This window comes from Anguilla anguilla, chromosome 3 (genome assembly GCF_013347855.1).
Source record: "Anguilla anguilla isolate fAngAng1 chromosome 3, fAngAng1.pri, whole genome shotgun sequence".
NCBI classification, from domain to species: domain Eukaryota; kingdom Metazoa; phylum Chordata; class Actinopteri; order Anguilliformes; family Anguillidae; genus Anguilla; species Anguilla anguilla.
Window position 1 is genome coordinate 54,880,637 of NC_049203.1, and position 72,089 is coordinate 54,952,725.

At 42.2% G+C, this 72,089-nt stretch overlaps 2 protein-coding genes across 3 annotated transcripts; one reads left to right on the plus strand and one right to left on the minus strand.

The window, feature by feature from the left end:
- Positions 1-5,674: 5,674 nt before the first annotated feature.
- Positions 5,675-13,101, minus strand: LOC118224001 (charged multivesicular body protein 1b). The gene is made up of 8 exons (XM_035411148.1): positions 12,897-13,101; positions 11,218-11,315; positions 10,968-11,114; positions 9,633-9,701; positions 9,023-9,130; positions 8,567-8,610; positions 7,981-8,053; positions 5,675-7,814 (listed from the first exon to the last, which is right to left on the minus strand). The coding sequence occupies exons 1-8, from the start codon at positions 12,910-12,912 to the stop codon at positions 7,770-7,772; spliced, it is 600 nt and encodes a 199-aa protein (XP_035267039.1). The 5' UTR covers positions 12,913-13,101; the 3' UTR covers positions 5,675-7,769.
- A 3,026-nt stretch (positions 13,102-16,127) lies between these two features.
- Positions 16,128-31,375, plus strand: LOC118222493. Of its 2 annotated transcripts, none has more exons than XM_035408128.1 (2): positions 16,128-16,180; positions 25,286-31,375. In XM_035408128.1, the coding sequence occupies exon 2, from the start codon at positions 25,301-25,303 to the stop codon at positions 28,421-28,423; it is 3,123 nt and encodes a 1,040-aa protein (XP_035264019.1). In that variant the 5' UTR covers positions 16,128-16,180; positions 25,286-25,300; the 3' UTR covers positions 28,424-31,375. The 2 variants fall into 2 exon arrangements, with proteins under 2 accessions (XP_035264019.1, XP_035264018.1); XM_035408127.1 differs by lacking the exon at positions 16,128-16,180 and adding an exon at positions 16,643-16,802.
- The last annotated feature ends 40,714 nt before the right edge of the window (positions 31,376-72,089 follow it).

Consider the following 72,089-nt stretch of genomic DNA (forward strand, 5'->3'; position numbering starts at 1 on the left):
GGTTAGGGTTAGGGTTAGGGTTAGGGTTAGGGTTAGGGTTAGGGTTAGGGTTAGGGTTAGGGTTAGGGTTAGGGTTAGGGTTAGGGTTAGGGTTAGGGTTAGGGTTAGGGTTAGGGTTAGGGTTAGGGTTAGGGTTAGGGTTAGGGTTAGGGTTAGGGTTAGGGTTAGGGTTAGGGTTAGGGTTAGGGTTAGGGTTAGGGTTAGGGTTAGGGTTAGGGTTAGGGTTAGGGTTAGGGTTAGGGTTAGGGTTAGGGTTAGGGTTAGGGTTAGGGTTAGGGTTAGGGTTAGGGTTAGGGTTAGGGTTAGGGTTAGGGTTAGGGTTAGGGTTAGGGTTAGGGTTAGGGTTAGGGTTAGGGTTAGGGTTAGGGTTAGGGTTAGGGTTAGGGTTAGGGTTAGGGTTAGGGTTAGGGTTAGGGTTAGGGTTAGGGTTAGGGTTAGGGTTAGGGTTAGGGTTAGGGTTAGGGTTAGGGTTAGGGTTAGGGTTAGGGTTAGGGTTAGGGTTAGGGTTAGGGTTAGGGTTAGGGTTAGGGTTAGGGTTAGGGTTAGGGTTAGGGTTAGGGTTAGGGTTAGGGTTAGGGTTAGGGTTAGGGTTAGGGTTAGGGTTAGGTTAGGGTTAGGGTTAGGGTTAGGGTTAGGGTTAGGGTTAGGGTTAGGGTTAGGGTTAGGGTTAGGGTTAGGGTTAGGGTTAGGGTTAGGGTTAGGGTTAGGGTTAGGGTTAGGGTTAGGGTTAGGGTTAGGGTTAGGGTTAGGGTTAGGGTTAGGGTTAGGGTTAGGGTTAGGGTTAGGGTTAGGGTTAGGGTTAGGGTTAGGGTTAGGGTTAGGGTTAGGGTTAGGGTTAGGGTTAGGGTTAGGGTTAGGGTTAGGGTTAGGGTTAGGGTTAGGGTTAGGGTTAGGGTTAGGGTTAGGGTTAGGGTTAGGGTTAGGGTTAGGGTTAGGGTTAGGGTTAGGGTTAGGGTTAGGGTTAGGGTTAGGGTTAGGGTTAGGGTTAGGGTTAGGGTTAGGGTTAGGGTTAGGGTTAGGGTTAGGGTTAGGGTTAGGGTTAGGGTTAGGGTTAGGGTTAGGGTTAGGGTTAGGGTTAGGGTTAGGGTTAGGGTTAGGGTTAGGGTTAGGGTTAGGGTTAGGGTTAGGGTTAGGGTTAGGGTTAGGGTTAGGGTTAGGGTTAGGGTTAGGGTTAGGGTTAGGGTTAGGGTTAGGGTTAGGGTTAGGGTTAGGGTTAGGGTTAGGGTTAGGGTTAGGGTTAGGGTTAGGGTTAGGGTTAGGGTTAGGGTTAGGGTTAGGGTTAGGGTTAGGGTTAGGGTTAGGGTTAGGGTTAGGGTTAGGGTTAGGGTTAGGGTTAGGGTTAGGGTTAGGGTTAGGGTTAGGGTTAGGGTTAGGGTTAGGGTTAGGGTTAGGGTTAGGGTTAGGGTTAGGGTTAGGGTTAGGGTTAGGGTTAGGGTTAGGGTTACTGTACTAGTTAGGGTTAGGGTTAGGTTTAGGGTTAGGGTTAGGGTTACTGTACTAGTTAGGGTTAGGGTTAGGGTTAGGGTTAGGGTTAGGGTTAGGGTTACTGTACTAGTTAGGGTTAGGGTTAGGGTTAGGGTTACTGTACTAGTTAGGGTTAGGGTTAGGGTTAGGGTTAGGGTTACTGTACTAGTTAGGGTTAGGGTTAGGGTTAGGGTTACTGTACTAGTTAGGGTTAGGGTTAGGGTTACTGTACTAGTTAGGGTTAGGGTTAGGGTTAGGGATACTGTACTAGTTAGGGTTAGGGTTAGGGTTAGGGTTACTGTACTAGTTAGGGTTAGGATTAGGGTTACTGTACTAGTTAGGGTTAGGGTTAGGGTTACTGTACTGGTTAGGGGTTAGGGGTTAGGGGTTAGGGGTTAGGGGTTAGGGGTTAGGGGTTAGGGGTTAGGGGTTAGGGGTTAGGGGTTAGGGGTTAGGGGTTAGGGGTTAGGGGTTAGGGGTTAGGGGTTAGGGGTTAGGGGTTAGGGGTTAGGGGTTAGGGGTTAGGGGTTAGGGGTTAGGGGTTAGGGGTTAGGGGTTAGGGGTTAGGGGTTAGGGGTTAGGGGTTAGGGGTTAGGGGTTAGGGGTTAGGGGTTAGGGGTTAGGGGTTAGGGGTTAGGGGTTAGGGGTTAGGGGTTAGGGGTTAGGGGTTAGGGGTTAGGGGTTAGGGGTTAGGGGTTAGGGGTGTGCATCGGCCTCCCGCTGCACTCTCCAAAATCACTCGTTCCCCAATCTCCTGAACAAGCCTTGAAAGAGGGGAAGAAGGCAAAAAGAAGAGGGGAAGAGGTGGGGTGTGCTTTGGGGGCAGGGGGTGTTTGAACGGGATACACACTCACTGCACACACACTGTATCCCCATTCCCTCTAATGCACGCTCCTCCTGACCCCCTCACCCCTCACTGTCTGTGCACACAGCCCTCCTGAGCACTCTATCTGCCCGTGGGCTTTCCCACACAGGTGTGAACAGCTCTCTGCTCGGAGCGACCCACCAGACGTAACCCTCCTGCCCCGGAGCCTGGACATATCCCTCCATCAGAGATTGGAGCTGCCGCAGCGAGGCAATGGCATCGCTCCACAGGAGAACACCGCACCTGTCCATAGGGGGAGGCGGGCGTGCTGAACGCAGCGGCGACGCTGTTCAGCTGTCAGTGAAGAGGCACTGGGCAAGTGGCCATTTACGTGCCTTTCTTGCACCTGTTCAAGAGAACAAGACCCACTTCCTCCCTGTGATACTGCTACCAAGGGGGAGGTATGGAGTGTGGAGCGGTGGTAGAAATGAAGCCATTTTTCACACTTTGCAAAAACTGTGTAAATGGGAGCAGGTAGAAGCATTCACATTCGCTTTTACAGCACTAATCAGCATAATCTAAACTTTAAAGCTACTGCAAAAACAACAAATACATTTTCACCACTGCTTTGTGAGTAAATCTTTGGTTACAAAGTCTAGTCTGCAGAAATACCTATTGCTGGGATTATAGCGAGACACCCGTGACCCTGGTTATGAAGTACCTCAGTATATGCTGGTTTTTATTCCAACGATGATTACAATAATTGAATTATAAATGCCTGGTAGTTGTTTTTAATGTGAGACTAATGTCTAATGAGGGCTGATTTATCTCTTAATGGTGAATTATGTCCAAAGACTATTCATAGTCATTTAAAAAGTTTTAAACAGCTCAGTTCTCAAAGGACTTCTCCGTTCTTCTTCTGTAATGTGCTGCCGCAAATGATTCCTCTTAATTAGGCTTCATTGTATTAATTGATGGACCTGTAGTTCAAATCAGCTCGGTAAATGCTGAAAGGTGAACATGGGGTCACAAGAACAAAAACATTTATAGGAAAAGAAGAGCTCAAAGACAAAGCAAACAGTAATGAGCCAACCTCGCACTTTGTTCAAATCTTTTAAAGAGGGTGACCTTAGAACCCTGATCAATGGAACGTCTGGAACAAAAAGCCGCACACACAGGGGTACTCTAAGACCAGGGCTGAGAGCTCCTGGACTAGAAGTACTGAGGGTTCATAATCAGGACAGGAAAAGGAGAGGTAAAATGGTCTACTAAGTATCCATGCATCAAACAAAGTAACAGAATCGTACCTGTGCAGTGGAAACTCGAGTTCCCTTTAGTATGTGTGTCTTATATCATTTTTAAAATACAGTCTGAAGCATTTGCATAATTGCTTACCGTACTTTGTCGGTAATTACATGCCGAGCCTCTTAATGCCTGCTTGATTTGACAGTCGTTGGCAGATTTTAGTTATTTTTCTGACCCAGATGAGTAGTGCTTGAAGATTAGGGCCTCCCCCCCCCCCCTCACTGGCACCCCCACCCGCTCCCCTGTTCGCTGCCTCCTAGTTCCTCATGCCCCATCAGTAGAGATGGGAGAGAATTAGAGGACGCACACGGCTCGCTTTGGAGAGAATTACACGCAGCTAATGGCATAACAACAGGCAATGAAATTGTCTGTGCCAATGATTGTAATGGGGGCTTCTGCCCAGCTGTACGGCGGTCGGGGGCTCTTGATTATAATTGGGCAGGACGCAGTTCCTCCCGCGAGGCAGAGGTCACGCGGTCCCGGGTTTGCTCGGATCCGCTCGGAGCGGGCCCAGCTCGCAGGCCTGAAAGCCGGCACCTGAAATCGTTTGCAGCTGGAAACAGATACAGCGCTCCCTTCATCGCCGCGGTAATGACGGCTTGGCATGCGAGTGACTGCTTCCGACGCAGGTGAGACATTTGACCCCTCATCTGTTTCCTGTTGGACCGCGGAGCGGATGGAAGCAGAAAGGGCAGGCGGGCTGGTATCAAAGCTGACCATTTAGAACTGGAGGGGTGGGAGGGCATGTGGGGGGGGCGGGGGGCAGTGTTGACTTTCCATTTTGGTTTGTGACGCAAGGACGTGTCTGCTTCTGAGATGGCGAGGGGGTTAAATGGAGAGGGAGGGTTTGGAGTGCAGGGAGCTCATCCAGCCCCAGGCTACCTCGTTAAACCCCAAGATGAGTGTTTTCTAGTTCAAGCGTAACTTGGCTTTCAAGTGGTAGCCCACTAAACCCACAGAGACCGAGACAGTGAACCTCTCCTCACCAGCCTCCCCGCCGTCTTTCAGACAAGCCAGAGACCGTCGGGCTGTTTACGGCTGGCCGTAAACAACGCTAGCAGCCCCTTAAAACCAGGTGCGCAAACAAACCGCGATTCTCTGGCAAACTTGAACTTGTCCGCAAGTTGGACTTTTTTTTTTGGACGAGCTCCGACCGCGCTGTTGGTTTGTGCATTAGAGCCTCGGTATCAAAAGTGTGCTCGAAAAAGAACGTGCGTTTTTCTTTTAATAGAACCCTGGAGCCATGAGTCAGAAGTGTGGTCACACTGCCACAAGTACAGGGAAGACTAAGAAAAATACAAGTGCCATTCAAGTCAGGGAAACCAATCATTTCTGCCTTCTTACTTTCAGTCTACACTGAAGGTGTTCTGATCCGTTACCCAAAGATAAGACTCGGGCTTATTTACCGGACCGGAGGAATAAAATTACAAACAAGACAAACAAATCTATTTTTTTCAAGACAATCTATTTTGGATTAACTTTTCCCTTCCGTGCCACACCACCCTGTGGCATGCGGGGGGAAAAACAAATGAGTAAACAGAAAAAGACATAGCCTGGTACCATATGATGGGTGGGAACCAGTCATCTAATATCAGTGACAGCTTTACTCAAAGCCTACAGCGTGGTAAGCTTCTAACACACAATACGGGCATCCATCATGAGAATGGCAAGCTCTGAGCAACGCGTGTACTTTAACAAGAACAAAATGAGGCGAAACCCCTTGATAATCAGCCAGGTCATCCGTCTGAACCAGTCGGCCTCGAGGAAAGCATCTGATGGGACTACGACCTTGACTCCCATGACAGAATGTACACCGTTAGCAGCGAGAGTGGCCACCAGCTCATAGAGAACAACAGCTACATGGCTACAAATACCAACTAGCATGCGGAAGGCAGGTGGATAGGCTTTTAGTTGAACTTTCAAAAATAAAAAACCTTGAAGCCTCAGAGGTGCTAAACTGGTCGTAAGTATATGTGTAAACAGCACCTGGATGCTCAGACAGTTTGCTCAACCCAACCGTTTTACCCAATGTAAATCTTCAGAAATACAGTTTCATAAATCACACAGCAAATGCCAATGACAGACTTCTGATAACTGGGCCTCAATGTTAAAAATAAGTTTATTGACTCACACCCTAATGACACCAAACAAAGTTCAAGAATGGATCCATTAGGAGCGCAAAGAATTCATATCAGAATGAGAGGCAGTCGTAAAGATCAAGGATCATATAATCAAATAAGTCATCTCTATATTATTTCACAATGCAATCTCCACAGTCATGCACAGAGAAAAAGAAAGCAAGAACGCACCTGGACTAAATATGCCAGACAGGATCTTAAGAATCTCGGTGAACATTGTGAGGTTGCTTCATTTTTTGTCAGAAAATTCTTACTTACCCTCAGCCCTAACTACTTTCACTGACATGGACGCTTCAGGCTAATCAGGCAAACAATTGAAAAAAAAAATCTACAGTGCCATGAAAAAGTATTTGTCCCTTTCCTGGTTTCCTTTATTACTGCATATTTGTCACACTGCATGGTTTTTCTCTTTAGACAGAGAAACCGAGAAAATGCACCCTTGTGAAAAAGTAATTGCCTAACCCCTTAGTTACTCCATCAAGTAACCAAATTTAATTGATAATTACATTCAGCTGATTGAACACAGCCCTCTTGAATGTAAACCCCACTAATATTGAACCCTACCATCAGAGTCAAGTAGTCACCAAAAGATTTCTTTGAGCACACTATCCCACAATTAAAGAAAATTCCAAAGGGGAGGAGAAAGTTGTTGAAATATATCAGTCTGGAAAGGGTTACAAAGCCATTTGTAAGGCTCTGGGACTCCACCGAACCACAGTGAGAATCATTATCTCCAAATGGAAAACACTCGGTACAGTGTTGAATCTTCCCTGCAGTGGTCGGCTTGCAAAAATTTCTCCAAAGGCACACTGACAACTCATCCAGGAAGTCACAAAAGATCTCAGAAGAACATCCAAAGAACTGTAGGCCTCTCTAGTATCAGCTAAGTTAAAAAATGTATTTTGAGTTTACTCAGGTTCTCTTTGTCTAATATTACATTTTATATTACAAGATCAGGAACCACTCGGTGTGACAAATATGCAATAATAAAGGAAATCAAAAAGGGGGCAAATACTTTTTCACAGCAATGTATGAACCTAAAAGTAAAGGTGACTTTGGTTTTTGCAATCCAAAGCCGTCTTTCCTTAGCATTCCTTTGAATACTACTGTAGTCTATCACACAGTCAAACGAAGGTATAAACAGTGACTCAGATTTCAGACATAGTGTTTGGCTGAAAAATAAATTCTGGAGGGGGAGGTACTCACAGCTAAGTTATATTCTGCCGGTTTGTTCCAGAATTTATATGAATAAATCTCTAACAAAAAGCTGTATCTCCTGATATTTCTGCATACATATTTGCTTTGCCTTCACATACAATTGCAGTCTCCCTTTAGTGGACAGCTAGAGCAGCTGCTGCAGGCTTGATCGACAGTGATGTTGAAACCTTTCAGATGAGAATAGCAGACCACACTCCATTACCAGGTCTGATCTTAGTCCCCAGGATTAAGATATGGAAAAAAGATACAAAATATACATTTTGATTGTTATATTTTGACCTGTAAATATATATCCATAGTTTACACTGCAATCATCTACGTACAAAGCATTTTTATTCCTTTAATGTTGTCTGAAGTGGAGTAATAACAGATTAAATGGCTGCATAATTAAATGTGGCTTCACACTCCTCTAGTTAACAGCAGGCTGAAATCTCCATCAAGCAAACTGGCAGGAAAAAAAACAAACATAAGAAAACAGAAATCAGCTGTTTTACACGAACACACATGCATATATACATTCTATATATATGCATCAAGACATTTTTGCACCCTAGGCTCTGCGCAGTTTTCACGATTCTGAACCTCGCCGCACAGATGTAGAGTGTGACTCTATCCAAAATCAAAATGGCTGAAACTCTCAACCAAAAAAAAAAAAAAACAACAAAAATAAAAACGTCACTTTGGAGTCAACTGAGAGGACAGAGCGCCCTCTGAAAGGGAGGACCTATGAGGCAGAGAGGGGTGGGGCAGGCTCTGGAGGATGCTACAGCCGCAGGTCCAGCGTAGTCACCACACGGCCCGAACCCACACTTTCAGTCATACAGTGCTTTTGCGCTCCTCTACACCTGGTCTCGCAGTTTCGCCAACCGCTGGGACAGCTCGTCCTGGAGACAAGCACAAGAGGGGGGGCAGGGTCAGGGAGGGCGTCGGCGTGCCAACGTCCCAGATGAAAGCAATTACCAATCAGCGAAAAGGGCCCGAAAAGTGAGCGCGTGTGAGTAGGCTGCATGCGAATGTGTGTGAGCGCGCTAGCGCGCGGCGCTAGCGTACCTGCTCAGCCGATGCCACGCTGGTCCCCACGGAGCCCGTCTGGCCCTGGGGCAGCTCCATGTTCAGGTCCAGTCTGCAGTAACACACAGGAGATACAGGGCGTGCCATTACACCGTGCTTCAGCGCGCTCGTGATCGGGACGCATCAGCACCTGCAGCTTATGCAACGGCCGCTCCTGTCCACAACGCTAGCGGAGAATTCAGGAGAGCCGGAGCCCGAGCGCAGATGTTCATCCAGATAAGGACTGTGGCCGCCGTCTGTGACCCTGGACTGCTGAGTGTACGCGTGTGTGCACACACACACACGCGCGCACACACACACAGGCCTGTCACATATTTCCCTCTCATACACCACACACACTCTCTCTCCCCCTTCTCCTGTCTGCTTACGCTCAGGCACTGTATCTGCACGTCCTTCTGAAAGCACCAGAGCTCGGGCAGGAGTATCTACGGGCAGCGCTGCCTCCCCCTGCTCTTCGGAGTCATCAGGACCGGCATGCAGGGTTCCCCTTCCCAGGCCCATCGCTGGGTTAACAGGTGCAGGTCTGCAGTGACTCATTCACACAATAAAGCACGCTGCAGCTTACCCAGCCTCATCTGCCATTTCATGCATCAGGGAATCCACTTCATTCTGAAACACACACACGAGCACAAATAAATAAATGCATATTCTTCAGCCGCCCCTGATCAATCAATCAATCAATCAACAAATAGTGTTGTAATTCTGTTGTTTGTTATTGTTAGAATAGACAGGATGGAGGGGAAAAAAAGAGACAAAATAGAATACAACTGACTGTTGTTCATATCAGTCACCACAAGAGGGCACTACTGCATAGCCCGAGGTCTTTGTATCTACTTACGGATTACTGCTCCGTGACCAGGCCTAAAGCTGAACTGAGCTCAGATACTGAGCGGCAGCACATGCCAAATCCATTGAGACGCTGTGTCAAAGACGCCAGTGATGGAAAGGAGAAAGGGGGCGTGCCCCGAAGAATGAGGGGCGGAGCACGTCACCTGTGGGAAACTGCACAGCCAGTTTGTACCTGCGGTGTTGTGAGTGTGGTTGTACTGCTCATCGTGTCCTCCATCTGCGCCGTCTGAACGTCCAGCGTCTCAAACTGCCGCTCAAACTTATCCATTAGGGCTGAGATCTGGAGTAGAGATGGGGAGGAGCTACATCATTGCACTCGGGCCCTAACAACGGTTCTTCCCAAATATATGCACTAACAAATGTCCATTAATCTGTTAAAATTAATTCCGTAATTTTCACAAGTAAGTTGATAGCATGGGATAGAATATTTTTTAGGGATTGTGAACTAAGCTTTTTAAGTGTTTTTTATACTTCAGCAAGCCTGCACTAAAATACTGAATCACAACAATGCGTAGCTTTAATTGGCAACAAATACAACAGACCTGCACACTGCAGGATACATTGCATATAATTTATTCAGTTTGATAAGAGGAAGTGCACAGATTTTAGATATGTTAATATATTCCTTCATTAAATATGAATGTAGATTCCAACCAGATCTAAAAACACAACACTGGTAAAGACAGAGAGCAACTCTAGCAACATACAGTGACACGCATGGACGCACACACAGCACATGCTACAGACCAACGTATGCACACATACATGCACACACTCCATACCTTCTCCAAGTTCATGCTTTTCAGCGTGGCATCCATGGACTTCACAACTCCGGCCATCGATTTGGTGACCTGTGAAGAAGACAAGGACACACTCTCACTGTCTGCACTGTCACCATCAAACTGCCAGGGGTGAATGGGGTGAGCACACAGGTACTGCAGGTCTCTGCCATAGCTCTCTGTACAAACACAATGTCACAATATCATTTGTGGCCAGAGGGGGAGCCTTAATGCACAACCTAAATATGCAACAACATAAATAAAAAAAATCATCTACATCTATGAATTATGAGGCTGTACTGAGAATACTATTATATAAACAATACATTAATTATATAATCGCAGGAAGGCTACGCAGTCAATGTGAGAGAGGACCTGCCCTATTTACGCAGCTGAGTTTGACAACAGGGTAGTAGGAACAGCTTGCACAAGGGAGCAACAGCTGTGCCACAAACAAGTTTCAGAACAAAAGCACCGTCAATGCCGTAATGTATAAACACAAGAAAAACACTGCTTCATGTATCGGTGAGAGTTACAGCATTAAATAAACTGAGAGCACAGACGTATGAGTGAGGAAAGACTGATTCATTTAGTGGTAAGAGCCGAAGCATTCAAAAGCACTGTCTGCATACAAAAGAAGGAATATTTAAAAAATGATTAGTAGAATGAGCAGCAGGACGTAGACTGGAGCCGATTTGCATGTCCTGGCCCCCGCTATAAATAAAACACTTAATGCCGAGGGTAGACTACAGGGTTTTAGTCACAATTTTTCAGTTTTCAAGATCTTAAGAAAATCCTAAGAAAATCTCTAGTCTTTGTGCGATCACTGTGTGCACCCGTCTCTGACGGCCGCTTAAAGTGAGACTGTCTGAGACTCAATTTCAGCTCCCCAATCCAGCCTTAAATTAGTCGGCGACTCTCGTATCTAACAGATTTAACTTTATTGCAAGTCTTTAGGCATGGCTCCTGACTTGCATACAGTGTGACCCCCCGACTACGTGTGCATTTCAGTTACAGAAACGCAGCATTTGAATGTATTTTCCCACATGAAACACATCCTGCCTCTGCCGATTGGCCCCTGGGCAGCAATATTGAAATGATGCATTTCAGGCTAAATCAGTGGGTACCTTAGAAGTCTGTGCTTTTTTTTGTTTTATTTTTGACAAATTAGCAATACTTCTGTGCAAATATGTATATGAATATACGTCCAGGGTAACTAGTTAGCTCACCCAGACAAAGCACTAGTCCTCGGTATACTGACGGTGAGCACAGTGTTACATAGAAATAAAATAAATAAACAGGGTTGCTAGGCTGTAAGCAACATTGTTTTTATTTCACCTTATTCATGGTGACGGCGGTTTGGACCCTGGCAGCAACCGCGTCCACGCGCGCACTCATCCTCAGGAAGTTGATGGACTGGTTCTTCTGTCGGATGGCATTTTCCGCATGTATCCTGGCAACTTCCATGTTTCCCTTCTGAATGGCCTGAGTGAGCAGATGAATTTCATTATAAGCGCCCAAATCTTCAAAGGCACGCACACTAGTGTTTGGTTCTGTGACATCACAAACAACTCATTTTCGGAGCTACCTTCTTCACTTTGACCTTCTCTGCCTTTTCCTCTTTGTCACATTTCTTGGAGTTTCGCTGGAGCTCTTTGGCAGCGAACTTCAAGTTGAAAAGGTGTTCTGTGATTGGATGTTAAGGCCTTCACTCTGTGCTCTGACTTCAAATAAGTAAGAATGTAAGCAACAGCAAGCAAAGAAGGAAGGAATAAATAAATAAATAAATAAATAAATAAATAAATAACCATGCACCGCAATCTCCATTTTTCAAATTGATGGAGGTGGAAAAGGACTCTGCAAAGATGAGGTTCATCAGTAAAGCAGGCTACATGCATACAATTCATCATTCACCTCCTGCACAACTTACAGAATAAAGCAACTTTGAAAATAACACTTTCTGACGAGCATTTGAAGCCTGGAAATGGTAATTTTGTCAAACAAGTGACGGCCTCATTCCCAACATAATGTACCAATGCAAATGAATGTGGCTAAATGTAGTCCACACGTAATGCGCAACGTCGTTTCCTGATTGAACTAGGCCGACGTGGTGGAAATATGAAACAACATGCATGGATCCCAGCCCTTCCGAATGAAACTTGCGGGCTAGATATTAGGAAATAACGTTGCAGTATCAAAGAAAAAGCGATAAAACATAACAACTAACAGCGAGCCATTCATAAATTTTTTAAACCTTCGATGGGTGGTGGCATCACATGATCAATGTAAACAACCAATCCATCGAATACGGGATTCATGGAGCTCTTTCCACTACCACAAGCGGAAATGAACAAGCTAATTAAGGCCTATCTAATTTGGAAAGAACAGGGGCACCTTATGTTTTGATGGAATCGTGTCAAACGCTGGCAATATAAACTGTACGGACAGCTAGTTAGCAAAACGCTCGAGAAAGAAACATAAGCAGGTCTGTATCAAGCAAACACAATAACACGAACGAGTACTATACTATGTACAACAGACTATTAGTGAGTTACCAGTGAACTTTAGTAAAACCAAATAGATTATTAAATTTTAATCTAATAATAGCTAAGACGGATCATAAGAACGCTCGGTTACTATATTACAATTTTCTTGATTACAATGTGAACTGTACCGACAATTTCATTATCTTGAACACAGAGACAAACAAGTAAACGAAATAATGTTATTAGGCTTGTAGTGTTATTGCTAACTAGTGGATAGCTAATTATCTATAGAAGAGTAATTCTAACTAACTAACACAGCATCGTGGCTAGGTAGTTCCCTAACAAGCCCAGGAGCTAGCAAAGTAGGCTATTGCAAAACGTCCCACTTCTAGCTAACTTCGAGCATGTAACATCGGTATCGAGTCGCTCGTCTACTGTAACCTTAGCTCCTTAGCTCCAAAGCTAACTTGTTTGCAGAAGTGCTAACACATGGACAACAAGCCAAAATAACTCAACTGTTTAAATAGTTTGCGCTAACCTTAACTATCCTGGTAATGTTAACTTACTAGTGAACAATAAATCACAAATAGTATTTCTTCACCATACAGTTAACGTGTACATGAATATGATTTATCCGAGCAGCTAGTAAGAATCAGCTAGCTACCGTTAGCTTGTAAAAAAAAAAAAACATATTTGGCTAACATTAACTTGCTCGCCAGCTAGCTATCACAGATATAAACAACTCCGACAGGCCCTCTTGCTCTTTCTTCAATAAGGATACTTTCCATACTCGACATGATTGTAAATTAATCTCTGACGTTACAGTTTGCCAGCGGTCTTGGACTCCAGCTAGTGTAGGTGAAGTAGCTTGTTAGCCACCTTGCTGAAGTTACAGTTATTTCGTATGATTAAGCGTCGGTTATATTTTGACTAGCTATTTCGATTCACTCTGTTACTTCCGGCTATAAGCCACAACTGGATTGATGACATCACCATCACGCCTTCGAAATCGTGCCCTGTGTACGTCACAAGTGTTCGGGAACACAGTGGCGAACTGGGCGCGCGCGCAGTTCATGCGATTTTTTCTAAGGCTGTGTAGAATAACTTTAATGACGTCAATTTTTTATTTTTGGAAACGAGTTGATTGACCTTTTTATGAAGCACATTTGCTTAAAGGGTTTGTGGTTTTCATCTCTTGACACCGACTCAGTTTATCCGGCAGGAAGCAATTTCCAGTGCGTGTGTTATTTCAAAATTAGAATAGATAAGGTATCTTAATCGGGCTGTTTGCTGTACCAGTGTAGCCTACAGCCATGCGTAAATACATGGGAAGACGTGTGCACACACGAGACTGGGGTTGAATGCACCTAAAAACGTATTTCTGTCAAAAGGCATATAAAATAGGCTATTTTGATTCTGCGCTAAATCAGCCTAACTGACTAAATAGAATGTTCTAGGTACACAACTAACTGGCTAACGTCAGAAACCGATGGAAAATACAGGAATGCTTGTTTTTAAGCGAACTGAACGGGACACATACTAAGCTGGACATATCGGTTTGATCGGATGACTGCATCTCCCCAATTTATGTTCTTGTCCGAGCGCGCGCTATATGGTCTATATGCGGAGTCTGGTCTGGAAGGTGCCTGGACGCAGAGCCTATGCGAGCATGGGCAGGCTGGCGAGTGTGCGATGTGACAGTGGCGCATGAAAGCCCAAGTTGACTGTGAGGGGGCGGGGGAACTGGCTTGATTGATGATTAGGTTTGCGTCTCTACATCACGGGAGCAGAGACGGATGAGTCACCATCCGCTTCATATAATATTCAGTGTGATCGCGCTGCTGCAGCGCGTGTGCAGCATCTTCTTGGCTTCCCCCTCCCCCCGGCCTGCCGTGCACGCTCGCCCCCTCAGCAGGACAGGCTCTACAAACCAGCTTAAGGCTGCTGCATTTTCACATTCATGTTTACATAAAGAGCTCGAACCCCCCCCCCCCCCCCCCCCCCCCCTCGCAGCTTCTCCTATGTGCAGATACTATAATGCAACACTATGATATAGAGTGCTCATTTTTCATATGATGACAAGGAGCATGTTGTCATGCATGATGTCTTGGCTGAAGGATTTGAATAGTTCTGTCAAGTTTCTAGATTTGAATACAATGCTGTATTATAAATCTAATCTCCTTTGTTATTGGTTATGGTCATGTTTTCTTAAAAGTAGAAAAGGTCTGCTATGCACCTTTTCTGTCTGTGACATATGGCTCACAGGCTCACTGAGTCCATTTTGAAAATGTCATATTTACCCTCTTTTTGGCAGGAGTCCATGAAAGCTGTCATTTATATGCAAGCACTTAACACAATCTCTTGCTTTCAGTCAGCAGATCACATCTGTTGAGTTTTTGTGAATAGCTTAGTATTTCAACTGATCCCATGAGCTCTAGTCCTTTTTATTTCAAATGGTTTTTTTTCATTTTCAACAATCATGTGTTAAACCCGTCTTAAATAAGATAATGTGAGTCCAATAGAATGAGTGGACTAGGCAGTATGAAAGTCATTATGAAGACAAAGTGCAACAATACCTCGATTTCAGTAAGGTTTTTTGTGGTCTTTGGTCTTCTAGATCATGGAAATGTATTGGTGGGCTGTTTTCTGACTGCCCAGGTCATTTTGCTGTAGACTGGCTGTGAACACATGTAGGTGTAAAGACACAGTTCATAGGCCGGGTTTATGTTCCAACACATTAATTACACAAAGGATTTGTTCTTTGAATTAGCTGGATAGATTGCATTGTTTTTTCTTTTTTTTTTTGAAGATTTTATCTGGCTTTAAATTCAGCAGATTAGAGATGAAACCTTTACCCAATCATTTTATTGAATTTTCAAACCCTGCTCAACCATGGTTAGCTATGACTGATCTTAAACTGATACTGGTATATGCCGGTACCATATTGCATGTGAAGGCTTTCACTGTACTGTATTCAAAGGATTTTCTTCAAACGAGGATTAAGCAATACATTCTTGATGAAAACATTCACAAAGACAGACACCCTTCTGTTTGTCAGAAAAGTTAGATACTTCAAAGAGTACAGTTAAGAGAAGTTTTGCTGTAATGTAAGGTCATTTCAATTGCCCATTGATCTGTTATCCACATCTGCCAATATCAAGGGGTCCTTCAAGGTCCAAGCATTTGTTAATAATCGCTGACTTGTTTGCTGTCAGGATGGAAAGGAAACCCATAAGGTTATGATGTTAAAGTCAATGCAGAGGCAGGTTTTTTAAATGGGATGGATGGTTTTGTAAAAAAAAAAAAAAAAAAAGTCATGCCTCAGAGAAAAAAAAAGATCTATAGAGCATGAGCCCCATCTCAGCACTCTGGCCCACGTTAATATGTAAACCCTTTTCCTGCAGGCTAACTATTTGCCCTTTACTCTCCTGTGACACTGATGTGTACTCAGCAGTGTTCTGTCACAGCTTTTCCACTGATAAGGACGCATATCACTACCACAGTAGGGGGGATCTGTGCATGTCCCATCTAAGAACCTGTATGACAATACTTTCAATTGAAGTCAATAATAGCAATCATTTTCATGTATTATTATTATTATTATTATTATTATTATACTGCTGTACTTTTTACACTGTTGTTACTGCTGTTTCCTTTAGCCGAGGGAAAAGAGTGTCTGAAAAAGCATACTTAAGAGCAGGAAATATAAAAAACAAACTGCCATCAAAAAGGTTTGATTACAAAGTCCAAGTGGTTGCGGTGATGTTGCTGGCCTTTGTGCACATGGACAGACTGGGTCCCAGGAGACTTGCTGTTTCAGTGAACCCAATAAACTGGTGATGTGGCTTAGCCAAGCTCAGCAGTATGACACAACACTATGAATCCTCACCTGTGGGGTAGCACTGGACACTCCTGAACCCTGCAGCAACAATGTCCCCTGAGACCCAATGGGGGTGGATATAGAAAGCCAAGAGTCTAACTCCAGGGTTCCAGGACATTCTGTGACATTCGTATTGTTTGCAGGAATTTGAATGTGTTCTGTACGATATATCTTCACAAAGCGGTGTAAGTATGGCCCTAATTATTGTCATTTTGTTACGATAATGAGTATGCTATTATAATGAGGGCGTCCAGAATGAAACCATCGAACGGACATGTACAGTAGTAGGTTGAAAGATTGCAAAATGTTTCGCCTCAATGGAATCCGTCTATTTGTCTGTATCTTGCAATATATTATAATGTAACGATTCGTGCAGGTAAAATGAGCCAATACATTTGTTTTACAGTGTTATGATTGTTTTTGCAGTCACGAAAATAATTATACCGGTGTTGGTATACAATGCTGAATGATGCATGGGTAGACAGACTCCCACCACCTGTTAAAGATCGCCCAAACCCCATTGTTGTGGTTTGTCTACCGTGTGGACTACCTTAAAATTGTGACGCCAGGTTTCCATGGAAACTGGTTTACGCTACAGGGTCTAAGAGAGAAAACAGTGCGAGATATTCCGGAGTTTCATTTCAGAACCACGCTCAGCCTGGACAGCGACCACACACGCAACTCCGGCTTCGTAATTCTCATTTTCTTGTAAATGCTTCCAGAAAAAAAAAGATATACTGACCATAGAAGGATCGTACCCACTGACAACCAACGGCGCGGTGTTATTTCAGTTTATCTGCAATTTAGGTGAGTTACTTTCTCCCTGACACTTTTCTCCTATTACTAGCACTGTCGTGGTCTATGGTTGTTGCTAGGTGTGTGACGGCATTCAGGTGAATACATGACTGACCCAGCGGCGAACAACAAGTTTGCGTCATGGTTTTCAGAACATTTTTAAATTTAGTACGACGAACTGGAACCACGGAAAGTTATTTATTAGCGATGTCAATATAGTTACAGATGCATATTCAGGCTTTGAAAGGAACGAGTGTTCCACTGTGCAGAGTGGAGCAGTTTATCGAAAGAACTTCAGACTGATCATTGTAGATATTTCACTTGGCCCTGTTCGTTATTTTGGAAATATCCATTGCCAATACGAATTAACACAGTGTCTTCGGATGCCAGACTTTGACAATAAACAAGGGATTATCGAAACAAGTGCACTCAGACAAAACAGTAGGCTAGCAGGGCTTAGGTTACATTAGCAGTTACATTAGCGTTATTATCTTCAGTTGTTCGTTTTTATGCCAGTACACCACACGCGGTTGCTGTTTTGTTCTCAGATTATGCAAGTAGCCTACTGTTGCTCATTATGTTTATTAGCCAACCTAGAACTGTTGACGTTAGTAATGCTGGGACAAATTGTTCTAAATGATATCAAAAAAATTATATGAACTGAATCTGACAGATAGACGCCAGACAGATGTTGTGGGGGCAGCGATATGTTCTTTAATTTAAGGTTACGGAAAACAAGAGCTTGACACTTTTATGACGACCGAGCTTGACTGCAGTTTCCACGTTTTGCGTTACATTTTGTGTCTATTTTCTTTATTTCATTTTTTTTTTTGCACCTGAATCGTAGGCGTGACACGTAACACACAATTGCCTACATCAACAAAGTTATTTTGCATGTGTGATTTCGTGGGTTATTATTTATTTATTTATTTATTTATAAGACAGTTTAATGATACGACATTTGTTAAAGAACAATGGCCTTCAAGTTGACTAAGTCGAAGCAGCCTTTGCTATCTTGGTGAAGTTTGCAGTCTGTCAAAGACGGTGGCCAATCTAGCTTTAGCTAACTGCAGTTTATCGGCAGGTCTTTCGCACTCTTTTTGTTTGAAAGCGATCCGTTGCGTTCATCAACAAAGCCTGTTAAGACTTATGCTCTGAATTTTATGTAAACATGGTATAAATCTGGTGGAGAAGCGCATCTGGATGCAGTTTTTTTTTAAATCCAGCTATGACTCACACAGGCTTATTTGAGAGAGAGTGAGTGAGCGAGAAGGTGGTGGGGGAGGAGGAGGGTATTGGAGACGAAATCCCGCTGCATTGCTACGTTTCCAACATTTCCGACCCGAAGTGCTCTTTAAGTTCATTTTCTCCACAGACAGAGATCCCAGACATTCACCTAATAACAGCGATGACGAAGCGTGACGCACAAACAGTGGCGTATAAACCGAAAGCTCATGTTTGTGTTTGGCATATATCCCTAGTGACACGTGCAAACATGCAAACAGGGTTGGCTGTCCGTCTTAGCACATCTTCCCCTTGGCACGGGCATGATTCTTGGCTGGATCTTACGTGTCCATGCATGTGTGAAGTCATCCTTTTTCTTTAAGTTTTTAAGACCTCATAACATTCTTACCTCATCGCTTTGGACCAGTAAACTGCTCTCGGTTTCCTGAACGTGTTTCGCTTTTCTCAGTACTACGCGTCTTACTTGCCGTGCTGTCTGATACACTTTAATTAGTATTGACTTTATCTCCGCTTGTGTATGATTTTTAAAATTTATAATTAAGGTTATGACAAGTTGTAAGGCTATTATGGTAAGTACAGGATATGACACGTTTCTGCCCGCCCCCCTCCCCCCTCCATATATATATATATATATATATATATATATATATATATATATATAATAGTGCACCTAGCACTACAACTGTAAAACTCAAAACAGCCTTACTCTGTGGAAATAAAGCAAAATTCTGGAGAACTGACTATAAACCTCGATCACTAAACAAATGATAGCAATAAAGACAGTGAAAGAAAACTTGCAAAACAACCCTGGCTTGTAAATGGGCAACATAATAAAGGTGAACATTGCTTTTAGAGAGGGCCCTTGGCGGTGTGCTGGCAACGCTGCCAGCTCTGGAAGCTATTACTTGCATTCATCATTACATTGAATTATTTACTTACTTAGTGGACACCCTTATGCAGACCCACTCACAGTACTTACACTACATAACTCCAAAGAATACAGCTGGATATTCACCTGGAACCTTGTGTTAACCAGTTCTTTAGTCACTCTTCACCACCACTGCCCTCAGTTCTTCCTCTCACCATTTTCCTGGCTGACCCGGTGAATTATTATACGCTGTACTGGTGAAATGGAAATCCGCATCTCATGTTGAGAGCCCGTGATCACAGTGATTTCTTCATGTCAGAATGCTGTGGGTAGGATTATGTTCAATCGCGCCAATGCATTTATGTACTTGGAAACTTTTTATTATTAGATATATTTTGTCATTCAACTAGGTAGGTCAATCATGGACCAGGGAATCAGTTTGGATAGGCATTGGAAAGAGTTGCACTCAATCAAATTGATAAGGTGTTTTTTGTTTGTCAGATGCAGGGAGATTTGTGGAAATTCGCCAGGACATTGGGGTTAGCATCCCCTCCTAGAATAGTGGCATGAGATCTTCAATGACCACAGTGAGTCAGAACCTATATCTGATGTCTCATACAAAGGATGGAACCAACTACATCACAGGGCCCCATCACTGTGCTCGGGCATTTGATTTATTTTTGTCCAGGACGAATAGTGTCCCCTACTGACCCACCAGCACCTCTTTCAGTAGCAAGTTTGGCAAGACCTAGGAGGTCTCCCTCCCAAGCACTTACCAAACCAACACCTGCCTTCCAGTTTCACGAGAAGAGCTCAGGGTGATATGGCTGCTGGGGAAGAATGAGGAAAGTAGGAAAGTGGGGGGGGGGGGTGACTTTTTTCATAACTTGAGCATGCATGTTGTGTCCATTCTGCTGGACAACCATGCACAGAACGAAACATATCAAAATTGGAATTGCAGTTTTTATGTGTGGCAATAGTCCCTATGAAAATCAGGTCGGGCGGGGGGGGGGGGGGGGGGGGTTGGGGGGGTGGGGGGGGGGGGGGTTGGGGGGGTGGGGGGGGGGGGGGGTTGGGGGGGTGGGGGGTGGTAGCCCGGACAAAAACGTTGATTGGTTTCTTTTTCAAATTAATGAACGGCGAACTGATCCTGGGAAACACAGAAGCAGATGTATTGATGAGCTGATTTTATACCGATGGCGTTCTCAGTTAAACATGGTTGTTAACTTTAATTAAGTCAGTCACACTTCAGTGCAAATACCTTATGTAGTCTTGTACTCAGACAATGTCCTTTTTGGTGCTACATTTATTTATGAGTAGGGTGATTCATTGTTAATTCATTTATTTATGTTTTAAAAAATAAATTCCCACTAAAATGATCAATTGTTGTTTGAAGACTTTCTCTGAATTAAGTTTTTATTTTATTCATTTGTATTGATTACAAAATGTATATATTTGATACAGTTATAATTAGTAGTCAGACACCATGGAAGACCCTATCATTTCCACAATTACTCTTTTCCAGTAACTGTGGGGTATGTAAGGACATGATAGTTGTAGATATAAATTAACTCCATGGATTAGTCCATCATAGCAATATCTTTTTGAATTGAATCATTAGGCATGTAGTTACATAAGGGAAACTGAGTACTTGGCACTAATGATTAAATATAGTGTTTATGCCCTGAGGACACTTCCTTGAATGGGATTTGTGGCCAGGAAGTAAGACATGACACTTTGCTTATGAGCAATGAGAGAGGTGTGGCCAGAACAGTAGCAAAATTTGGGTTCTAAGCACGAAGACCCCCGCCCCCACCCCCCAATTGTAATATTTACTTTTTGTACACTTGGACTATTGTGGCATGGACCCCTAATAAACAAACAAATAAACAGATAAATAAACAGAAATAAATAAATAAATAAAATTTACATCTGTTGCTCATTTCAAATTGAAAGACATTAAAACTGTTAAAACAAAATTAAATCAAATGAAAAGACTCTTGTCAATATGGCTTGGGATTGGAGTTGTGCAGCATGGATTCATGTTATCATCATGGTGGTGTGCAGTATTACCCACTCCCAATTGGCCACAGTGTCTAGATCAATAATAAAAATCCAGAAAGTAGCTGAAAATGAGCATAGTATTCACTGGAGTGCCATATTATATTTACAATGAAATAAAGCAGTCAATGGTCAGATAATTGGTCTGTGGGAGGTCTGGCAATTGTATAAACACATGGGAAAATAAAGGCAGTAAAGGAATTCAGGGTAAACCCAAAGAACAAGGATTTAAGACTAAAAACTGCAGGCAAATAATAGAAAATAAAGCAAATATAAGAGTGGTGCTCTGCCTGGAACATGCCAAAAATAAACAAATAAATAATTAGGGAGATGATTAAAAAGTATTATGGAGATATACATAGAGCTTCAGAGCATCAGTTTTCTCAGACTTCAATCAAGTTAAAGAATGTATCATATCCCCAAATTGATATGAAAATAGGAGGAGTGGTGTAACATTACTTATTGCAGTGGCTGACAATACTGTGAATTGTGAAAGAGTAGCCATTTCCTTAACACAATTGGTCCATCGTCTGTGACCCTTGGTTCTAATAAATTAATTCTATTTGGAATATGTGAGGAACCAAATATCACTAGATCAAATATCAGATAAAATGCATAAAAGTAAATTAAAAATGCATTTAACCTTTAGATATATGGCTTGCCCAACATATAGAAACAAGCAGAAAACCTGCATGTTTCCTTTATTGATGGTAACATATGTACGTAAATATTAACCGCAATTAATAATTAATATTGTGCACAGCAGATAAATTCCTGACAATAACAAGGTTGGAATCAAAGGTTCCAAAAGAATTGTCATAGAAAATTATTGGGTAAATTAAATGTAGTGACACAAAAACACTATTATGTCAAAGGTTAAGAAAGACAAACACAAAATTCAAATTGGTGTTCAGAAAAATATTGTTGTGGAATATATTAATTAACAAACCAATCATTGGTTTGAATATAATTCCTGGTGTTAACTTATCAACCAATCATTGGTTTGAATAGAATTCCTAGTGTGAAAAAAGACCCCATGAACATAAACCAGGGGTAAACCAGAGATAGTAACACTAAAACACAATTATCATGATAAGTAAGAAACATCATAACAAATATCGTAACTCATCATCATCATCACAAACATTCACAATTGGTGCGTTCAGGACAAATTACTCTAAGAACACATGGAATTTCAGATGATCAAATACATTTGTTGAGATGATATTGACAAAGAAAAAAAAAACATGCTTAGAGTCAAAAACTCACCCATCCATACATTTAAATGTTAAGAAACAACAATTATACCATTATGGGTAGTTGCAAGCTGTGTGCGTGATTGTGAGAGCTCCTTGTGTGTAGAATTACATTATTATTTTCAGGAATAGATGTGTCGTAGAGGGATATAGGTTCTTTTCTTTCCTTTACAAAAAAGCTTCTCGGAAGTGCTGTCGCAGCTTTTCTGGGCCTTTCATTCTGCAGATGTTTGTGACAGTTTAGGTCAGAAGCATTACAGAAGCTAGTTTTTGGCGACTTCATCAGTGCTGCACAATGAGATAATGGGGGGCCATTTTTTTTCTATTTTCTCCTTCCTTTACTTGGAGAGAATGAATGCAAGCCATAATGGATCTGCAGCCAAGGGAACTAAGTCCCTAGTCAGAAAACAGACCTTAGTTCTGACTCACTTCTTAGGCAGACATGCCCAACCATTCAGCACCATCCCAAGTGGAAAAAAAAAATAGGCAGATGAGCAATATTGTCATGGATACTGCTTTTGTCTGTCCAGAGCATCATCTTGTCAACCAGAATGAATGATTGTGTGAATTGCACAAATTACATGACTGTAGTTTTTCTTAATGTAGGGAGGTTTTTACTGTATTTATCATTTATGTAATTGTAATAAATATAACCGTCCCACCCACATTTCTTCCTGTCTCTCTTCTCTCCCAATTCCCATCAATGTGTGTGCGTGTGTGCGTGCGTGCTTGCGTGTGTGTGTGCGCGTGCGTGCGCGTGTGTGTGCGTCCGTGCGTGTGTGTGTGTGTGTGTGTGTGTGTGTGTACATGATGTTTTTCCATCAATGACTAGGATGATTAATGCATCAAGCCAGCAATGAGTCATTCATTTTAACCATGTTTGTTCCAGAGCAAGAAGACAATCAATACAAGCTGTTTTGGGATAGTCTGTTTCATTCTTTTTTGAATGGACTTCTAATTCTGTGCTGAGCTCAGTTTAAGAAATAAATGCATCATACTTTCAGTCTCCTCCTTTGAATCAATAGTGCCTCATTCAGCTCAGTATCAAGCAAAGAAAATGTCAGCAAGACTCTTATATTTGAAATTCAAAGCAGCATGGGGAATTGACTGTGGGTTCTTAAGTTTCCCATAGCTTAATGGTGTGAACCTCAGACCTTGCTGAACTTGATTGAATTAGTTCCATGTCGAGGCCATTATCTGGAAAAGATGCCACAAGTTTAATGACAAATTGCTGTTTGTGAAACAATGCATACTAAGTAAAAAGGGGGGACACAAATCTACATCATAGCTTTCTTTTCCTTTACATTGTGGATAACAGAATGGTTAGGAACCTTATCATCATAATTAAATACTTATTTGATTATTATGAACGAAACAGGTAATGTCAAGATAGAAAGACTTTTTCTTAAATATCACTCTTCACGTCAGTCCATTTGAATGTTTTATGGCTCTCAGAAAAAAAAAAGTTTAATATACAGCAAATTGATATTTTCGCCTAAAGTTAAAAAGGCATTACTGTCTGATGTTATTTGTGATGAATCTAGGAATAAGGCCTTGTTTCTGCCTTTGTCTTTCTGGAAAATACAATCAATGACAGCAGCATATTAGCAATATTGTCATCGAAACTGTGAACCTCATGACAATTTATAGTTATACCAATCAATTCTGTAGGATAACCAGTGCTAAAGGGAAGCTGCTGACATCTCTGTAAAGCACATGTATTTTTTTGTGTGCTTCGAAAGTTTGATTAACAGCAATATTAAATTTAAACTCACCAGTGGGCCTTAAAACACAGTTTTCCTTATATTTGTAACCATCCACAGCTGAATGGCAGCCTGGTAACATCACTCTCCAAAAAAAAAGGAAGTCAAAAAAGTCAAAGAATTAAAATATATACATATTACTTAAGTAATTTAATCAATAAGGATAATTATATTGTGGAATGGGAAACACTATTAATGAATCTGCATCTGAAAAGTGTTTATGACAAAGGTTACCTAGCTCTCACATCACACTTCTTGGAACTCTTATTGTTTTTGCTCTTTGTGACTCTCTGTGCTCTTAATAAGTGCCACTGTGCATTTGGATGGTGGCATAACTTAAGGCATCATTCACATATCACACAAAAACAAAACAAAACAAAACAAAACAAAAAAACCAACAGCTGAAGTTATTGTTGACAGAACATGACTTGTAAAGATAGTTGAGTGGGTGGAGCATATATCAAATCAGTATAGATCATCCATATAATATGTGTGTGTTTTTTTTTTCTCTTTCAGACAGATGTAGAAGATAGTTATATATATGTATATACACACACACACACACTTCCTTCTTCAGTATATCTACCTGATATATAAGAAAAATACATTTACTATCTGTACCAGGGAAAGCACCGAGTCCAGACTGAAAGATTAGGTAGATGTTCTTTTGGTGGTGTTATGACACAGAGCTGTTGCTGGGGAAAAGAGGGTCCTGTCTCACACCACTTAGAAACCAAATTATACTCTGTGTTTATTTGCACAATGGAAAGCTTTTCCACCTACATTTAAGAGCTACTTAGCAACAGTGGGTTTAGCACCCTCCTCCCACTTACTCAGGTAAAACTAATGAGGGCTAAATGACCGCCTCTTATAAGAGCCATATGATATTTCTGGAATCGTAATCTGGTGCACTTTGGCTTCTAGTTTATTCAAACTGTATATTTAAGTTTCTACCCAAACCCATCCTCCCATACACATAGCTTTTGCTTCATCGTTCAAACATTTAATAATACAAAGAAAAATGTAACCCAGACACTAAAATGTTTAAATCATCAACATCCTGGCAACATGTTTTGTTTTTTAATTGTTTTGGACAATGATGTGGCAGACATGCTTCAGCCTTCTTCAGTTTCTCAAAATGCACTGAAAAGTGCAAAGTTCAATGATGACAACCCAAATGACATCATCATCGTCAATTAGATGAGAAAACAGATCATGTCAGCTGAATAATTATATGATAAACAAAAAAGTGTTTCAAAATGTTTGTACAAAAATGCAATGTGTTCCTTTCTCTCTTTGCAGAAAAGTCTGGTGAGGATGACAGAACTCAGCACAGACCGCAGGTTTCACAGTCTGACCCAGGAGCAAGTCCAGACCTTGGACCAGGTCCTGACTGCAGTCATTCCTATTCACGGGCGGGGTAACTTTCCTACCTTGGAAGTGAAACCCAAAGACATCATCCACATGGTGAGAGACAAGCTGATCGAAAAGGGTATCAAGGTGCGTGATGTGCGCCTCAATGGTTCCACTGCCAGCCATGTGCTAGTCAAGGAGAATGGCACCAGCTACAAAGATCTGGACATCATCTTTGGGGTTGAGTTGCCTAAGCAGGAAGACTTTCAGATAATCAAGGATGTTGTTCTGCGTTGCCTCCTGGACTTCTTGCCCAGGGGGGTCAATAAAGACAAGATCACTGCCCTTACTATGAAGGAGGCATACGTTCAGAAGATGGTCAAGGTCTTCACTGAACATGACCGCTGGAGCCTCATCTCCCTGTCCAACAACAGTGGCAAGAACGTGGAGCTTAAATTTGTCAACTCTCTGCGGCGGCAGTTTGAGTTCAGCGTGGACTCTTTCCAGATCATCCTGGATCGCATGCTGGAGTCCTACTTGGAGGCTGAGAGGAGGCTGGGGTCTCAGCATGAGAGGCTGGAGGACAGAGCTTCAGTGCACCAGAGGACCAGTCAACCTCGGGTTGTTCCAGCGAAGTTGCCATCCACCTCTCTGGATTTGGACAAACCCCAGAGTCTAGATAAGGATCTGGTAGGCAGGACAGACGGTGCATCAAGCTCAGGTGACAGTTCGTGCTGCTTTGCGGAGGTAGAGATGAGAGAGGAGGAGCCGCCACATATGACTGAAGAGCCAGTCACAGAGACAGCACATATGGAGAAAGTCACAGACACAAAAGATATGGAGGAAGTCACAGAGACAAAAGATATGGACGAGGTCACAGAGATGGAGCAAGTTGCAGAAATGAGTGCTCTGGTTCCAGGCCCAGTCTCTGAGTCACAAGAGGAGGCAGAGTTGATGGCAAAAAAGACAGAAGCAGAGGGGAAAGAGGTGTGTGTTATAGAGAATAATATAGAGACTTCAGCCCTTAAAGAACAGGTACCAAATGAGGTGTCAATAGAGGCAACAATCTCATTGAACACAATAGCTCAGGTTCACATGGAAAACTCTACAGACATAGAGCCAACAGACAGTCACTCAGTGCCCCTGATTAAAGAAACAACAGCTGAAGGACAAGTTACACTTAAGGTACTATGTGTACCACCATGCCAGTCCTGTGCATGCCTTTCTGAGGAAACACAGGACACAGAATATTCCTTGCCTCCTCCTGCAAAGAAAACCTACAAAAACTCTCAGATGGTTGTCCTTAAGCATTCTTCTCCGAAACCTCCAAGGAAAATGTCAAAGAAAGTAGCAACTGTGATATCATCTCCTGGAAAAACAAATTCCCCAGATGAACTATCTGTTGCCGGTCCAATATTAAACCTTTCTGAAGCAACCTCTGTTGAATCAGTACCGATGGTAGTTGATGTAACTGGCCCTGATACAAATCACTGCAAATCTCCAACTAGCACACCTCAGCATGACAATTGTCAAGTCAAACTGTTAAACATAGTCAACACAATCAACACTGCTGAACTCCAAGATAATGACACAGAATCACTAGTAGAGATCACATGCTCACAAAGTCAAAATTGTGAATTTCTCACTCAAAGTTTTACGATAACGTCTAAATGCAATGAACTTGGGGTCACACAACTCAGTGACAAAGGTCAATACAAACAGATTCCTGCTGTGGAAGTACTGCCTCCTTCTCCCCAGGCACTGGAGCTTGCTGATGAGATACCTGAGTCTGCTCAGCTGGTACCAGAACTTACTACAGTGGCACCAGAGTCTGTTGTCCAAGTACCACAAAGGGACACAGAGGTTCCTGAGTTTACTGAACATATTCTAGAATCTGCTCCTCAGGTTCCAGACTTTACTGAAGACTTGCTACAATCTGCTCTGCAGGTTCCAGAGTTTACGGAACATATACTAGAATCAGCTCCTCAGGTTCCAGGGTTTAATGTCCAGGTAGCAGTAGCTTCTTCACCAGAAACAGAGCTACCTGCTCATGTACACAAACCTAATACCCAGACTTCTAATTCATCAGAACTTGATACCCAGTCATTGGAGTCAAATGTTGATGTACCAGAACTTGCTGTCCAGACACAGGAGTCTGTTGTCCTGGAACCAGAACCTGATGTCCAGGTCCTTGAGTCTGATGTCCAGGAACCACAACCTGATGTTCAGGTACTGGAGTCTGTTGCCCAGGAACCAGAACCTGATATTCAGGTCCTTGAGTCTAATGTGCAGGAACCAGAAACTAAAGTCCAGGTATTCAAGTCTGTTGTCCAGGAACCAGAGTCCAATGTACAGGTACTTGACTGTGATGTTCAGGAGGCAGTACATGATGTCCCGGGGCTAGATTCAGATTTCCAAGTAGTAGAGCCTGTGGCCCAGTGTGAGAAACTAAAGATGGAAGCAGCACCAAATATTCAAGAGACAGAGACTACAGTACCAACTAGGGACCTGACAGCCATCACAGTGGTGGCAGAGAGCATGTACGGAGATTTTGAGCAGGCTATGGACCACCTGCGATACCGGCTGATCGCCACACGCAATCCTGAGGAGATTCGAGGAGGGGGCCTGCTCAAGTACAGTAACCTGCTTGTGCGGGAGTTCAAGCCGGCCAGCGAGACAGAAATAAAGACCCTGGAACGTTACATGTGCTCACGATTCTTCATTGACTTCCCCGACGTCAATGAGCAGCAGCGCAAGATTGAGTCTTACCTGCGCAACCACTTCATTGGCGAGGAGAAAAGCAAGTATGACTACCTGATGACTCTCAGGAGGGTCGTTAATGAGAGCACAGTCTGCCTGATGGGCCATGAGCGCCGGCAGACCCTCAACATGATCACCGTCCTGGCCCTCAAGGTGTTGGGTGAACAGAACATAATCCCCAACACCACCAATGTTACCTGCTACTACCAGCCAGCTCCCTATATGGCCGACCACAGTTTCAACAACTATTACATTGCCCACGGCCAGCCTCCACTCTTTTACCAGCCTTACCCTCTCCATATTCACATGCAGACTGGCCTGGTGTAGTACAAGGAAGAGGGTGAGAGCAGGAGACCACTGCCAGGGTTAACAATGCCGTTCAGTGACAAAGCACCCACCATGACCGTAATACTTAAACAAATGAGCAAACAAAATAACATCTAATAAATCAGCGTGAGAAAAGAAAAAAAAACATCAGTCCAAATACCTAACAAAATAATTGTTCACAAAATGTGCACAAACGCTGAAGTCATTTGGGGCTGATCATGGGAGCTTTTATTGCCAAAAGGATTAAATGTCACCGTCTCAGAATAATGGACCCAGCAGCTGAAAGAGCTTGTGTATGCCTCGCACAAAAGCATGGCTGTTGATCATTTGGAATTAAAAACTTAAAACAAAAAGAACTTCTGGCACATTGTGTCAGTACTTGTAGGCAGTATGTGTCCTTGACCGAGAGAGGGTGTGGCCCAGTAACCTGCAGGCTGAGCCCATTAGCTGAACTTTCCTGATAGGGTAACTCCAGTAACACTGGAGCAAGACCGTTGGTGTCACAGAAGATCCACTCAATTTACAAATTCTTCTTTTCATGTAATCACTACAGATCCTTACCAGAGAAACTGTAAGGGAATGGGGGGAGGGGAGCTGTGGCAATTTTAATTCATTTTTGTTTCAGTCAGTTGTTCCATCAAGTGTCCAGGCCGAGTCCAAATGATAGCATTTTTGAAAAAAATCTGGTTGTTCCACATGTCAAGAGACTGCTATTTATGTCTGGGTTTTTGTTTATTTATTATTCTGCAGAATAATCTAATGAAAAGAAAGTTGTAATAGAAAATATGATGACATACCAATTACTATTCCATGAGATATGTCCTATATATCCTTACACAAAAGTCCGTTTTGTGCAAGAATATAGAAAGCATCATCAAATATATGTCTTTTCAAACAAAGTTTTGATCTGGATCTGTGAATTGTTCTGCATTGTCATGTCTGATCTACAGAACGTGTATAAGTCCAGGAACATGAAAGCCCATGAGATCATGACAACAGTGTATTTCTGTGGTAAGGACAGGTTAGCACATATTCAAAACCTGTTTAATATGGATTGTTCATTTCTTAGGAATTACATTTGATTACTCAGAAAATATGTGGAGGAACAACACCTGTTTTAACAAAAAAAATAATAATAATAATGTTTTAGACTTGGGGAAAATGGCCCATAAGTGGATTACACTTGATCTTTTCCATTATCCCATCTGAGGATGCATTGTGCTTGACATCAGAGACTGGCTATTAGCCTGAAACTTAAAGTAGGTAGACATCTCAGATTGAAGCACCTAGGCCAGATTCATTTTTAAATCTTCCTAATACATGTCAGTTTATTGTTATATTTAACACGTCTTAAAGAAGTGACAGTTTTAATTAAATGTAATATTTGTCCAGTATGCCCACTATAAATTGGGATACATCTGCTTCACAGTCATGACCCTTTACGAGTTTTGAAGGAAATTCTTTGCTGCCAATTTATTTCTGCTTTCTTTCTGAAGGACTGTAGGCAGGCGTGTGATTAACTTGCAAAAAAAGAAAATTAATTGTGAAAATGAATTTAATGAATTGTGTAGGTGTCTTTTGTGTATCTGCGATGCACAGTGTCGGGTTTATATAATAACAAGTAATAACCAGCCAGGAATTAATATAACCTATGACGCATTGTTCAGCCTCAAAGGACACCAACTGATGTCAGTAAGAAAGGTCTAAAGAAGCATGTACTACCCATCAGGGATTAGAAATGAGGAATCTCTACCTTCCACACTGCCCACCCCTGTATAAAAGGCAAATACTTTATTTTCAAACTATCAAGCTGTGCCAAACACATGCACACACGTAAGCGCACTCATGCATACCCATACACGCAAAGACACATGCATGCGCACACACATGTTTACACACACAATGCTGGAAAGAGCAGGAGACGGACAGAGACTTTGTTTTGTGCAATACTGAAAACAATATGAAATATGTAGATCTTGTATGTTCGATCCTACAGTTGTGTTGAATTTTTTCAGGGGATTGTCCTGAGTTACTGCTGTAGAGACTGGTTATTAAAAAAAAAATCAGATTTCCCTTGGTTGTTGTAACACTGTCAGTACTTTGTTATGTGAAGTATTTGCTTTTGACATTATTTTCTAGGCTTATCTTCAAGTCTCTCTGTTCATGTACTTGTTTGTTTAATTCATTGAAGCTATTAGATTGGCGTCATTGCCAGAAGACTGATTGGCGCTGTGTTGAGGGTCCAGGATTTCTTGGACCTATGGCTGACTATGACTGACATTATCTGTCAGTATGAATGCTTTGGAAAGGGAGCTACCACCAGTGTCATCCTGTCAATGCCACTCTCGTCACATATATTATAGCAGGGCTGTCAAATTCCACTTCCTGGCTGGCCTTGAGTGCAATGGTTTTACCTCTCAGTTCTGCTGACGTAACTGGGCATTAGTTAATTAGTCGTATACCTATTCATCTGTGAATTTCCCAAAATGCATTGCTGTAGAATGTATCTTAAGCCACAGAGACATAGATATGAAGTATTTTTTACATATTAAAAAGAGATCATTGAATTAATGTTAGCCGAACGAGCGTACTTAAGGCCTTCCAGGAACTGTTTGACACTCTTGAACTGGACTGAAGAAAAAAAAAAAAAATGAATCAGACTGTCCAGGACAGGCAACAGAATTACTGCAAACTGCAATCACCCCAAACACAGCCAAAGATGGGGTTTTGCAGGAACACTCACACAAGTGCCTATAAATGATACTACAGCAGCATGTCTGGGAAACACCATTTATCCATGTATTGAATATATGGATATTTACTTGTGGGGTTACTTGTTTTTCACCTGTGTGTTATATGGTTGCCCTTCATTAGTGCTGCTTGTTTTGATGTTTATTGTAATATTTTTTCAGTCTGTGCTTGGTTATGGAAATATTAAAATAAAAAAGAACACTCCACGTTTGGAAAATGGTTTTTATTTACTCAGGAACGCTGTTAAAATAAATAAATAAATAAATAATAATAATAAAAGATTTAAAAGCCCTGGAAAAAGCCCTGCCAAAGATACAAAGATCAACTAATTTCTATCCGCATTAAACTAGTGTCCATAAATAAATCAATTCTGTAAAATAAAAATGAAAATAGTTTGCTTTAGATAACACCTATAGTTTCATTCTAACTGGTCATTGTCTTTTTCTGTCTGACTGAGGCAGAGGCCTCACTATTTCAGGGAAGCACACCAAGAGACCACAAAAATGTCTAAACAAAATCAAATCTTTGCCCACCTCAGCCTTTTGTGATCATTTGACGTATGATTCTTGGGCATGAATTTCACTGTACTTGAGAGTAGCTGAGAAGGGTCAGGGCACTGTAGAAACACACATTTTTTGCCTACTGGCTTCAGGAGAATTGGATGATTAAACTTCGGATTCAACTCTGTTGAACTCATGTTGCTGAACACGTGGCAGGTAATGTTGGCTGTGAAAGGCCTTCCAGTGTCACTGCTCTTGATGCAAAATGATTGCGAGGACACGCGTCACATTTCCCGCTTGATGTTTGTCTGAAGTGCATTGTTTTCCCCAGCAGAGGGAGCTCTTAAGAGACACTTTAACAGAATGGGGAACTAACCAGAGGTAAACATCAACCTCTTCAACTGCTTACTCTCAGGCTAGTCTTAGAATGATGAATTTCACACTGATATGCATTTCAGAAGTTGCTTCATTTATCACTGTTGCCTGTTTGCAGTTCCTGGTTCCCAAATGTGGTTCTCATGTAATGACTATTAGAAATGAAGTTATGGACCCTTAACTGTTCCACTAGTACTTTATCTCATGCTCAAAGCTACATAGTTGGGAAGAAAATTTGGCCACTTGTCCCTTCACCTCATCTCCTGCTCTCAGGGGAACAGCTGGGGAGTCACAACACTTACAACCAGAACATATTTTCCCACAATCTTTTGGACTTTTTCCAGAGCTTCTGTAACCTTTTTTGTAGTTTTGGCCCAGAATTAGCTGAAATACTCCTAGCAGAGTTTGACAAAGGCATTGTATGACATCAATATAACTTCCTTCAAATGTAAATTTAAACCCAATGGTGACTTTTGTGGGACTCCACTTCCCAGCTTACCTTGCACCTACCATTACTCTACCATTACTCTACCATGTGTGCAATTCCAACCTCACCCTCTAATAACTCTAATTATACTATCATAAGAATCAAGGCAATTTTGAAAAGGTTTGCACAGCAAGATCTTCCCCAGTGATCACAATATTGGCTATTAGTTAAGATTCCACCTTGTTCCTCATGAGATATTCTAGTATTTTAAACAGATGTAAACTGACAGGCCTGTAGTTTCTTCCTGTATATGGGCACTATATCATCCTGCTTCCAGTCATCAGGCATTTCTTCAGTCAGTGGTTTAAAAGTGATCCCTCATACAAGCATGGTTACCATGTAACACTCCTTGCTTATTTTAAATGCACTTAGCCTCTCCCTTAACCTTCCTTTTCCTGCTCCAGTATTGACACTAAGGATTACTTTTAACATCTTGGGCAATTTTCCTGTCAAAGGGCCTTTAAGCTACCCATATTTCTTTTTTACCCTTAGGATGCATATTACAATATTCTACCTTATTTCTCTCAGTACTGTCCTTTTTATATATCTCACAACCTTTCTTCTTATGCCCCAAACTCCTCCACAAAAATGTATTCATCCACTGCAGACTGCTTTTTCTAAAGTTACCTTGTCTGAATTGAAAATTGTATCGTTGGAGGAGGCGGACTTAATTTAACAAAATATAAAAACTGCTACCGTGACCTTGGCATTAAGGGAAATAGTACACCCTATTTGCGGGTGTTTGTTACTGTCCTGTCTCTTACCTAATGTAATTTAGGCAAACAGCCCGGACATGGATCTTCGTGTCCAAATGACAGTGATGGAATATTACCTGAAAAAGAAGAGTGCTGTTACAATATGGAGTCGTAGTGATTCAATAAAATAAAGGTCTGAGCTGCAGATTTGATTGGGATATATTTCTTTTTGCTGCAAGTGTTATGTTCTTACTAAATATACAATGGTGACGTCAATTGGATAGTGTAACATAAAAACCATTCAATCAATGTGTTACCATATATATATATATATATATATATATATATATATATATATATTCACGACCCAGAGTTCTTGTATTACTCAGCATCTCACAGGATATGAAATTCCTTTTTGTGTGATAGTATATCACTGTGATTCAATAACTATTCCTGCTATTCACACAGGATCAATAGCTCCATTTTTCTCCCACTATTATTTATCAGAGTATCTTGCCACTTTGGTCCCCGGCTGGAGCCTCAGCTGCGGGGATTTAAGTTGAATGTTATACGAGTTGATGGTCCTCCACGGGGAGCGCCAGAGAAAATCACACTGCTATTGTTAATATTCAGGAAAGAGTGTCCACAGAGTTTACATGGCTACTTGAAAAGGTCAGGCGTAGAACCCTTAAGGTAACACAGAGAGACTAAAAAAGAGATGCGCAGGTTGTGATACTTAAGATAAATATCAAGTTTCAATGGGAGACTTCTTAAAGGAACTTACAGTAAGGACAGTTATTCCTAGTGACATATGCATGACACTGTGGGTTTCAAGACTTGCACAGGTTTTTTTTCCATATAGAGGTAGGAACAGGTTTGATTTATCACAGAGTGTTCTGGTCCCTCAGTGTTCCTTCCTGTCCTCCCACAGGTAAGGTTGTGTTTAAGTTAGAATGAGATAACAAAAGATGTCTTATGACACATACACTTTTTAAAGAACTAAAAACTTAATAAAGAAACCATAGGGTTTCCTGTGGGTGTCAGAGGATGAGTTTAATTACAATGGGAGATCCAGCCAATCATTTGTTCTTTATTTATTTTCATATGAGATGAGCTGCCAATTAAAATGTAAGAGGAAGAGGAAGAAGAAGAGGAATTCACATGTGTATGTTTTGTCCCTAAAACTGAACTGCAGCAACATATATTTGCGCAATGAAATGACAAACACATATTAATGTGAGTCATTTGGTTAACCTTGAAGTTGTGTACACGACAGCTGGCAACGCAATGTTCCCCAAGGCACAGAATATATTCTGCAATCCAAGAGAAAAAAGGGCTACAGTGTCTTTTTACTCAAAGCAAGCTAGGTTTGTCTGCTGACCACGTTTAATTATCTCCACAGGGGTGCATAATTTCAGCTTAAAGCAACCGTTCACTCTCTGTGTTTTCTGAGTATTATTTCAGGTTGCATGTTTTCATTGGCCCAGTTTTTGTCTGCAATGAATGAAGGATATTTTAGATATGAGATTTGGATGACCTGTAGACTGTACAATGGCTGGTTGGGGCAATTGAGAGTTATGGACTAATGCAGAAATCACACTTCAAGTAAGTTCAAGGTATCTTATATACACTGTCACTGTATTTCATTTTCACGGTATGTCTTTTTCTGTGTGTGTGTGTGTGCCTGTGTTGGTGTTTGTGTGTGTGTGTGTGTGTGTGTGTATGTTTATGCAATACATATACACACACGTATGCATGTGTATATGTACAGTATGTACATGTAAATGGCTATGTGTGTCTCTGCACTTGTTGCTCATGGGTGCAGGTGTATGTTTTTGCAGGCATACAGGTGCAATGTGTTTTTGTATGATTGTGTATATATGCATGAACAGCACATGTCCTTGTTTGTGCGTTCATGTGTATGAATGTCTCTGTGCATGTTATATTATGTCAGTTCTCCAGTGTTGGAATAAAATGTATCATGCATTATCGCTGTAAACACACCAGAAAACACACCAGAATTCAACTTTTACAACACTCCATGGAGCGCTATTATTTGAGCTGAAATTGTAAGTGTCTTAGAAAACAATTTATGTTAAATGTAAATAATTGCAGAACAATTTCTCTGCAAAAATACTATTTCCCCTGCAGCCACACTACTTGGAAAAAAAAAAAAACCTTCAATCAGATTAAATGGCATAAGTTGACAGGTATGGTGTTTCTTGAAACTGAGGAAGGTGGAATGCAATATTGCACTGTTTCAGCACTGAGTCATAGCAGATGTGCCAAGTGAACTAATCCAATTACACTTTTCTTTACCCAGCCAGTTGCATTGATTATGGCCTTTCTTGTAATTTCCTTTTTAAATATTTTTTTTTTCTCATTAATTTGAAATGGAATGACAGGATCCACAGAAAAATCCAAAACCATTTTGAATCTGCCAAACAGCATGTCACTGAAAACATTTTTATCACTTTTCAACGTTCACGTATGACAAGTCTCATATTTTCACAAAAGTGATAAAGGTGAAATGAGTGAGTGTGTGGTGGCATTGTTCCAATTTCATGTGATTCATCCTCACAGCTCAGGCTGACAATGATTAAAGGACAACAGAATTTTTTTTTTTTTTTTTTTTTTTTTTTTTAAACTGATGATTTTTCCTACTTTAAACGTAGCCACACAATTGTAAGTGTCTCTGTTGGGTTCAGTTACATTTAAAGACCACTTAGAGAAGAAAGAAAAAAAGATATTCATTTGTTTTTTTCTTCTTGGTTGAAAGGCTCAGTGAGTCACTGCAGGACTGACAGAGTGGAAGCCAGCAAGGACTTTCAACAGCATCACCCCCTCGACTCTCCCACCCAGCATGGCTTGAGCCACTGCTGTAATAAACCTCAGATTATTATTGATTTCAATAACAGCAAATAAGATTACAGCCTGGCGAGTTACTTTGTAACCATTCAATCCATTTAGGAGCTGACAGACAGCCAGTCGAATCATAAGTCCCAAGAGGGATTAGACACCCTCCCCCCCCACCAACAACAGCACCACACATACACCTCGTCCACCCCTCCCCCTTCTCCTCTAAGGCCGCAGTGTCGTTTCTGTGTTGCTTGGTGTGAAGTGGAGACGGGAGGGCTGTAATCAGGAAGGGGAGGGGGTGAAGCGGCCTTTGTCTCTCAGCTCTCGAGCGCATGACACTCCAGTGACTGCACACAGCAACACACATGCATTGCACACGCTCAGAGTCACCCGGCAGTACCCTCGCTTCATATCAGTCCACTCCACACTCCAGAGCTCCTCACTGAGGCGGCATCATGGGTCTGTTACTGGTGCCACAGCGGAGATTTAAATGTTCAGCTAGAATTGCTAATAGCCCGCTGCACGATCACAGACATGCTAGCAATATCACGACGCAACAGGATCGTATCGGTCTTTTTGAAATGTTCATTTTTCCTCACTCTATCTCTCCTGCCCATCTTGCCTTTCTCTCTCTCTCTCTTTCTCTCTCTCTCTCTCTCTCTATCTCTCTCTCTCTCTCTCTCTCTCTCCTTTCATGGGTGATATGAGATGGAAGATGGCACCAAAACATGGTGACGTTGTGGAAGCTCTCTTGTTTGTTTATCAATTATATGTGTTGATGAGCTCTGCACTTTTTGATTCCGATGTCGTGATCACACTCTGACTCTGACTGACTCTCTCATTGCGTATACATCTCTGTGAGTCTGTCCTCACAGTTTACGCTTGTTTTCGGGAACATGACGTGTTTCAAAATGGCCCACTCACTCACACTCGCCACCGCCTTTCCCCCTGGAGCGAGAGAGGCTATTCGAGCATAGCTTCCCGCCCTTCGAAGGCTCCCCATTTCATTTTTTACTCCCCCGCCCATTCGCAGGCCAGCTGATTTCGCAGGGGTCACAGGGTTGAGGATTAATCAGTCGATGTTCTGGGTGAAAAAGGTGAAGGGCTGACCCATCACGCACATTAATAGGTCGCTGCTGTATGGGAATGGAGTCGAGTAATTATCCAGAATGGTACTCGGGGGGGAATGGTATGTGGAGGACCCGGGTACTCCTCCATCCTCCTGGAGTTCACTGATGACTGGAGGTGAAAGACAAGCAGGAGCCGTCCTTTCCCTTACTCAACGCTTCACTTTGGAGTAGATCCACAACAGAGAGTCAGCTGTGTCTGTATTTACTCTGACAGAGGGGGAGTCAATCATGTGTGAAGCTTATATGATTGGTGGGATAGAGATATGGGGGTGGGGGTTGAAGACTGTCTCTCCTGTGCTTCCTTGTAGACTCAACTCTGACAGAGGCCCCCAGGCCAGTAATTGGCTCTCAGAGATAAATAATTGGCTGACATGCTACCACAGGAGTACAGTGTTCAGCCAGACCTAATTACCCTGACAATTTCGGGGCTTCCCACAGAAAGACTATAGATGTGTCAAAGGCGTGTGTCTCCTTCCAGAATTGGTTCTAAAGAGAAGCCTTTCACAGGACCTGTTTACTGACATAATATTTAACAAGGAACAAATGGAAAATGATGAAAAAAGAAACATATGGCATCTCTACCTCCTAACATAATTTTACACCAATCACAAATACAAAGCAGTAGATTGTGGATTTATGCATTTGTACTTTTAATATGAAAATTAATCAGCACTCAGTCAAAGCTTTGAAAAACATTTACCTATGGAATAACTACAAATGCACCATGCATCTTTACAACTGTTAAATTTGTAAAGATGCTTGGTGCGTTTTAAAACACCTATGATTTTACTTTTATTTTAATGCCACAAATGCACTGTATTATGCAGTCTTAGTATTGAATTAAAATAACACATTTTTAAAATATATATATATATATATATATATATAAATATAAAACAACACATAATTTTGTAATTTTTTTCACATTTGTTCTCTGGAGTAACAAATAAATAAATAACATTTATTTCAGTTCCTTCATGGTCAAGGACCAACAAATAAATTGTTGCTGACACAAAAAAAAAAAAAAAGAAAAGAAGCAAGTTGTGGCTTAAAGTTCATTTTTGTGGTTCCCTAGCAACAGAGGAGGATCAGGACAGTATTTTGCTCAGTGAGGTAGCAAGAGTGGAAGCAAATCAGGGGAGGGTTTGAGCACGCATGCTGGATGACTTCCATACACAGTACACACAGGTAAGTTTTCACCAGGTGTATTTTTGAGCAATCACATCCTGAATACCTCCAAACTCCATTTGGAACTCTAACTCATCACATAAGCTATGAGCAGCTTATCCATTCTAGAGTGGAAGCACACATGGTAAATGGTAAATGGACTGCATTTATATAGCGCTTTTATCCAAAGCGCTTTACAATTGATGCCTCTCATTCGCCAGAGCAGTTAGGGGTTAGGTGTCTTGCTCAAGGACACTTCGACACGCCCAGGGCGGGGTTTGAACCGGCAACCCTCCGACTGCCAGACAATCGGTCTTACCTCCTGAGCTATGTCGCCCCACATGAATAGCAGTGAGTAGTAATTGTGGGAATGTGCACACAGTTCTTATAAGCAATTCTTGTCTGAGCTGAGGCATTAGATCTGAGTGAACTGATACACCCCACAGGTCAGACTGGCTGACTGTTTCCAACTGTGGCTGAGGGTCATAACAGCAGTCATAGGATTGCCTGGGGGAGGAGGGTTTCGGGGGCGAAATGCTCAGTATTGACTCCTCTGGTCAGCCTGGCACCAGCTGCAGCAGTTGCTGATTTGTTGAGTGTAATGGAGGAACATTAAAATGCATTAAGTTGTGGACAAGAATGGACACTGCACATTCAGACCTAGGGGAGAAGAGACCGATAAGAAAGAAAATGTTAGAAATTCTGCACTCACAGCATCGTTGTTACCCAAAAATAAATACATTTTAAAAAATAAAAAATGGGGGAATCAGTAAGTCGACTATCCCTGTATCAGCTTTTTCGTTCTAATCGATGCAAACAGGAAATGGCCGACAGTGCGCGATCAAACTGCAGACACTAGCACCGCGCATTCCGCACTTTCATCTCGCGGGCAGGGAAAAACCTGTGATCTCACCCACAGCCACCTGTCTTCTCTGATGGCCAGGATCAATACCGGCTCACTGGGCGTAATGTCAGCTCCCATCGATGTACTGCAGGTGCGAATATTAACCACTGAACGCACAGCGTTCATGAATCAGGGCAAAGGTCTCGTCACAAAGAAAGAAACCACATTAGAACATTCAAAGTAAAGAGCAACAGGGTTTGTGGGGACATGTACATCAAAATGTCCCCAAAACAGAGATTACTGCCAACCCATCCGACCAAAGAAGTTTCTGTAAAAGGAGAGCTCTAGGCCCAAAAATACTCAGTCAGACAAAAAAACAAAAAACAAAAAAACAGTAGAGGCAGTTAATTGCACAATTAGCTGCTATAATGTTACTAATGTATCAGTTAGCTGCACAGTAAAATTAAAACCAGAAGACCATGTAGTCCTCATGGATGTCTCTTTTGTCAGTAATCTAAAAAGAACACTGGTGGAAGGAGCAGATGGAGTTACTATTTTTGGAAAAAAATTACTTAACCACCAAGTCTGCCATAGAGTAAAATAATATTGTACCTACTTTAAGAGCAAAAGAAGAAAAAACAGTTCAGGTCCAGGGTTTATTGAATATTTGTCCTTAACTTTGCCTAACAAATATTGCATACACATGTGCTGTTTTATTTCTTCAGGAATGTTTTGGGGTGTTCATTTTGAATTCATTGCTGAAATAATAGCTGAACTCACAGACACATTATAAAAATTTGTTTATGAATATATTTATGAGTATATGCATGAATGTGTGAATGTGTGTATGAGCATGTGTGGCCCTGTAAGTGTGTGTTTGTCCGTGTTTGTACTTGGCAGGGGCAAATTCCCCCGTCTCTTTTGTATCCATCAAATCATTAACAGAAGACAGACATGGGTAGGGAAGAAAGAAAAATGGGAAAAAGGGAATCTTTATTAAGTGAAATTCATTAAAACTATTTGACTATGTACATACAGCAGAACAATGGAGCTCATCTCCACTCCCCCTCTTTCCAGCTCTTCTCACTTTGCTGGCTCACTTCACTCCACCTCCACTCCAACTCCGAGTCCTTAATTTGGCTGCACCTCCAAACAATACTTGGGTGGAGGGAAGTGCAATGCTGTCAGGCCATCAGATACTCATACCCATGGAATCCCAGGCCAGCTCCCATCCCTGGAAGAGTAGTGTGGTGGAAATGCTATCTGCATCCACCGGTGGTGAGAAGAGACTAACGCACAATATTCGGTTCAAGCTTTAATGTTTACAAACAAAAGCATACATGAGAACACTCTTACCCAGTGTCCTGAGTTGCAGCTTAGGGACTTTCTCTTTTATGGGGGTTTGGCTCTTGTAAAACTGATAATTCATGCTAGGTGATTTGAAGCTGATAAAGGCTATCTAAGACGTTGCAGCTGTGTGCATCAAGGATAAATTCTTGTGGTTGGGGGGTACAAACCTGGGCGGCTGAGGAAGGACAAACAAACATGTCCTCAGGCACACCAGGTTCTGCACCTGTTCTTTCCCAACCAGCAATTTTCCATTAATATATACACAAGCATAATTTTTCTATCACAGTAGTCAGGATTCCAGTCCAGGATTTCCCCATTGCCATGCTTCACCACTCCACGATGCTGGCTGTATTTCTTCTCCTTTCCCCCCCAGATTCACTGTCCACAGGTTGGAGACCAGAGTCGGGTATTTCAAAAAGCAGGATAACTGCACTGAGTAAAACCCAGAACAGCTCTTTTTACTTTAGTCCATGATCCAGATTTGGGAGGGTTCCGGGTTTTACTCAGTGCAGTAATCCAGCTAACTAATCCTGCATCATGAAACAAGGTCCTGGTAAGCTCACGCCATTCACCAAAAGTTAAAAAGAATGTCATCCAACAATTACTCTCAAAATACTCCAGGTAATAGCCAATCAGGCCAGACATATACAGCCACTGATGACCTCATCCAAGGAGTGCTCTGCTTCTAATGAGGCCACACCCTTTAAAAAAAAAAAACCTACAGTGCCTGGCTACAGGGGTGCCCAGTTTCCTCAACCCCATAACTTCCAACTACTTACCAGGCTGGCAGGCCCATGTTGTAGCCTTTCACTACTGATGTACATATCTGTGTGAATGCTACAGTATCTGTGCGCATGACTGTGTATGTGTGTATATGTAAACTTTGTGTAGTATAGTATAATGGGTAAGGAACTGGTCAGGTATTCTGAGTTTGTGTGTGTTTATGTGCGTGTTTGTGTATGCGTGCGTGCTCTCCCTTTGACAGGATGAGTCACAGAGTGTGGGGTGTCCTACAGTGTGACTTGGCAGTGATGGTGACATTAGCATGTTTATTATAAGCTGGCTCCGGCAAAGGCCGGGTCAGTCAGACATTCAGCTCACTGGATTTGCTTCTCACAAGGAGACAAATAGGCTCTCCACACATTCTCCATGCTGTCCAAGTGCATTCATATCTCACTCCTCAAAGAGATGAATGCCCAAGGAGGGGACGTACTGTCCACAGGGCACTGAAGGCTTCACAAACCTCACATCTCTTTCAAAAGTTAAGATCCGTTTACAAGGCGATGGAAGAAGAATTAGGGCTAATAATGGGGGATATTATAGGACTGGGCAGGATCAACTATTCCAAAAGTCCCTTTGGGACAGAAGTTACCTATTGCCTAAAGACCTGAAGGTGACCATGTGTCAAACTTTCCTTGATTAATTTCACAGCAGATCTGAAAACTAATATTTTACTAAGTCTAATACTGGTTTACCCTCTACTGGATTTAGATGCAACAAATTGTGGAAGAATGTTTTTTTTGTTTTTTTTTGAAGGGCATACAAATGCAATGTGACAAAGGAAACAGTGCTCACATTTTCTCCAGTTCTCCTCTTTCAAATTACCTTCTCCATGTCCTCAGATTTCATAACTCCCACAGGTAATACTAGCCCATTTAATTCAATCATTTTTCCCATACTGTCATATTACACATTAATTTAAGATCTCAGAACAATAATCACGCAAAGCTGTTGGTATACAGAGGTTGGAGCTACTGAAACTAGCATTCTGGAATGTGAGCACTTCATTTGTACCATATTGTTCATTAGCTACAATAGCTGACTGCTCTCCTTAGCTTTATAGTTATGGGTATGATTTGCTTTATTGCTACTTTACAAGGTGTTTTTTTCAGACCGCTTTTAGCTGTCTATAAATCAGAATAATTCTGATGTGTGCATTGAAAGAATCACTTAATGTCTGCTCCAGATTACCTGGCATAAATGTGCAAATTGTCCTCGGTAAAAGGATGGATTCAACATAACTCGACCCCAGGGCGCCCTAGCAGCAGCAACCACTGGGTGCCGCACCCCTGTGAGTCTACAGTCATCGCCCCCCAGCGGTCCCCACGAGTAGGGAGTGGCCATGCCACCCACCTGTCTGGCTGGAGGACTGAATGGTTGAGGATGACGTAGGTTGATTTCTGCCCAAAGCACCCCACTCTCCCCCCTTGCTCTACTTGTGAGATGGAGTCCGTATGGTCCTGACACATCGTCCCACTTAGATCCAGAGCTGGGGAGGGTGGAACAATACGGGGTTCTGTCCAATCTTCACTGTGCTGCAGCCATTGTTGCCAGGTCAACAGCGGGCTATTTTAAGAAAGACTACAGGAGAATTTCATTGTAGATTTTCTGTCCCCTTGTGGTTCAGTTCACATGAATAATATTGTACCTCCTTGCTGGAAACATCCTGCAGGTATTTTTGCATGTATTGCGCTTAAAATGCTTCCTAAGCATGATGACAGCATCTTAAACCAATTATCATACATTTCTTTTGTTTTTTTAATTCCTTATATCTGCACGTTTCCAGAATCCCACATAGTTTTTTTTTATAAGAAAGGGACAAAAGTAAGAATAATTTAAGAAAAGTTTTGTTAATGAAGCCAATTGCTTCTAAAAGCAATGTGATCCTTTTCTGGACAAGCTCAGAATGACTGTTGTCTTCATGACTTGAACTGATCTGGTGGGAGCACACACTCAAGAAAAATAAGAAGAACAGAGATTGTAGCTTGGTTGGCCTGAATTGGGGGTTGCTGAACATGAAGCTAGTTTTGAACAGTAAAAATGACAGGAATTGGTTGTTCTTCACCTTGGTTGTTTTGACTTGAAACACCATCCGAACCACACATTTGTAAGCTGGTACTTGTACAACAATTTATTGGGCTGTGCTGCACGGGTAAAATGCCTTATGCGATACCTTTTCAGTCTGGCATATTTGTAGCAATATTGATTCAATGTGTTTGAATTCTGAAATTTCTCCTCTATAGTATATGATATTTTTTACTGGTGGTGGAGTATTTGAATATGATGACGTATGTACAGAAATATTGTGGTAGAGCAAGTGTCTACAATCCAAAAACATCTTTAACACTAGGTTTGGTACGTTGCTCAATATTACTATGCCAGACAACATTGTAGGTTGCCTTTGAGCAGTCTTCTTTCTCCAAAATATGCTGCTGCTGGATTGTTTTTTTTAAGAAAAATAAGCACTTGATGTGGTCCTATAAGCTTTGTTTCAAATGGAATGGTATTTGGAGTCTGAAAATAAACTTTTGTGACCAGCAGTCAGCAGAGATTGTGCCAGATCCACCAGAATTGGAACATTCAGGATAGCCACTTTAAACTTTAGGCCATCTTCAGCAGGTTTCTGAGTATACCCTGCATAGTCCTTTCAATATAAAGTTTCCTATATTTCTTTATAGGCTAAAACAATGGTTTGAATAGGGGGTCAGTGAACATCACTGTTGAATTGTACATCTGGAACTGGATCTGCCTGAGGTGAAACTCCATTGTAACTGCTGGATAGACAAGTCGACCGGTGCAGAGTTACAAGGGACTGCAATGAAAACTGTAATTTATAAACTATGTCACCATGCGAAACAGGGCCTCATCAATGTTGTGTGACAACTGAAGGGTAGATACGTCTTCTTACAATTGATGTTCCTTAACCTTCCTTAAAAAATAAAATGTAAGTAAACACAGATATAGTGCAAAAGTCTCAAGATAAGCTTGGGGTTACAAATCCTGCAACGTCTCTTTTTTTTTTTTTGCTTCCGACACACGACCCTTTCAGTTGCTGTTGGCTTACAGGGACAGAGTGTAATCACAAAGCAGCGTGTGGAAATTGCAACCAAGAACCCATGTATAGTGCTAGCAATTTTCCTAGTGTCATTGGGGTGATCTGAGATATGTCAGCAGGGTATTGGTTAAACAAATGGGCCAGAAACAAACAAGCTGGTGAGGCATTGCTGATATTCTTGAATTGTGTGGAAAGAGTGTGACAATTCAAAGCAGAAACAGGTCGATTGGAGTGTTTCTGCCAAGGAGAGATAAACCTTTAAAAAAAAACCCCTGAGTCTCAGCTGATGTTAACAGTGGAGGTAATTGAGCATCTTTACCTGAATTCTTTGCATGCACTGAAGCCTTGCCCTCTGTATGTAATGACAAATAGCCTGTATCACAATGGTATAGTGACACCCCAGGCATTAGTTCTACATCAGGGTGCCTTGCTTCTACACACAGCAAATGAGTAGAAGCTCCTGTCTAAGGGGCAGGAATCCACACCTGTCTTACTACTACATATGCCTTCTGGCCACACGGACTGTGTTTTCTGCCTGCAGTGCAATGCTTTCAGCATATCAATGTCAATTTTTATTGGGGAACAGTCCCTTTTACAGAACCAAGTTACCTTCATGCCCAGAAGATTAAATATTCATCTAGAGTAGTCTAGAGCTAAAATATTTTGAAGACGAAGAAGATATACTTTATTGAACCCTGTGGGGTAATTTGTCCTCTGCATTTGACCCATCCTTAGTTACCTAGGAGCAGTGGGCAGCTGCCTCTCTTCCTTGGTCAAGGGCAGCTGCAGGAGCACACCTAACATGCGTGTCTTTGCTATTCAAGTGCAAATGTTCTAGCAAGTGATAGCTTTGTACCGCCAGTGCACTTCCGAAAAAGTACATAGCTGCAGCTATTTGCAGGGTATTACACATCGCACAGTACCTTTGTTAGAACTGATATGATTCAATGAGGAAAGCATGACAATGCTACAGCTGAAACATATGATAAAATTGAATGGACTATAGCAAAATGGCAAGTACATAATTATGTATTCAGTTAACTTTCCTCAAGACATTGCATTTGATGCATTTGTAAGTCTGGGGTCCACGGTGGTTATAAGTTGTCCCCCCTCTCCCCATTTCAGAATCAATAAGAAAGGGATAGGAGACAGAAAAAAATAAAGTAAAAAAATAAATATGGATAGAAGGAGGGGCGGGCAGCTAGCTGTTTTAGAATGTCTTCAAAATGTCTGCCAATGTTTTCAGAACTCACAACTCTGTACTGACTTGCCGTATAGACACATATCAAGATCAATTATTTTACAAATAAACTGTGAATTATGTGTTCATAGAAGACATTTAAAAATCAAAGGTAAGACAAAGTGACCTTGTTTATAAGTGCATGTTGGAGTGGCTATGCAAGTTCGAAGAGCTCCTGAAAAGGGCTCATTAGACTAAACGGGGACATTGTCACTGGTGTGTGAATAAGTCACTGGCGGGCTTGATTTCTGAAACTCCGCAGCACTGCAGTGTGGATGACGCAGGTCCTTTCAAGCTTAATCGGGGAAATATAAACCCTAAACCAGTCTGTAACCGGGCCAGAGAAAACAAACACTTGCCTCTAATTATGTGAACGGAGTCACACAAGGTAAGAAAAGCTGCAAATGCTGTTTACCAGGAAAATAATGAATGCTACATCGGACTTTACTCAACTTTACTTGGGTGGCAGTGTAGTATTGTGGCTAGAGAACTGGCTGTGTAACTCAAAGGATGCAGCCATAATTCCAAGATTGAACACCACTGTTGTACCCTTGAGCAAAACATTTAACCGTAATTGCTTCATTATACATTCATCTATAAATGCATATGTATAAATCCATGTATAAATGGATGGTGTAAAAAGCTGTGTCAGTGACTCTGGATAAGATTGCCTACTAAATGACTGTGAAGTAATGTAAACTTGAGAAAGATTTGTTTTCTTACCTGTTTGCATATAGCTGAAGTATATGAGGTACTACTGTGCATACGTTGCCATTAAAGAAAAATACAGTAAATGGAGGGTTCAATCACTCAGTAGCACTAACTCAACAATCTGAAGATTCTTAATGAGTACACATACTGTAAGAAAAAAGTCACTTCCATATCACAATTTTCCGTATTTTGACTAATACATGGCACTCATATTGACCTCCAAAGCATATTATTGTTACTTCAGGACCTTCCTCCATTGACTGTCACTTGAAGGCACTTATCACCCAGTTCACACAGTCTGAGCATTTCTATGAAAGGTATGACTGTTTCAAAGCACTGAACACTCACAAAAGCAGGCTTCCTGAGCTTTGAGCGGTCCACTAAATGTTTAAGCCTGATGCAGTGCAGTAATGATTTCGTTGCAATGTGTGAGCTCACACCTTTAAGATCTCCTCCCATGATTCTCTGTGGGCTCTCATAGTTATTTGCTCCTGACATCACAGCACTCAACAGGCGGAAAACCACCATCAGCCCACGCTTCACTGTCGCCTCGCTCTCCACAAATAAACAAATTTCAGTACAATCGGGCGCATAAGTAATTTTTAATTCCCCCAAGCTGTGACAGCCTGTTTCTACATGTCTGCACAGTTGCTTCTGTGTACAGGAGACCGTGTCTGCATGTATGCTTGTGCTTGTTCATACATGCATGTATGAGTTTGTGTATGTATTTATGTACTTGGGGGTGTTTGCCTGTGTATACATTATCAGTGCATTTGTTAATATACTGTGTGTGTATGTGTGTTTTTGTGTGTGTGCGTGCACATGTGTGTGTGTGTGCATGTGCGTGTGCGTGTGTGTGTGTGTGCAGCATCTGCTGCACCGTGGGACCAATCACAGGGCCTCAGAAACCAGGGAACCTTGACAAGGCCTGTCCACATCATGTTTCCATGGAGATGCAATGACTGGAGACCACAAGGAGGACAGACGGAGGTAAAAAAAAAAAAAAAAAAAGGAAAGATAGAGAGTGAGAGAAAGAGAGACAAAGAGGAGAGAGATTGAAACGGAAAGGAGAGATACAGAAAAATACAGAGAGAGTGAGTGTGTGTGTATGAGAGAGAGAGAGAGATAGAGAGAGAGAGAGAGAGAGATGCTTCAGACTGGTGATGGTGCGAGGTAATTGCCTGGCCTTTTCCCCCCTCTAGAATCCCACGGGAGTGACTCTCAGAACCCTGCGTGACGGCAGCACTGACGTCAGCCGCAGAAAAGCACCAGAGGTATTTTCATCAATTTTCTTAATGGCCTGCCGTCCCCTGGCACGCCCCCTCCCTCCTCACGCTCGCATCGGGAGTGGGCAGGGAAATAAATAACCCAGAACAGAAAGACGGAGAGAAAGCACACGACCCACGCTCGTTTCCAACAATCCTCGGAGTGTTTCGAAAGCGGCTGTGATCCCCAGAGCACCGCGCTACACAACCGCGCTGTTTATTTACCCAAACAGCGCTGGCTCCCTCTCTGACACAAAGCAAGACAAGCCTCTGGCATTTACGCACTGATGCAACCGCTCTGACAAAGGGGCTATTAACACGTTGCAGGGTGCCCCGATGCCGAGAAGTTGTGTTGCCGTGTTAATTGACTTTTGCATGAATTGTTTGCACAAGTAATTATCGGCTGGGAGAATGAGGCACATTATTTAAAGCTCATTTTTATCAAATTTCTAAAATCGAGAAGCTTTATTTTCATGGTCTTTCATTCAACTTTTTTTTCCCCCTCTGCAAACACCCACCTCTCAGAGAGGGAGAGAAAATATTGACATAAAAGAACAGGGAACAAAAAAAAACCAAAAACAACAAAAAAAAACATCACCCCGCCTCTGTTCTCACACAAACCTTGCATTAATGGCACTAAATGAAGGATAATAAGAATGTACACTCGCTTGGTTTTTTTTTTTTTTGTGACACTGGTCTGACAGTGACTGATGCTAATCCGCGGTGTTTCCATGAAGAATGTTTACTCGTGCGGTTCCAGCTCGGGGGGAGAAATTGACACGACAGATTTTGTTTATGAAAGCGATGTTTCCGATGTCGGGGTCCTGCGTTCGCAGGTGGGAGACTCCGGCGCGCGAGCAGATGAAGTCGGGTGAGCGGTAGGCGAGGGGTCTTTCACGCGCCGGCGACCCGCCGGGAGATGCGAACGGTGGTCCGGTGGCGGCTCGTCGGCGTGTTCGTCACGGCTGTCTGTCCCCGTAGGCTCGCTGCTGAATGAGAAACCGGGCTGCCGGAAAGCCGTTTCCAGCAAAGCGCATCCTCTGTCCGTGATTTTGTGGTTACCAGAAGGGCTGCTTTTCTTTTTTCTTTCTTTATTTTCATTTCTTTCTTTATGGGTTGGGGGGAAGGGGGGTAGATACTGCTAATGCCAATTGACACAAACCTGATGTGCTGTTCAGAGGACAGTCAAAACTTCTGTTTGAGCAGAGATCAAGCCTGATAATAAAAAAATGAAGTTGCTCAGAGTCACTTTGCTTGCTGTACATATGTACACGAGAAAAGAGGCAACCTTTGCGTCCAGTAAAAAAAAAAACATGAAATTGCTGATGTGATTATTCCTGATGTGTTTTCTCTCACTATCTCAGATTCATTTTTTTAGTTGGTAAATGCTTTTTAAAACCATACAGTGAGAGTGAGGTATTTCACCCACAGCATTTGGAAAAGCATGAAACTTAAAGATGAACTAAGAATGGGTGAATGAAGATTTCAGGGCAGTTCCAGCTGTTCTCTCTTCTGGAAAACGCCATGCAGTTTATGACACCCTGAGATGTAACCTTTTGAAGTGCAGATAAGGGAGTACCCAGGGATCTTCAAGGATTAAAATTTCTGCTCTGTCTCTCTCACCCTGTCTGCTTCCCCCTCCCTCAAGCATTTGCCTAAACATACAGAAACCTGCGCACACATGCACACACACACACACGTGCGCACACGCTCACACACGCACACACATGCACACACGTTCGCACACACACACACACACAGTCTTAAATCCAGAATGGTGGCCACATGGACGTGGTGAGGCAGCTGTGCCAGTGGGAGATGAAAGACCCCAAGCTGCCAGTGTTACTTATTCATCAGTCAGTGCACCAGGAGGCCCGAATCTACAGACACAACACACACCCCTGAGGTTTTTGTCACACTAAGTGGGTGGAGGCCAGACACCAATGCAAGAATGTCATGTGAACTGTAATATGCGTGTAGTACTTTATACTGTGCTAAAGTCAGCAATCTATCCATCTGCAATACTTCCATCCCCCTCCCCTCGAAATAAAAACAGTAGGGAAACCAAAATTTCTGTTGCTGTCAAGACATGAATGCTACGATGAAAAACAGTCAAGTGATCCGTTTATGAGGGATAGTTCTGCTCTGACTTCTTCAGAAGACCATTGGAAAACAATACTTCCACGTACAGACTATTCAGTACATCATAGAAGAAAATAACATGCATTTCTAGATTTCTGTGTAAATAAATACTTCGTTTACAACACACCTCCATCTGATTGCTCTGGTTTCATTAGTTTAACTGTCAGTCCTTGTTGCACATAACTCAGCTGTTGAGAGAAATTCCGGAACTCTCAGTATTATATGTAAATCAAATAGATGGGAGCCACACTACTAAAAATAATTTTATTTACCGAAGCACTTGTGTAATGATTTCAGCAATATTTCAGCCAGCTGACCTTTAGCCAGTTGGTTAAAATTTTTATTGGGAAAATGAGTCTCTGTGGTCCACATTATTTTTCCTCTTTAGAGAAAATTCAAAGTTACTTATACCCCAGAGGAGCAGGTGGTATTTACACCATTGTGCTTTTTTTTTAGGTGATGATTCATCTTCATGAAATGTAAATACACCAGTGAGGTGGATCTTATGGCAATACAGGCAGTCACATAACCAATGTGCATTAAATGGAAATTCTCTGTAGGGTGGAAATTTTAAGAATAATCCACATTATTCCTGTATTTCTTCTGACTGTGGGGGACACTGAATCATTGAATGCAGAGGATTTGCGACCAAGTACTAAAGATAATACCTTTATTTAAGATACATGAATTAGTCCAATTACATTTGGTCCTCTAAAATGGGGGACTATGTATTAAAAGGGCGGTAATTGGATCACCGTATGTAAATGCGTCCAAATTAAAGCTGACAGTCTGCACTTTCACCTCTTATTTATTTTTACATTTTAAATCCAAAGTGCTGGAGTACAGAGAACAAAAATAAATAAATAAATAAAATTGTCGTATTTATGTATAATGCAGAGCTCAATCAATTTATTCACCTGCTATAAGGTTAAGCTCTATTCCTACACAAAATGTAATTAGATTACAAACACACAGTGAATAGTCTGTGGGTTGTGGATTTAAACCTAGACAGAATATCAACCTGGAAGAGTTTAAAAAGATAACTTAGTAATGTGTGGGGTTATTAATAAAATGAATGTGGTGATATATATCTTTTTTAAAAATCCATCTCCCTCAGCCAAAGCCACAAACCCTCCATTTGCAGTCTGAGACAAGCTTGGATAGATAAGACAGACAGCCTCTCTGTTTTGACAGTTTGTAAATGCTATGTGGATTCACTGCTACATCACTCCTCCGAATGTGTGAGACATAGTAATTAGCTCTGCATGAGCTCATATTCAGCTGCAATCTGACGATTTTACTCACTGTCATTCCAGCCCAATCAGGACTATTTTTTTAACCTCTTTGTATTTCATTGTCTACTGAACTCACTTCATAAACTGTTTCCACCACCAGCCGACTAGAGATCAAAACAAATCGATTTGAACAAGTTCAATTTAATCTGTTCATTTGTACCACACTGAGCTTCATCCTTCATTTTTGACCACACTCAATGGTGTTTCTTTATTTCTTGCAAAATAAGCCAAAAAAGGCTCCTTAAGAAGCAAAAAAGTAACATTTATTGTATTTTTCAAAATGAGAGACAAATCAGTTGAGCTCTATAAACAGAAAACAGACTGATGTCTCAGTTCTATTCCAAGTGCTCCAGTCTTTGTCCAGGCCCAGGTCTTTGTGAGGTACCACGGGTGGTGTACAAAACATGGGAACGCAACAGTATTCAAACTGAAGGAGCTTCCTGGTGGTTCCTTAATAATGTGCGCTGCATTTTCCCAGCATGATTTAGGAACACTTATGCCCTTAGAAGGCAATGTTGACGTCAATTGTTACCTAATGGTACTGAGTGATAATTTCCCCTCAACGTTGAAGCATTTTCCTGCAGAGAGAGGCGTCTTTCAGAATGAAAATGTCCACATCCACATTGCGTGAGTAGTTGCCCAGTGGTTTCAGGAGAGTGAAAACTACATTGTCCGTATGCTATAACCTTCTTAGCGCTAAATCTGAAGTCAACCTTTTATCCTCTAAAAGCACAATTGATCACAGGACTGGGAAGATGTTTTGAGCAGGAGTATGCATGACATGAGTTGTATGCATGGGTGGTAAATGAGGCCGTTCTGTATCCCTCTGGAACTCTCCCCCTGCAAATACTGCGGTGATCTTTTGAGAAAATGTTCCAACACAAAGGACTATTATCCCAAATAATATATTCCTTATCTATACATGAGGTGCAACATTTGCATTCCAAGATCAACAAATACACATATGTTGGTATTATTACATTTAGTTCTCAATCATTTGTTATGCAGACAAATTCAGTTCTATAGAGACAAATTGTAAAAATGCAACCCGACAAAGTGAACATATACAACTGAAATGCTTTGTCCCTTCTGATATTCTTTAACTATGAATGATAATTTATTTTTACATCTTAATGGCTTCTTAATTGAGGACGACCCAAAAATGCTGACTGGGATTTTAATTTTCTCTGAGAGGAAGAGCAGTTATATTCTTATCACAAGTTTTTTTGGTAAGGTTTTTCGTTCTGCAGCTGTTCGACTAGGTTGAATTTAGGTGTTGCAACCTTCTCCACTGGGTTTTCTGTTGCATTTCAGTTTAGTTTATGTCACATACACAGTGCCACCTTTGTTTATTTAGATACCTGTCCCAGCAGCAGACAGTGTACCCACCATTATGTCTAGGGGAGACATTTACAATGATTGGTAAGTACTAATATCAGCCCGCAATAAAAGGCATCAGTCATAACACTGTAACATAACAATGGCTTTTTTTCTCGCATGAAAAGCCGTGCTGATGCCCTGTCTCTTCTGTGTGCATGTGGAACTCTATGGTTTCCCTCAAGTAGAATCCAAGCTTTGCAGTCCTATCTTAACATCAAATAAGTCAAAAAGCCTGAAATTCCTAAGAACCACATCAGCTGGTTCAGCACATCCCTCGGGCAGAGGAAGGTTCCGCAAAATTCTTCACTGCACATGAAAGTCAGCATGTCTACCACATGCCCGAGGCCGCCACTGGAATGATTCTCTTCCGTCGGCAAAACAGAACCGATTTTGAACCACGCAAATATGATTTAAGAATAATCTGCACACTTAAAAACGAATATCTTTGTGGTTTCTTGTTTGTTTCAGGTGAGGAAACACACCACAGCGCATGATTTACTTAGCAGACATCGCAGACATGTTTTTACAGGAAAACCTATACCGATTATAAGGCTATATATTTTACTTATTTGTGGCGCTGTGTAGTGTAGCTTGCATGAAATTTTTATGTGGTTGCAAGGCAAGCGGCAAACGCTAGGCAGGTGCCATCAGTATATATCAGCATAAATGCTGGCCCATTAAAAGGAAACAAGAAAAAAACAACTGAAGAGAAATGGAATTGTAAAGCCCACAACAGAACGTCTATTCTGAGGGGTTTCCCAGGGCTTCTTGCAAAAACTACAGTAGCTGCCACCGTATGTTATGAGAAAATAAATGTTTTTTTCAGTACCACAGTGTCAGTGTAAAATCAAATTCAGGGGACAGTTCGCATCTTACAAATCGGGAAATACTGGGCACTAGTTTTCATAGGTAGCATTGTTTTTGTTCAGGCTGGCACAGAGCAGCCATGCCGGTCCCTGGTTGGGCAGGCACTCTGCAAAAAAAAAAAAAAGGTTCCATCTCTCCCTCTGTCCAAGGTCCTGAAGTGACCTCTGCAATAACAACCACTTAGGTGATGTCCTCGTCTCTTAAAATGGGGAAAGTGCTGGAGCACACTGTCTTCCGTGGAGATAAAACTACTGCATCTAGCACAGTGCAGTTATGCTTTCCCCTCCCTGCGCCACACACAACTAAATGGATTTTTCAGAACCTCGGTCCTTGGGGGCTGCATACTTATTCTGATGAGAGTTTTCTTTTATCCAACAAAACTCATAATCAGTTAGGTCTGATTTAACTGCTGAATGAATTTTATTAGGATCTGGTTCCCTTGGCAGGTTTGGAACGTCAGTCCTTTCTTCTTCTCTATTAATTTGGGCAGCTTCTGCAATGTACACAATGTGTTTTTTTTTTTTTTTTTTTTTGCACATTTCTGTCTTAGAGCATGTATCTGATATTGACTGTCAGTTGTGGCTGGGTGCCTCTCTGAAGGGTACAGCAGTCATGCACAGTGTGGAATTCGTGTCGGTGAGGAAGGAGCAGCGACGCTTTGCCTGCAGCTGCGTCCGCCCAGCCCCTGTGCAGCTCCGGTGACTCACACGTCTCTGTGGCATTCACAGTCAACCTGAGGTGTAAAAATAATAAACCCGCCGAACAAGAACCCAGCCAAAAAACCTATTAGCGGCAGAAAATTACCACTACCGCTCCACCATTTAAGCATTCGCTCATTCTGATTCCCCACCCCATCACTCCCACTAATGTATGTTTACATTTTTTTTTTTGAGAACCACTCACAGGCTTATTTATTTATTTAAATCAGGTTTTAATTCATGTTTGTCTGTGCTACTGTCTGTCCATTGATAAGGCAAATGTCATATGATTTGGAGCGTGACATTAACACATTCTCTTAATGAGGCTTCCCATTCAGTGGAGTGCAGAGTGTATCAGTTGACTCCCTGTGGGAGCCATAAAAAGAATCCATTATGAATAAACTGTTTTCATAACATGTTTATCAGAGGAAGGCTAGCAGCGGGACCTGCAGAACTGGATAACAGTGCATTATTTCACAGATTTAAGACAAACAACTGTTGTTGTTATTCTTCTTCTTCTTATTATTATTATTATTATTACTACTATTATTATTATTACTGCTATTATTATTATTACTGCTATTATTATTATTGATTATACAAAGGCATTTCACAGATTTTCTTGCATTTTTCTTGCACCTTGATTCCACCTGAGAATCAAACCTGCTGTCTTCATTCTCTTATATGTTCCCTTATCCAGTATTACTTACACTACCCAAATGGAAAGTAAACTCAGTACACATTAAGGGAAAAAAAAAAAACTATACTGGCTATTGGTAGGATACAAGCACCAAGCCAAAAGAACCAAGTAAATAATGGGAAAAGGACAGGCTCTTTGCAATAAGAATTCCTATACCTGCGCTTGATCCTGTCGGAGATCCGATTTCTTGTCACATATGCATATGCAAGTATTACTGTGCGGGGCCTACTGCCAGTAAAGCGCAACATTTTCCAGAATGTGATGTTTATTCATTCTGAATTTCATAATGATCGAGCAATCTTCAGTAATCTTGGGAGTCCTGGCAGCTGCACATATATAAAAGATGCACCCAAGGACGTTAATTTTAAGAGTGATTACAGTCTTGGTCTTTTTTATGGGAACTGAATTAAACCGGCCATTGGATAAACATTAAACTGTTCGGTTCTGATCATAATCATCTAGAATAACCTGGGGACACCCTTGAAGCAGATATCGAGTTTCCCTGTACCCCAATAATTCTCCCTCTGTGTTTACTCTGGGAAGACAGCCCACTTCCCATCTGTGCTGATGTTTCTCCATCACGAGAGTGGCGGACAGTGTGTCACTTCTCATAAATTAAACTCAAATGGCATGGATCCACGTAAGCTTGCCACATCTGCTGCACATGAATATCCTGACCCAGTCCTTCTCCCCGCTCTTTGCGTCAGTGTGACTGACCTGGGCTCCAGATGGGGGCTGCATTTATAATGCGTTGTCAAGTCCTATTCCTGTAAAATAGAGCAGTTTTTACTGGCTTTCAATCTGCTCGCACGTGTGTGTGTGTGTGTTTATGTATAAGTGTATATGCAGATGCTAATGCGTGTCACTATCTGTGCTTTACTATGAATGTGTGATTGCGTGTTACAATTATCATTATGTGTACAGACCAATAAACACACACACTTAATCATATGAACAAAACAATACTGGGCATGTCTGTGTCTACTGCTCTGTACTCATAATTGTAATGCCCACAATATTCCAGTATACATAAGAAAGAGCGCATGTGTTTACATGAATTAGTTGGTAACAATATTCATGTGTGTTTTAATGTGTGTGAGCATGTCTCTGTGTGCATGTGTGTATGGTCTATGTCATATTCCTGTGGATATTTACATGTGTGTGTTTGCCTCTGGCTATGTGCGTGTGTGTTTGTTTGTGTGTTCATGATTGTGAGTGTGTGTTTGTGTGTGTGTTTTTGTGAGTGTGTGTTTGTGTGTGTGTGTGCGTGTGCATGCGTGTGTGTATGTGTTTTTGTGTTTGTGTGTGTTTATGCGTGTGTTATTATGCATGTGTGAGTGTGTGTGTGTGCATGTGCGTGTGTGCAGTGTGTGTGTGTATGTGTGTGTGTGTATGTTTGTGAGTGTGTGTATGGGGTATGTGATTGTGTGTGTGTGTGTGTTTGTGAGTGTGCGTATGTGGTACGTGTGTGTGCGTATGCATGTGTTTGTGAGTGTGTGTATGTGGTACGTGTGTGTGCGTATGCATGTGTTTGTGAGTGTGTGTATGTGGTACGTGTGTGTGCATATGCGTGTGTTTGTGAGTGTGTGTATGTGGTATGTGTGTGTGTGTGTGTTTGTGAGTGTGTGTATGTGGTACGTGTGTGTGTGCGTGTGTGTGTTTGTGAGTGTGTGTATGTGGTACGTGTGTGTGCGTACGCGTGTGTTTGTGAGTGTGTGTATGTGATACGTGTGTGTGCATATGCGTGTGTTTGTGAGTGTGTGTATGTGGTACGTGTGTGTGCGTACGTGCGTGTTTTTGCGAGCGCGTCCATGCGCACCGCTGCCTCGTGTGGTGTACAGACAGCGCTGCACCCGCAGCAGATGGGAGCTCTTGACACTGCGTGAGCCACGTCACCTGCAGAGCCCCCGGGTCGTCACGTCTCCGGCAGACAAAGCCGCGCCGCCGCCGCCGCGCCGAATCAGAGCGCGGGACACGTCATCGGAGCGGACCGCGTCGGCGGCGCAGCGCGGCTAATCCGCGCCGGGGAGAGGTCAGCCCCTGTTGAACCGCTAATCGGGAGAGCCGAGTGAGGATACGCACGGCCCGTAATGTATTCACACTCACGCTCTCCGCCCCTGATGAAGTGTGGCTGCCGCGGCAATATCCCTCCCCCTGACGGTCGGCACAGCCCTCAGGTTTCAATGGTCCCGGAAATAGCACTGCTCTATGACAGCAAACCAGATTGACCCAGGTCAGCCACGGGTAGGGGACAGACAAAGGAGAGGCTTTCTAAATGCTGGCCGACCCCGCCCCCCCCCCTCAGGGTGGAGATTGGCCAGATGGTAGGACTCGGGTTTGGCTGCGAGGTACAGGTGGCAGAGCAGGAAATGCGAACGGAAGGCTGTTGGTGAGCTGGTGGAGACGTGCGTCTTCGACGCCACGTAGAAGAACGCATCCCATTCAAAAATTCCCAGACCAGGGTGCATCATACCCCCATGTGCGCTATAACCATCCCTGCCCCCCACCCCCCCGCCCCCACAGTATCTCTCAGATTTGTTTCAAAAGAAGCCTGATGTCTCCTCTTCCCGCACCGTTGCCAGTGCAGTCGACTTCCATGCGTCAGGATTGGGGATTCAAGCCCATTGAGGTGCAAATGAAAGCCTCGGTCTCTTTATGGGATAATGAGCTTGTTAGGCTGGCTTCAGAGGCCGGTGTTTCACAGGAGAGACGACATTTATATTCCGTCGCTGCTAATGTGCGCACTCCAAAAGAGGAGCAAAAGGGCCATTTGACGTCTCCGAGCCAGCCAATTAACAGCAGAATAAATACGCCTCTGCATTCTCAGCGCTCAAACTCCCAGAATTCCTCCCAGCCGTCAGACCTCGCTGTGCCACCGGGGACGTCTTCTTTCACTCCGCAGCCCTGATTTTAGGATCGTTCATTTTCGGATTTAATATGAGACTCACACACACGCGCATACGCATACACACAAGCACACACAACACAGAGAAAAATCTGAAAGAGAATTCTAAATGGTTTCATGCAGCTATATGTACTTTGAAGAAGAAAAAAAAACACCTCATGTTTTCCAGAAGTCCAATGAATTTTCTTCCGAATACATCAATCAAATGCAGTTAGAAAACCAACTTAAACACTCCGCAAATTCAGTACCACAGGCTTTGTGAACTTTCTGGAGAAAGAATAAATAGCTTTTCTTTATACCATAAATTGGCTTCAGAAACTCCATGACTAAAGAAAGAAAAAAGAGAAGCTGTCCATTGCTGTCCAAATAGGGAGCACAGGAAAGGATGCAAGCAAGAGCCTTTAAGCAGGGGTCCCAGCTAATCAACCTGGTTGCACAGTCAGTTGTAAAGCAGTGGATTGAATTTCAGAGAAGGGTTTGAATTAATGATTTTCTCAGGAAATCCTGGCCTTGCATAGCTAGAATTTTTCAAATTAGAAAAGCTGCATGTTTTACTGATTTATTTAAGTCTTCAGAAATGAACCATCTTAAATTTGATTCTACAACTTTTTGGTTTGAAAAACAAAAAAAAACCCTTGGCTCATTTTCATTTATGGATAAGGTGAACAATGTGTAATTGGCAGAGGTGGAAAATCCAGGTTCAGAAAGTCCTTCCCGGTATTTTGTTCCAATCACTTGAATTTGCTAATTAGCACAATTTTCAGCCAGGAGGTGGAACTAATTACTGGAATCAGTTGGCTGAGTTGGGTGGAACAAACACATGGCAGAACTTTTGCTTTCTTAATCCTGGGGGGCATAGAATGGCAGTAGGCCTTTCTGGATGGGATAAAAGCTGCAGAGTTGGAAGTGAGGTCCAAATCCAGGATAACTTGGACAGCTTTGACCATCTTGATGTAGTCAAAGATTTTGAATGTGATTCACAGAAAGCTTCACAGTCTGGAGGAATTTCTGGGAGATCACATCACCAGTTAAGGACAAATACCTATTACGCTATGTATGGTGCAAAATTAGCATTTATTCAACAAGCTACAGTTACAGATTTATATTTAATTAAGACACTTAAAGTGCTCTGTATATGGATTGGTCCCACAGGCTAGTCTGGATCCCAGTTCTTCTGCAACCAGGAACCTTGCAGGGAAATGCATAATTGGCCATAGCATCACCCTGGTAGCGTGACACGTCTGTATCGCATCGAGCACTAGCGACGCCATCTGGTCAATGGGCCACTGATAGTCTGCAGACCCTCATGAAGTGTTCTTCTTCTCAATGACTGTGTGAGCTCAACTGATGGATTTGTGGAGTGAAACGAAGCATCTAAGTTACATCCACAGTTTAGGAGAAGAGTTTGTGGTTTTCTGTGCCCTCCAGAAATGACTGAAGTTGCATTGATGACGATGAAAACTCACAAATTAGTTATTGCAAATTGTGAGGAAATGGGTAAAATAGAATGGATAAATTTCACTTAACATTCATGTTTGCAAGAGTGAAATTCACACATGCATGTCACTGTGCAAGGCATTAACACGAGCCTCCTTCTTAGCGTCTTCTGCACCTAAATATTTACTCAATCAAGTTGCCTTCTTATGAGGAGTCAGGTTAGATCTGGCAACCTCCTGCAGCACCGCCCTGCTCTTTTGCCTTGCCCTGGTTTCAGATGCAAAAGATGTGCGTCTAATTTAGGGCATAAGTGCACCCCTCTGAGAAGCTTACATGCCATGCTAATTCACGAAGGGCCCTCTTAGATACTAATACACGGTGAATCCTCGGCAAACTTATCAGCCGACTTATGTATAAAGAAGCTATACTTCTCCAGAGCTGGGACTGATGTTTCTCATGCCTCTTTGTCCTTTATAGGGGCAAAAGGCAAACATTTGGTCACAGTCGAAGCATGCGCCGAGGTGCCTCTGTGCTGTTTGAAATCAGTCCCATTACTGCTGGGGTCAGAGGAGCCTCGGATATTGGAAAAGGGCCAAATCAACAGCCCGGGCAGATTGGGGGAGCAGGCTGAACCAACAACAGGCCGAACCCGGCAAACACGCCAGCTCCCAAAGTGGAAGAGCAGGGCGGTCATTACAAATCCTATACAGACAGGGCTGATAGAATCCCCCAGGCACCCTGAAAGTCTGTACCAAGCCGAATGACAGGAAGCATTGCCCTTATCTAACTCATACTTTTCCTGTTCACACATCACAGTGAAGGTTGCTTTGATGCTGTTCGTGAAGTTATAATCTTGCAAAAAAAAAAAAAAAAACAAGTGTCTGATCATGAAAACTGATTAATTTAAATGGAAACGTCCATATTCCCCCCACTTCTTTTTTCCAACCACACTGCAGTATCAACTAATAAATTTAACAGACAGAAATGTTACTTTTGTAAATTATTTTCATGTGAATATGGAATATAATGGAAATGCAACTACCATTTATATTCCAGTCAAGAGCAGTAAAAAGAAAAAAAAAAAAAAACAGGGATGTGAAGATGACACCAGTTTAATCTTGCCTGTAGCCTAGCATGGATGGTGAGCAACATTACCAGGACCAACACTTCGGAATGGGTCTAAGTGCATTAGGTTTGTTCACCGACATTTCTGGAAGCAGTGTTTCAAATACACAATGCCCCACTGAGAAAATGCTGTACTCAATATATTGTCAAAAGATGATGACAAAGTTTGATAATAGGTGATTCCAGATCCTTGCAATATTATTTCAAAGATGGTGATTAATACAAAGGGAATGTTTTTTTTCTGTTTAAATACCATTTCAAAGTACAGAAAGCAGATCAATCCAAAAGATACTCACTTTATATAAAAGAAAGCTGTTAATCGTTTGGAAATTGCTAAATATGTTTGCGGTTTTTGTTTGTTTATTCTTTTTTTAATCTGACACAGAACTTGGACGATATACAAATGAGTTGGATGCAGGATGGTGTGACTGGCCTCCATTCAACATACAGAGAAACTATTTGCTTTCCCAGTAAGCAGGTGGCCAGTGTGATCTAATGGGAGTACATTTTGTGATGGGTGTTTCAGTACTCTAAACAAAAAGGTGTTGTTGGAAGGCCTGGTACCCTGAATAAGTGGCCAGTCCATTCTTATAGGACTCTCAGTGCCACCATAAAGACATGGCCTGTGCTTTACTTTCATAGTCAGCCCCTTTTCAGTTCCCATGCTTACTTATTGGTGATCAAGTCATATGTATAGTGTAGCTTGGTAAGGCTGTCCTAAATTCATTTTTTTTTCTTCAAATTTGTAGCTATTTGGAAGTTTGTGTTCAGCGATTTACAAGACTGCTAGCTCCACTCCATAGTTACTGGTAACTTTTCTGGTACCTCTCTGGAGGAGTAGCAAAATTTAGTTCTGAGAACAATATGCTGCTGCAGCCAATGGTCTCACAGCATGGTGCAGAACGGTATGGCATGACGGTGGAAAAAGGGCTTTAGCCTCCATACAGCTGGTTTGTGCTTTGTGGAGGGAGTTTTAGTGCCATATGAAGAATTGATCGCTGCTTTGCATTGGGAGTCTCAGAACCATAAAGAAGTGATTATGGCTTTGTGTGTGGAATCTCAGTACCCTAAATAAAAAGGCGACCAGAGCTTTGTGTGTGGAATCTCAGTAGCCTAAATAAAAAGGGGGCAGCGTTTTTTGTGGAGAATCTCAGTACCCTAAATGAAAAGGTTAGCATTGTTTTGTGTGTGGAATCTCAGTACCCTAAATGAAAAGGTTAGCATCATTTTGTGTGTGGAATCTCAGTAGCCTAAATGAAAAGGTTAGCATCATTTTGTGTGTGGAATCTCAGTACCCCTAAATGAAAAGGTTAGCATCGTTTTGTGTGTGGAATCTCAGTACCCTAAATGAAAAGATTAGCATCATTTTGTGTGTGGAATCTCAGTAGCCTAAATAAAAAGGTTAGCATCGTTTTGTGTGTGGAATCTCAGTACCCTAAATGAAAAGGTTAGCAGTGTTTTGTGTGTGGAATCTCAGTACCCTAAATGAAAAGGTTAGCATCGTTTTGTGTGTGGAATCTCAGTACCCCTAAATAAAAAGGTTAGCAGCGTTTTGTGTGTGGAATCTCAGTACCCTAAATGAAAAGGTTAGCATCGTTTTGTGTGTGGAATCTCAGTACCCTAAATGAAAAGGTTAGCAGTGTTTTGTGTGTGGAATCTCAGTACCCCTAAATAAAAAGGTTAGCATCGTTTTGTGTGTGGAATCTCAGTACCCTAAATGAAACGGTTAGCATCGTTTTGTGTGTGGAATCTCAGTACCCTAAATGAAAAGGTTAGCATCGTTTTGTGTGTAGAATCTCAGTACCCTAAATGAAACGGTTAGCATCGTTTTGTGTGTGGAATCTCAGTACCCCTAAATAAAAAGGTTAGCATCGTTTTGTGCGTGGAATCTCAGTACCCTAAATGAAAAGGTTATCAGCATTTTGTGTGTGGAATCTCAGTACCCCTAAATAAAAAGGTTAGCAGCGTTTTGCTTGGAGAATGTCAGGACTCTAAATAAAGAGGGGCCAGCGTTTTGTGTGTGGAATCTCAGTGGTCTCTTCCACGGCGGAGGCGTTAGATGCCCTGCCCTGGTCATCTGCTGTCAGCCGATGCACTGACATTGCACTGACACCTCTCACCTGTGTCATATGGTGGATGGAGCTCTGAGGACGGAGCTGCTGCAGTCAGAGATGACACACAGGCCTGTCTGAGGTGGGGGGGGGGGGGGGGGAGGGGGGGGTGATGCGGCGCTGTTTGTGTTGATTGACGTCACACGCGCCCACTCGTTTCCATCCCTCATTTGCGTGATGTAAAAGAATACCCCCTCCTCCCCTGCCCCTCACCTGCCACGAGCAGGGTTTTCAAACAAATACCGTCTCTTTCTCTCTCTTCTGCAGCTCAGAAAGTTGTAGGATATAAATGTGTTTTCTGCATCTCTGCTGGGTGCAGATTTTATGAGGGTTTTGTGTGTTGTCTGTTTGTATGTGTGAGTCTGTGTACATGACTATGTCTATATGAAGGCTTTTGATATGCATGTATGCGTGCGTATTTATCTCTATGAGGTCTCGTATGCGTGAATGGCCATTGTCATATGAGACTGTGCGTACATATGAGTGGGTGTCTGGGACAACCGGCATGTGAATAATTGTTTAGACGGTGGTTGGTGTCCAAGAGCGTGTGTGTGCTTGTGTATGTGTGTGAGTGTGTACATGTGTTTGTGTGTGTGTGCTTGCATGTGTGTAAGTGTGTGAGTGAGTGTGTTTGTGCTCACATATTTACCTGTGAGTCCTTTTAACCACCTCTGGGTGTTGATACCTCTCGGCAGAGTAAAAGTGGTCATTCTCGTTGGGGCAGATAAGAGGACAGAAGCCAGCAATCAGCTTTAGTGTCACCGTGGCAGCAATTAAATCCTATGCCGAAAGGTCAACTGCATCCTTTACCACCACAGGCACCTGAGACAGAAGCCAATAAACACATTTATCATTTACTACACACAAATGGGAGAACCTACGTCAAACAGGGGGCCGGACAATAAAGCAGGGAGCGTCACTGCTCCACTCTGGAATATGCCACAACAACACGTGCAGTCTTTGAAAGGAAGCCATGTACGGTCAGGAATGACAGCCGCTTAAAGAAATTAACCATAAGTAACCGTGAGACTGGAAAATATTACATACAGTACACTACAGAGAAATACATAACTGAATCACAATACCAGATGTTCATGAGTTAATTATTTTAAATGGCCTTCTTTGACAATCCATTATTTATTTATTTATTTATTTATTTATTTATTTATTTATTTTTACCTATATTTCTGCATGAAACACATTAGTAAGTGTAAAAAAAAAACATTTATATAATGCATTAGCTGATTAAGGACTCAATATAATACTCATTATAATCATTATCAATAATGATTTTATTAAGTAATCTCTCAAATTAAATGTAGGTATTTATTGCCAATGTTAGAAAATACATAAGAAATATATCAATGTCCAATTAAAAATCCATAAAATGTAATCTACAGTCTCATCACGGTAACTAAATAAGGTGGCTATATGAAATATACAAACTACACGTTATTACGTTATTCCTATTCAGTAGTTTTACTATGATATGCCATTATGATTATTAACTGTTATCACATGGCTTATCATATGGAAGAGCTGTTTATTTATGCTTCATAGAATTTTTAATTAATTCATTTTTTACTTATTTCACACCAAATTCAGTTTTCAATCTATTTGTACTCTATTTCCATGGTCTAACACTAATAAAAATTGATTGGCACGGCAGGAAAGTTCTACGTGGTTGAGGACAGCCCTAGACTGGAAACCCCAAGGCATGGATTAACTCACTGCACAAACACTAATGCAGTTTCCACGCCAGATGCTGGAGCATATGGTGTTTGCCGCCGTTCGGCTGATGGTGTGACGCCACAGGTAGCGCAGCAGCCAGCCTCACCCCAGGGCCCAGGCTCCGCCCACAGCCCCCCCCCCCCCCCCCCCAGCTCTGCCGGGAAGCGGGAGCCCTGGGAAAAGGAAGCGGAACTCCTGAGGTAAACCCGCGATCGCGCGGAGGCGTGTGTTTGGGTGCGCGGGGTAGAGAAGCGGGCGCGGGTAACACTCGGCTTCGCTTCGCACAGCCTCACCCCGCCGCCCTCCCAGAGCAGCCAATAACAGGGAAGGGAATTCATACTCGTTTTTCTCAATGCTTGACAATTTTCTTTCCCCCGTTCATCTTTCGTCTTCTCAACGTCTGAGGGATGAAATTGAGTGGCGCTCGGGTCAACGATTGGATTTTTTTCAGACGATTCTGCCGGAAGGGAAGGCTGTTAGCCGAATGTGGGCGAGGCTGGGAGTACGAATAGGTTTTCGGCTCCAGCCGGCTCTCTCCGCTGCCTGGGGCCAGAGGGGGGTGGGCTTGGGAGGGGAGGGGGGCGGAACAGAGGCATTGCGCAGTAATCCCGGGAATAAGGCTAATTGAAATAGCTGGAGATCTCATTGTCAGGAGTCACAGCTCTCTGCAGGGTAATCACAGTATTGGAGCAAGAGAAGGGAAAATTACAGCCCCGACGGGTCTTCATTGATCAGAGGCAGGAGGACGGGTGGAATCCGGGGGCAGGCGGACGAGGGGATACGGGGAGGTGGGGGGTGTCCTCACCAGCCCTGACACGTCACAAGCACAAGTGTGGGAGGGGACAGCTCTCTGGACCGCAGCGGCTGATGAGATGGCGGGGCGGCCCTGATTTGTGGTGGTTACAGGCTGAAAGAGTCTGATGTTAAAGACTGTGACAGCTTCAGCTCCTGTTGCCTTTTTTTATTTACTGCACTGCAACAGCATTCAGAGGAAATTGAATTAAATTAGAGAAATTAGGACACCGAAGAGAAAAATAAGAATGAAAATGCAAATGCATGCCAAAGCCAGTTGTTCATCATATGAAATTTTCAGAACATATATATACGTATTGCTCTAATCTTGAAATGGAATGGATAATTGTCTGAGTAGAAAATATATATATATATATATTTGTCTGTCTGTGGGTTCCATTTTCATAATTTCGCATTTAGTAATCTGAGCCCTATATATAAATTTGTACTGTATTAATTTCATTTTTGCAGATTGCTCCACCGGAGTGACAGTCGTGACAATTTTGAAGGCCCACTTGTCATTTTCTGACAGAATAAGTAATGTGTCATTCAAACATGACAGAAAACTATTTGTGATAATTCGTTTTTGGCGTGAGTGATGTCCTGTATTTATTAAACCATGGTGGGGGTAGGGGGGTGTTGTTCTTGAAATTGTTAATGCCTACATTTTGGTTTATGGAATGCTCGAGTTGGCAACAACAAGCAATTCATGAATGGGGCGGTTAAATTTGTCTTGAATATTACAAAAGCTTATGTACGTTACATTTAAACAGATGACTAATGCCCTTTTGTTTCCAAGAGGGATAGATAAATTGCTTATTTTGAATGACAAAGTCAGGATTGTACCAGATTTGGTGAGGGTTTGTTGGCCTGCAGGTTATATTGACAAATGAAGTTGGATTTCTTCCGGGCTTTCATATGGATAGAGGAGAAATTGAAGCACTGAAATGTCCTAGCGGTATTATTTTACACAGGTAGGTAATTCAGAGAAAGAGCTTTGCAGTTTTTTGTTTTTTTTTGATATCCATGTGGTAGTATATTTTGGATCAATCAATGTTTGCACATATTGTAACTGAATTGCAAGAACATACTTCATTATGTTTGGTGCAGGTTTAGGTTTTTTTAGTAAGGTTAATTTTATTCTGGGGTTTTGTTTATTTCAAAATAAGATATACTTTATTGAACCCCGTGGGGTAATTTGTCCTCTGCATTTTGACCCATCCTAGTTACTTAGGAGCAGTGGGCAGCCACAGTGCAGCGCCCGGGGACCATCTCCAGTTCTGAGGCTAGTGCCTTGGTCAAGGGCAACTGCAGGAGTGCACCTAACATGCATGTCTTTGAGTGTGGGAGGAAACCGGAGTACCCGGAGTAAACCCACGCGAACAGGGGGAGAACATGCAAACTCCGCACAGAAAGGCCCCAAGCCGAGATTCACAACCTTCTTGCTGTGAGGCGACAGTGCTAACCACTGTGCCACCGTGTCCGCCCCAATAAACTTTTAAGTCTGTCAAGCACTAAAAAGCAACCTGAATTGGATGAACTTGGGTAATTGAAAACAGGTGGATGATTCTTGGAACTTTTTTGTTTTTATTTTTCAATGGCAATCCTTCACAGCAAAGACAGTGGGAGGTTAGTCCATCTATCTCAAGTAATCTTATTTGGAATTTAATACTGAGTTAAAATGTTTTAATTATAATTATAATTAAAGTAAGTTATCATTTTCATTTAAAGTGATTTTGTGATGTGATGACCATAATTTAATACCAGATATGTACTTAATTTGATGGATGGCTGCTGATAATTTTTCAGTGTAAATGGCAAATAATATGGGTGACAAATGCCAGCCTTGTCTTGTACCTTTGAAAAGTTTAAATGGCTGTGATGTGTGACCATTAGTCAATATTGAGGTAACGTGTGAAGTATATAGAACTTTTATCCAATTAATAAATGACTGTTCAAATATGTGCAGTAAATAGGAAAACAGGAATTACAAATTAACTCTATCAAAGGCTTTTCTGACAATATTACGTCATTCACAAAGTTAAGTAAGTTATACAGGTATCTCATTTTCTTTGATGAGTACCTCCCATTATCCCAAGTCCTGATATGACTGACTCAAATTTTGGTTGAGAGAGCCTTTCTGATTAGTTTCCGCTATATTCAAAAGAGATAGCTGGCAATATCTAGAGCACAGAGTTGGATCTTTGTTTGGTTTCAAGAGTGTTGCTGAGTTCATAGACTGAGGATTTTTATTCCAGTGGAAAATATTCTACAAGAAACAATGGCAATAAGAGGGACCAAAAGAGTTTATAAAATGCAGCAAGATAACCATCCAGCCCTGAGATTTCTTATTTGACTGAGATACTCTAGTGTTAATGACATGTAGGATACTGGCCTGCTTTCCGTCAATACGGGGATATTCAATTGACAAAGAAAGTGGTTGATATCTAATTTACCAAGCGCATTTTTTGTTTATAAATGCTTGTGTAAAATAGTTAGAAAGTGTGCTGGTAATTGCCCAGATTTGTCCCCGAATTCAATGTATTAATTAATGCAGCTGCCTAACTAATGCAGCTGAATTAATTAATGTTTCATTGATTGATAAGGTTGTTGAGTTCATGCTTAACTTTAATTATTTAGTATGCTTTTCTTCACTAGGTGAATTGTTTTTCATTGCTTTAAGAGTTTAAAATTCTTCCTGTCGATTATTGTCTACCTCACAATCTTTTTTTCTTCTCACGTAAAGAAAAGGAAATAAGTCCTCTCAGTTTCCTAAAGTGTCATGAGGGTTATGTCTGGAGTGTCATTAATCTGTATGAAGGATGTCCATTCTCTCTCAGATGAGGTGTGAAAGTATCATCTTTGAGGTAGAAAAATGGAAGTTTTTTTTATGAGAAACAGGCGCATACTGGGACATGATTCAAGATCATAATTGGGTAAATAGTGGGGTCTGAGATTCTTGCCTGAAGTGAGTTATGAACCAAAAAATACTCAGGTCATGGGGCAGATTTGTGGACTGGAGAAAAACACTGGAGTATACTCTTTATTCATTGGGTTGTGCTTGCACCAAGTGTCACACAGACCCAGAACATCACTGTATTAGGACATTAATGTATGGTCCAAGTGTTAGTGAAGCATGTAAAGCTTATGCCTGTTAATGTTATTTGTCTAGCTGAGGATTAAATACTGTGTAAAAGCCACCACCAGTTGTTGACACTGAGTCATTCATTTATGAGGATGGGGTGATTTGTGTTAGTGCTTTGATTTTGCCTAGTGTGCCCAAGAGCTGCCGATCAGGGGAAGATGGCTGTTGTAGCTGGGATATGCCGGGTGCTCTTGATGGCACTGGGAGTCTTGGAGGCCAGGAACTTTGGGATTTTCATGGACAGGGCTCCACATCCACATCCTGTGAAACCAGAGTAATCCAGCAACTCTTTCTGGTTTGACTGAATTGCATATGCCCTTAAGTGCATTTGACTGAATCTACACCCAATGAACTTACTCAACACTCCACAGGCCACACGCCCAGATATTCTAAATGAGACTATTGTACAGTATGTGCACACAATGCAAGAATGTGCATATACCAGAGAGATGAAAGCACATAATTAGAGACTGTCCTGTCACATAAACACATACCGTATATACATATATAGAGTACACACTATACATATACATATACAGACACACACATGCACACAAGTACAGACACACACACACAAACACACATACGCGTGCGCACCCACACACACGCACATACACACACACGAACCCACAGCGTGGCATTTAATTTTACCAAAGGGAGAAAAAAAATCTATTTATAGAATGTCAGCGCATAAACAATTACAGTCTTCACTTCCTTCACGATATGAAATGTGCCACAGGCTAAAGTGGTTCAGGGAGAGACTGGCGTGGCTCCGCTTTTTAATCAGCAGAGGTCTCGCTGCTCAATTTGACAGTCATCTGACGTGACAGTGATGTGTCCTGTCACTTCACACGCTGCGAGGTGTCAAATTCCACAGCAGTTGTGGTCATGTCTGAGCACGACGAGGAAACAATTCAGAGGAAAACACACAGTGTCAGTGATCAAGTGACAGTCTCAGCTCCTGGAAAGCTGTGGGTGGTCTTTTTTGCTGCTCTTGTTCTGAATTTGATTCTGACCTTACTTTAAGTAACCCAGGTGTTGCTCCATTCTTCTTTAAATATATTTTAAATTGTGCTTTAGTGAAAGAGATTTGAACCTCAGTGACACTTTCTGGTGAAATAAAATAAATAGAAATTAAATAAAACAGAAATATGATTTAATAAATGAGTTCACATCTTGAGATTTTAGTTTTACCGTGTACTGTTAGTTAATTACACAGGTGTAAAAATATACATGTAATTAACTAACTGGACTAATTAATGTAGGGTAATTAGCAAGAACCACAACCAGCACGCATAAATCCCCCAGAGTTTGACATCACTGCTTCCAAAGTTTGATATTTAGATAAGTGGGTGATGACTCACGGCGAAAGTATACAATTTCTCCCATTATCGTGTGTGTATTGTTAGGGTTGTGCATCCTGCGTCATTATCCTTGACTTTGGGAATGAATTTTTACCCGTAAACACAAATTACAGCTAAAAGGAAATTAGTCAGCCCCACTGTAGGTACAAGACCGGAAATGATTCTCTTGAACGAAGCAGTGGTTTCTTGAAGTGATAAGACATAATGGTTGATGGAATTGCACACTGTGTCTATACCTTGGCAAACAGACTCCATGTGCAAGCCCTGTAATGGCATTTGTTTTTGTCATGGGGTGAATGCGGATTGCGGGTTATCCGCCAACAGGAAGCGAACCTTGTCATCAATAATTACTGCAACCGCTGGTAGTGGCCTTTCCCTCTGCATAAATATTGGATATTTGTAAACTCGTGGGAAAAAAAATAACCACGGAATTTCCGCAGTGCATGGCTGGCTGTTTTTTTTATTTTGGGGGGGCTGATGGGGTGGGGTGGGGTTGGCAGGGGGGTTCTTGTTTTGGCTGTTTCTCTGCTCACTGCCCCTCCAAATCCCCATCCCACTCCATCCCACTCCAGGCAGTGGGCTGCTCCTCCACCCTCTACCTCCGTTCTCTCTCCTGCACGCCCACGTCTGCCGCATGACCGCCAAGGACCACCACGCCCCCCTTCTGCAGGACTGTCATCAGGCCTCGGAAGGCTTGCGAACCCCAGTCAACACTTTTAACCACAGAAAAAAAGCGCACAAAAAAATCACCATATAGATATAGAAATCATTAAATACTCAATCACAAACTGAATAATGAACCAGAAATGGGAGAGCAAAGCGGTCACATTAAAAATCATTGGTCCCAAGGAGGACATTCACATGGAAGAAGTCAAGTTAAGTCCTCCGCAGTCCCAGCACCCCCCCACCCCCCACCATCAAACCCCAGAGCAACTGTGATTCCCCATAATGACTATTGAACTGGGAAGTTAATTCAGAGCTATAAACGTGTAAGATGCCCACAGCAGTAAATCCAGCACCAAACGGTTGCAGCATTTAATTACCCTCATTGACGAGGCACACGGCACTAATTTAGCGCTACATTATGACTCACTCTGCAAAGTATTTTTCCACCTCACAGAAATGTTCCAGATGAATCTATTCCCCTGCAATTTCTATTCATCGCCTTTCTACACCACAGTGGCAGCTTCCGGGATCCAGGCTCCTGACTGTCCTTGCCAGTATAATATTGAAATGATTGAAGCTTAAGCTCCCTCCAAACAACCCCACCCCCCCCCCCCCACCCCCCATGACTCAGATGATCTTGTGTACTCATCTTTTAGCTGAAAACACGGCTTTCTCTGCCCTCTGCCCCTTTGGGAGACACAGTCATGCGCATCTGATTGTCAAACCAGAGCCAACCAGTTCTGTGACTCTCTGGATCCCCACCTCATCCACCCCCTCACTTTCTAAATCACCCCCCCCCCCTCCCCCAGTGCCTACAACTTGTAGCTTATCTTACACAGTGTTTATGCTGTTTTTGGTTTTTTGTCCATTTCTTCTCTCTCTCTTCATTGGAATATTAGAGGCAGGTTTTTGCTGCAGGTTGCTCTCTCCCATACCTCCCCTCACTTTCCCCAGACCATACGCACATGGACACACCCGCACACACGCATGTGCTCAGACACATGCACACATTCACATACTAACACGCTAACAGACACAAATATGCACCCACATGGACGCACCCACACGCATACGCATTCAAATGTAAGCGCGCACGTAAATGCGCACACGGATGTTCAGATAAAAGCCCACAGCGAAACACGGACATACTCGCACACAAACACGCACACACGTCCTGCTCCTCCCCCACACTGCACAAAGCCCTCTGCTTCTTATGTCCACAGTTTTTCTTTCCATTCTCTCAGCAGATAAAGACCCAAATGACCTGCCATTGCTTATTGAGCTTTGTCTCTATAAGGCGGCAGGGCTTTCAGTGCTGTCAGAAATAGCAGGGATGCTACTATCCTGCCCTGAAAACCTGCTTTACCCACTAGGAAATCAGTGGATGTAATGAGGAAAAGACCAGAGCTGCTTCGCAGACAATATTCTCCTTTCTTCTCCTCGCATTGGGCATAATAGGAATGTTACTCACTTCCCTCACACTCACAAATGTGGCAGGTCGACAGAGCCCCAGTGGCCAGGAGTTTGAGAGGGCGGTGACTCATTAAGCGCTGCCGCCAAAATGTATAGTTCGCTCCTGAGTGAAGCCTAGACTCCAGAATGTGGTTTGGCCATCAAGGTCTGATCAGGGAGAACTCATGCTCAAGTATCTGGGCCATTGTAGCTGGTAGCATGACAGGGAGACGGTGGCTTTTGTTAAAGAGGAGTATCCATGGATACAATTAAAACGTAAGGGCTTCAGGTTGCCCTACATTTTGGCAGTTGAAGGAAGGCAAAGAGAAGAAACAACAGAGGGACTAAGAGACTGGCTGTTTAGTACTAAAGCACTAGTTTACAGTGCAGTGACATGCATTGCGGTTTGTTATGAAATCCAGGCCGCGCTCCAATCTCCAATCATAGCCTGCAGCCCCATAGGGTGGTAATAACTGGCTTTCTCATCTCCCAGGGAGGGAGGATTCCAGCCAGCAGGATTGTGCCTGTCTCACATAAGAGGGATTTCTCTGTTTAACTGAGCACCTGCGGTGTCTATTCACAACTGCACATATAGCCATTGTGAATGTTACTGGATATCAGCAAATGTGTGTTACATTTGATGCCTT

Coding starts and splice junctions, on each gene's coding strand:
- LOC118222493 (XM_035408128.1), top strand. CDS start 25,301: ATGACAGAACTCAGCACAGACCGCAGGTTTCACAGTCTGACCCAGGAG.
- LOC118224001 (XM_035411148.1), bottom strand. Junction 11,115..11,217: donor AGAAGGTCAAAGTGAAGAAG/GTAGCTCCGAAA, acceptor CTGCTCACTCAG/GCCATTCAGAAGGGAAACAT. Junction 9,702..10,967: donor CCGCCGTCACCATGAATAAG/GTGAAATAAAAA, acceptor TCTTCTTCACAG/GTCACCAAATCGATGGCCGG.